At 32.6% G+C, this 72,089-nt stretch overlaps 1 non-coding gene across 1 annotated transcript; it reads right to left on the bottom strand.

The window, feature by feature from the left end:
- Window positions 1-38,630: 38,630 nt before the first annotated feature.
- On the bottom strand, window positions 38,631-38,703 carry TRNAA-AGC (transfer RNA alanine (anticodon AGC)). Its single transcript has one exon. It is a non-coding gene; the product is annotated as a tRNA-Ala (tRNA).
- Window positions 38,704-72,089: the final 33,386 nt, after the last annotated feature.

The raw sequence follows: 72,089 nt of genomic DNA, 5'->3' as shown, positions 1-72,089 counted from the left end.
TGTTTAAATAAAAATGGCTAACAAGTTTGAAGTAGATGTTCACGCAGATGTAAAATTATCATCTAACAATAGCTTTGACTTACCGTCTGCGCCAAACATTTTCGAAGACTTAGCTAAGGGTTGGGATGAAGGTTTTGCTCTGGTAAGAAACGGGCTGATTAGTAGTAAGAAATTCAAAGCAATGGCTCTTCGTAGAAGATAGGAAAGTCCTCTGAAGAATGTTAGCTATAGATTTTCATTCAAATGCTAACTACAGATTTTCATTCAAAAAAGACAAAATCATTCCAAATCCTACTTGTGTTAATAGGTAGGGCAGTTTTATAGGATGAAAATAGGAATTCTACTTTACTACTGCATCATTTAGAAACCGAACACCGTAATTATAAGCAAAAATTAGTAAATATTCTTCAGCGACTCTTTAGAAGTCCAAATTAAAAATCTTATTTATTATCAGCCAACACAGATGATGAAAACTCGTTTGAAACTTCCCGCAGAATAAGTTATCATATAGCAAAAGTGATAAAGAGCATAAATTTTCTGAAACTTCATGCTGTAGAACGAATCTTTGGGGAAGGTCATATTCGACAAGTCAATAGCATTCTATTTTCAAACAAAATAAATTTTTGAAAAATCAATGTTATGTCAGAAGGTTTTAGAATCTACAGGAACTGAGAATAAAGAGGGTCGGATTTTATTTTTTGTACATACCGATAAGAAAATGCAATGAAACTTTCGAGATCGATACTTTTGGTTTAAATTTTGTATATATGAAGTTATATATTGATTTACATTAAACGTTATCGGCTAAATATTTCAAGAATTGTTAGGTTTCAACATAACTGGAATTTCATCAATATTCTATAAATTCATCAGATCACTGATTTTTAAATCTCCCTTAAAAGACTAGTATTTAAAATAATTGCAGTATATTAATAACATAATACTGTGGCTTGAAATATGTGTTATCACAGTACTTAACCTTTAACTGCTGTGACAATTTTTTCGGCAAAATTACTCTGAGCGGTCTCACAAACCGCTTTAAAGAAACACGTAAAAATACATACTTCTATGTCATTTTAAGGAATGCTATAGATACTTTATGCATATTTATGGAATTCTAATTCATTTAAATTAATATATTTTAAACATAAATCATTTAACCTTGCGCGATTATATTCATATAAAAAATGACTATTTTCTTCGTTTTAAGAAACAAAGATTTTAAACAACAAAGATGTTATTAAACATGCATGAAAATATGTGACTTTATTAAGCATTACAGTCAATTAAACCATAATTCTACAACAATTAATTTAATTATTAATAAATAATAAATTATTATATCTTTGTTTACAAGGATGAATCATAAAATGATACACAGTCAAAACACACTTTTTGAGAGCACTGAAGACACACTTGTTCCTTGCATTCCGAGCATCTACATGCTGTTTTTCCCTTCTTACAAGGTGGACACAGACTGCTTTTTATCTTCTAATTTTTCTTATTAATTTGATAAATCCATTCTCTTAATTTCCTTCTGTCCAAGGATTCTTCTAATTGTTATCTTGAAATCCCTTGGCAAAATTGCGGAAGTTATCCCAATTTCAGATGCGGCTTAATAAGTTCATTAGATAATAAAAACATAATTGTTTTTCTTTTCAGTTTTGTAGCATCAGGAAATGACTGGAACAATACGTATGAACAGAAATTCCAAGTATCTTAGGGCTCTGCTCTAGAGCCTATTTTTGCAGGATGTTTCAGACCAGGGAGCTGAACTATCATGTTATGTTTTGGTGTTCGTACCACCCGACGTGATTCTTTTTGCTCCATTTATATCTATAGTTTAATTGACAGTAATACAATGTTTTCAGTTTCCTTCATGTGCTTTTTTCCATAAAAATTATCATTTCGCTCACAGTCGTTAGAAAAATTATGATATTCATCCGCAGAAAGCTCATTCACTTTTGCTTTCGCTGTGAATACTAAATGATTCTTCAGAATCAGAGTATTCTACATTAAAAATATTATTGACAATATATTTAATTTCTTTTTTAGGAAGATATACGGGACATTTTCTTGTAACATTTGAAGCCATATTTATCACTTTTAAGAAAAATAAGCATCCGATAAATAACGTCTATTGTCCACTAAAACTGGTACGTATCTGCTGTGAACGGTTTCCCAGACACCTAAAAAGTAAAAATCGTGATAACTAAAACCATAATAAAGCTAGAAGTGTGAAACTGAATATGTGACCTTCTAGGATGGGTTTGGGAAGGTAGGATGAAGAGCAGGGACCATTCTTCGCGTTTAGGTTTGGAAACGGCGGTTAGAAAATCCTCAGCGGTCTCTCAGACCGCTCACAGCAGTTAAAGGATGAATTCATCAGAGGACTGATTTTTAAATCTTCCTTAAAAGACTAGTATTTAAAATAATTGCAGTATATTAATACCATAATACTGTGGCTTGAAATATGTGTTATCACAGTACTTATTTGAGATAAAAAATTCAATAATCAGCATTTGTGTCATAAAATTTTTCTGACATTATTCATTGCATTCTATCACTTTTTTGGTATTAAAATAATACAGTACTAGAATTGCGAGAATATTGCAAAGGAGTGAGAGAGGGAGTTTCAAAAGATAAGATGCAAGCAACTCTACATTATAAAGTCTTATTAAGGTACATGCAAGAAGAGAATGTTGGGAACCGTTAGTCTAGTCTAAATTCCCAATTGTAGTTTGAGATATAGGGTGGCCCAGAAGTCACTTTACATTTTGAAAATTAAATAACTTTTTTTTCTATTAATATATTTCTTTTTCTCTTTTCAGAATTAAAAAATATAATCCCTGGAAATTTTGGCATGGATAAGTTTACAACAGAACAACGAGTGAAGATAATTGAATTTTACTTTTAATAATTGAATTTTACTGCTGAGAAATAACGAGACATGCTAGCGAATTTTGTTCAACCTCAGTTAGTAAACATGGCAGGGTATTGGTGGCAACAAGATGGAGCAACTGCACATACTTCTAGAGCCACAATGCAGTTGTTAACTGCAATGTTTCAGGATCGGATTATCTCTCTTAAATCCGATTTTGAATGGCCTCCACGTTCTCCTGATTTGACAGCTCTGGACTTTTGGCTTTGGGGATATCTTAAAGACAAAGTGTATGCAAATAAGCCCCGAACTATTCAAGAACGTAAGGCAAACATACTACAGGAAATTCTTTCCAACCTCAGATGTTAAGAAGTGTCATGGAGAATAGCTTAGAAAGAGCTCGACTTCGTGAAGACGAGAATGGAGGCTATTTAAGAGACATTATCTTTCGTCACTAAGTCAGAACTAACTTACACACTCTAAGCTTTGTAATAAAAAAGAATTCATTAAATACACTCATTTAAGAAAAAGTTATTGAATTTTCAAAATGTAAAGTGACTTCTGGGCCACCCTATATAAAGTAGTTACTGTAGAAATTTAGAATATTATTACTTCAGCATGTGGTACACCATATTAAATTTTACACGTTTCCTATGTATAGGACATTACGACAGTGATATTATTTCTAATACTATTAATGTTGAAACAAATTGCCCTTTTATTTTAATCCCTCTCTTCAAGTATTTTTAGAGAATAAACGCTGCCAAAGTGCTTAAGGTAACCTTTTCTAAGCCAACCATTCGAGATCCCAGATAAATCTAGCCTTGTGTGGTGCTCTTAGACAGGGGATATTCATTATCAATGTTCTCAGATATGGTCTTGATGAAGTTGTAACAACAACAACAATATTGGCTTCCCTGCATTGTGAACTCAATCACATAACAGGTCCACTCCCCCTTTGGGCACGTCGTGGAGGTAGGTTCAACCTCCTCTATTACCCTCCAAGGGAGCAGCCACCACCTGGATAAGACACCAGGCAGCACCGGTCGTCAAATGCTCCTACCAGTCGCTTGGGCGAGCCTGTCGCAGCGGGATATTACCCAGCGAACCCGGGGAAAACCCCCGGGCTACTAGTACCACGCCGCGCTAGGACGTGCCAGACTCCGAGGCCGGCCAATAAGTGACCTTTCCCAGAGCCTTCAGAACCACCAAGTTCATAAATTTTATACCCCCGTGGCCGAGACTGCCTAGGTACAGATCCTAGCCAGTAGCTTCGCAGAGTCGACCCCCGGGGGGTGATGAAGTCGTAGCAATAAAACGTTTATATGACTAGTATATATAACAACAGAAAACTAATTTCTAGAAGTTTGGGAAACATTCAGAAAGTGTTTAAGCCGAAAGATTAGGGATATTTATACTTAAGTGTACAAATTAAAACACTTCGTTTAAGGTCACTTAAAAAGCACAGAAGCAAGGAAAAATATTACTTAAAAACTAAGCGAACAAAAGTTGCGGTAGATCGTAATTGTGTCATTTGAAAACAATTAAATGGGTACCCAGACTTATAAAAATAGTTTCCTCTAAAATGCCCTTACGTATATCAGAAGTTTAGAGGTAACGTTAATCTTAACAACATATTTTCTCATATTTATTAGTTTGGCAGATGTCAGTATTAATCCATAAGGATTGACTTTTATTACTTCGCTGCTTACATACAACTTCTGAACATTCAGAAGAAAGTTTAGAAAAATTTCAGAAAGTTTAGAAAAATTTTCATAGTTGCAGAGAATAGTCTAGTATTTTAAAGTCACAACTTCTGAGTTGATATGTATATGGTCACATATAGAATTAATGCATTTTTGTCTCCGAATAGTTGTGGTATATAAAGGACGGATGTATAAAGCTGAGAGATACTTAATTAAAAAAAATTATCCTTCTCTTTGGTCTTTTAAATCTAACCTTTTTAAGTTAATGCTTCTTTTATTTGATTTATATCTTTGCCACAGATAGTGAGAGGGGAATATGTATTACATATGAACCATACGAATTAATGGACATTAAATTTTGTATTCAAACTTTCAATTTTAAAGAGGTAATACATTCTAATTTTTAACTTTCCACTTTCTGACAACGAGAATAGAGATCGTGACCTTCATGATGACGGTCGATTCCTTTAATAGTGAAGTCACAGTTGCCACCCCTTCCCCCCTACACTTTTCTCCGGAATCTGTCAATGACGAGGCAATGGTCGTGGCACTGCATCCATCATCTCCATGGTAATTTTCGGTCGCGGATGAAAAACCAGAGGACAGAAAAGAGGTTCGAGATAAATTGATGCGCCGAGCTGCGGAAGGATGCAGTTTCCATGGCAACGATTCCTCTCATTCCGCGTTTTCTCTTTCTCTTTCTGAAAGTTGTTTGAGTTCTTTGGACCTCAGAAAATCAGTGTTCCGCTGTGTCTTCCTCCTTTCTCTTCTGGTTCCTTTTTTACAGTCACCGATTTGAGATCCGGAGTGAAAGGTGTTGAAAAACTCCGGTTAAACTATTCAGTTACTGTTAAGAGCAGGATACTGATGCACAATGCATGATGTTAAATCATGTTTCATTGTATAGATACTCTATGCATTCAGTTCCATAAAGTTGAAAAATTGTTTGGGAGATTTTAGTCAATCTCTTTGGATTTAGTCTTTGGAGATTTCGTCAATAAATATTGCGAAGTATAAAATAGAGAACGAGCAATATTGCAGAAAGACACGCTGTTGTATGCAATTATCAGCTTACGTTATGCGGGAAAATTTCGGAGATACACAATGAGAGTTTCAAAAACATCTGAATCTAGCACTAAGCTGATAACATTGTTATTAAATAGACTGAATATTTAAAGATTGTAGTGTTCCTCCCTTTTGTCTAACAACTAAGTGTGGAGGAACCTAGTGAACAGTTAACCGAAAAATCGCTTAAGTTCACTAACAGAAACGTAACTCAAGAAGGGTTAATTACCCTTTACTGCTCAAAACAAGGGTTAACAGATGGTCCCTTTCTCAGGACGTACGATAAAGCCTCCACTTGGGTTTAAACTCAAAATTGTAAGAAATAAGAACTTAACTAATGACTAACTAAAAAGATTTAGCCGAAGCTAATACAATTCTAAGTAGCTAGCCCCTAAATATGGAATTAGCTAGCGAAGCCATCAAGGGCCTGTAATACGGCTGAGCGTAGAAAGAGCTTAGAGAGATGTGGGCAATAGGCAAACGCGCGCTAGTCAGCAACTCTGATTCTCTCTCTCGAAGTCAGGGGAACATAAATACTACCCCATCTCATTTGCATTAAACGCGATTCTAAAGACACATTCTGGTAAGGAATTTGTAAGCTGAAGTGGGATGAGATAGGAAAAGAGCTTGAACTTAAAAATAACTGTTATAAACTTAGGATAAACCTTACAAGATGTCTTGAAATATGCCTTAGTAAATTAAATCTAACCGCTGATGAAATGAGGAACTGTAACCATGTTATTCTTTTCCCAGTAAATTATTTATAATTATTTGTTAAAATAGGTCTATTTTACATGAAAAAAACGCAGATAAAGTGAAAATTTCAAACTAACCTGGAGCGGGGCCTTTATTATATACGCAAGACAACCAGTTATTTTAATCTGAGAATGTGTTTTGTTTGAATCTTCTGAGACGATGAAATTTTTATATACAATGGGGAGAAATTAGAGTATTTTTCACAAAATGAGGTACTGTGTATGCAGATACTATGAGCAATATGATACACAGTTTTTTTAGTGTAAAACTATCTATATTTATATTTCACATGAAATATACTATGCATCTAACTAGAAAAAAAGTTAAGGTTCTTTAATTGCGGTCTCTGGACAACTGGATAGCATTTCATTTTTGCTAGGTTTTTGTAATTTTTGCTGCATTTATGGCCTGTATTTACATTTATAGCTTTTACGAAGTGTTGAAAAAAAATGGTTAACTGATTTAGAAACCAGTGAAATCTGCGTATGCTTTAAGAGTATTTTTTTAGTCTTTGCATACTTTATGTTTCGGAAAATGAAATAGGACAAGTAAATAGCAGATAGACGTGAGTGATGCTCCATAATACGAGGACGAGATGTGAAAAGCCCCAAACACTCGGTTGAAACGTCCTCAGCAGAAAGAGAGCGAAAAACCAGTCTGTCCAGTTTTTATGCATGCGGCGCACGTGGCAGTCCAGCGATTACGATTACAGTAGCGATGAAGATAAGCTGAACGGCGTGAGAATTTTATGTTCTCACACCTACAGAGTTGGTAAACTAACAATTTAAACAAATTTATAGTTAAACTTTAGTGATCTTTATAATGCAGATAAACATTTTAAAGAGATAAGGCTACACATATTGGTAGGTTAGGCTAACATATTTGAATACGACAAAGTACATTAGGACATTTGCTTAGGTGGAGGGATGATTCAGTAAAAGGGATTTTGAAGGAAACTGTCTCCTATTCACATTACACAACGATAAAACCACGGAAAACTACCATACAGCCAGCCATTTTGCAGGGATCGAACCTGGATCGACCTCCGAGCATTCAGAGGTATTAATTACATCGCCCTAGAAATGTTTAAAGGGGAGCCTTTAATATTATTCAATCACATAAAATGTATTTATGAGATTTTTATTTAACGTACCAGGGCTTGCTTTAATTACTGATATCTTTGCTCCTCCTTCTCAACTCAACGGTATTCAGAGGCAGATTTAGCAATATTGTTAAGATTCAGCAGCCGTCGAGAGATGTAGAAATATGGAAGACTGAAGAAAGGATTGTCTTCTTTATGGATTCTCGCAATCATTTTTGCATTTGGGCTAGCTTATCAGTGGATGTATTAAATAAACAAGCAGGAATGATGATACTACTCTTCAGTCTATGAGTTGTTTTAATTAAGTAGTAATACACCAAGTTTAGGATATATCTTAAGCATAGTTATTTGCGCTTTGACCATGCTCTAACTGCATTTAAATTACAATACTCTTCATTATGTTCCTACTCGGATTCCTACAGATAGAGTTTGCGATCTAGTTCCTGTAAATTGCACAAAATATAATATGATTTTTCGTTTTTTTTTTCAGGTTTCTCTAAAGGCTAATGGCTATCCCCTGTAAACAATTGCCCTTCAAGGTGAATAAGATAGGGGCTCTCTACCGGAGGAAGGGGAGAATTTCCTAGATTAAGAGGGATGCGGTTAGGCTTTTATTTGTCTGTTAAGCAATGAACATGAGAAACCACTTTTATTCAAGTTTGGATATTTACTGTTTTCTGTAATTCTTCTTCTGAGTCTATGAAATTTTTAACGCATTAAAAGTAAATGAAGGCATTAAAATTAATATAAATGTAAAGAAATAATGCGTAATTGTTTACTTTTAGAAAGGAGTTGAGGATGATCTTTTAGCAATGGTGAAAGGAGAGCGTGGGGCAGAAAAGATTGAGAACCACTGGACTAGTATCTTTTAGAACAAAAATAAAGGCCAGTATTTTAAGCACTTTTATAAGGTGATCATCTCAACAGAAAAGCAAAATCCTTTGGAATCATACATTGTCATTTTAAGTTAGTATGATAAATTTAGAAAATCAACATAGTAGTATTGTTACGAAATTTAGATAGCTAGTTTTAGTAGAATTATAACTAAAATTGTTGTTTTTCTACGTACAATGCAACGCGGCAGAGATTTTAAGAGAAAGCTATGCCGTAAAATTTAAAATACAGGAGCACGTGGCATTTAACATTGAGTAAAACTTAACTGGGTAATTCGTATTTAAATTGAATAAATGTAATTGAACACTATGCTGCGTGTAACCGTAATTCCACACTCTTTTTTTCCTTTCCAAATATATCGAGAAGCAGAAATTACTAGCAAGATCTCGCGGTGAGAGACACCTGAACCACTCCCAGGATTTTCTCCCTCAAAACTGTGATGGAAATAAAAGTCAAACCTCCTTAAGGCCGTGTCAACCAATCATCCATGTAATATGGATTCAACAATATTAACAGCAATGTCAATCAATTGTGAACAATTGAATCTTACAGTAAAAGCTGATGAGCTAAGTTTCAGTAAGCGATAAAAACACACTTTCAATGCATTCACATGTATTCTTCTGCAATATTTCATTATCATTGTAACTGATATGCAACTGCAGGATAATTAGTTTGTATATAAATGAATATATTGTTACGTTTAGCTGCGTTTTAGAGTCATTAAGTTGCTTTAATGCAGAAGACCATCAACAATGGGCAATTTCCTTGCCGGGACTTCGAAACTGGATCTCTTGCATACACGCTGAGGGTGCTAATCTTTACACCACGAAGGCATGCAGGAAGGAGGGAGAAAATGCCACGACATTTTTCCACCAATCTTGAAGCTTTCTGTCTCAAAAACATTTTTTTAGTTCAGGATACACTAAATCGATAACAGACACATATCCATGCATAAAACTGCTAAAAGTGCTTAAACCTAATGTAATTTATATTCACTAAAATATGTTATGTTCTTGAAACATAAACATTACCGAGGAATAAAAATGTAAATCTTATTTTTATCTTAAATTTTGAATTCTCCTAAAAATGCATTTCGACTACAAATAGATGTTTTATCATTTTTCTTCGCTGTGATAGTGAAAGTCAGAAAAGCAAAATTCACAAATAAAAATATTCTTCAGAAAATCTCATGAGACCTACGAATGAAATTCTATTTCCATTCAATATGTCATTTCATGCATATTTCTACTTGAGCACTAGCATATCGAATAACACAAGAGATTTTACATTCTTCCTATGGGACTCTTAGCGAATTTTATAGCATATCCTCTAAATAACTCTTTTCGTGTGACATATCACTTTTTGGCTTTTTTGAGACTTCTACAAATCATATTTTAAAATGTTTTGATTGAAAAAGTTTCTATTTTACGGAAACATTTCACTGTGTCGATAACGTATCATGTAAATGCATGCTGTATATATATAATAAATGTACCATATAAAAGATATTTGTACGTGGAAAAAAACACTTCCTTGAAATAATTTGTCGTGGTTTCTAAATTTGCCTTTCTGCACTGTAAAGTAACTTATCAGTTTCTAAATTTGCAGAAAGCTCAAAATCATTTTTCAGATTATATGACAGCATTCGTTGTCTAGGAGGTAAATGTGATGTAACAGAAATTTTTTTCGTATTTATTATCCACTATAACTAGAGTACTTTGAGCAAGATCAATGGTTCAGACTTCTGAGGACTGCTTCTAGACCTATTTTTACTCAGATAATTATGTTCTAATAGGTACAAGCATTGGTTAATCTACAAAATCTTGAAAACATTTGAATGAATATGCAACTAATGTTTAAGAAAGGAACGTACCTTATTGTATTTTGTTTAAAAATTAGCCTAATGTGGTTGTAAGTCGCTTGTCATATGTTCTCTGAGAAAATAACACATTTCAGTATTTCTTATTGCCTAATATTATCAAAATATAAATTTTGAATAAGTAATTAAAAATTCTGATACATTTTCCCATAATGCCGCTCAGAGCTCGATAACGAAAATAATTGATTCCAAAACTGTCTCCATTTTCGTAAGACGATAAGAGGCAAGTTACACTTTCTTTAGTTATGAAAATTTTAAGAAAATTTATAATGCCTAATATATTCAATTTACCTTATAAATTTATTTATTTATATATATATATATATATATATATATATATATATATAAGAATAAATTTAATTTAAATAAATTAAATTTATATTTAAATGCAAATTTAATTAATTCTTTGCGCCATTGCTGCAAGGAATGAAATTTAAATTTAAACAAATTTAAATTTTAACAAACATGTATATGCGCAATAAAGCAAATTTAAAGTTAAAATAATTTTAAAAAATTAAAGAAAGGTGCAAACATATAAAGGATTTAATTTTTGAACTAATCTACAATATGGTTTTGCACTTGATTTACTTATGCTATCTGAATTTAAATAATACTGTAGATTAGTTCGAAAATGAAATCTTTTATATGTTTGAACCATTTTTTAATTATTTTAACTTTAAATTTGCTTTTTTGCATATACATATTTGTTAAAATTTAAATTTGTTTAAATTGAATATATATATATATGTATAAATTAAATGGCAGTATAAATATTTTGAATCTGTGAACGAAAAGCTATTCACATGAATCCGTTCTAAATCATGGGATGGCCAATTTCAATATAGTTATTAGTTTCAGGAAATGCAGTACAACATTTGTGCATTTTCTGAGCAGTCTAATAATTTTAAGTAACAATTAAAATTCAAAAAATGATCTTAGTTATTACATAGACCGACACCTGATGCTGCAATGCACTTCAACAATAAATAATATACATATATTGCTGAAGAGACCATTTAGACCAGCGATTCTGAACCTTTTGACTAACGTGTACCAACTAAACAAAAACTGAAAACCATTAGTACCACCAATACAAAGTACTACTACAACCACCACGCTTGAACAAAGCTCAGATCGCATAAATTTACGAGTGTTAGTGAAAAAACTCAATCAGTATGTTGGAGTTTTAAATTTTGAATTTAAGAGTTAAAAATATTTTTCTTCTTTGAATACCACCTATTTTTCTTTTGCGTAACCACCGACTGAGAACCCCTGATTTAGACCATGGGGTCACAAACATTTTCACGTCCTGCCTCCTTAAAACATTTTTAATATATTCTCGCACCTCCTAAAACCATTGCCTCAAAAAAAAAAAAAAAAAAAAAAAAAAAAAAAAAAAAAAAAAAAAGAAAACAAATTGTACAACCAAATTCTAATAATAAATCAAAATGTAACAGGCTGCAGAAACATTAGGATTTTTAAAGGAGACTTGAAAAATGAGCAATGTCCTCGATGAGATTCGAACCTAGACCTCTCGAATACACGCCGAGTATGCTAACCGTTACACCACGAAGGCATGCTGGAAGGAGGGAGTAAACGCTCCCTTTTAAAGGGCGACTGGGGATTAAGGGACCCAGTCGCTAAATCCTGGTGATGAAGAAAAAACATTTCATTGAAATAATTTGCCGTGTGGTTTTCTGCACTCTAAAGTAACCTATCAGTTTCTAAAGTTGCAGGAAGCGAGTTCCACCTTTTAGTTCGGGAACCACTGTAGAGTTATTAGATTGTTTTGAAACAAGGAAGTTAAAGAAATTCGCAGTGACCTCGCCGGAACTCGAACACTGGTCCGCTGGTTACACGCCGAGAGTGTTAAATTTTACACCACGACGGCATGCTGGAAGGAGGGTGAGAAATAAACCTTATAAGGAAAATAAGAATATATAAAATATAACATTTATACTTATCTTTGAAAACATTAATGTTTCTCTCTTTTTTTTTTTTTTTTTTTTTTTGATAAGAGTTTTCCTATTCATGGTATTTTGTTGTTAATAGCAGTTCTCATATATGTTTGTGCATCCAAGCTATTTCTGAATTTTATTTTGATTGACTAAATTCAGGCTCGTGTAAGTATGTTTCGCAAATGGAATGAGCACAGTTAAGGCCTTTTGACAACATATTCATTGCGGAATACCAATATTGTTCAAAGTATTGCTTGCAAATCATCTGCATTTTAAAAACCGGAATTTGTGCACAGTTCTAAAAGATCTTTCATCACCTGACATACTATCTAAAATGAAAAAGTATGGGTTTAATTCATGTTTCCGAAGTTTTCCGCGCTCTTTCTTTAAAGTACCCATAAACTGACCTTAAATATTTACAAATAATCCAGAATTTTTTCGCACGCACTTGGAACTACACATTTACTGTTATGAACCATTTCTTCGAATTACGGAAGATTGGAAGTATTCTCTCTTCTAACTTCTTCTTCGACACCTAAGTTGCAACTTTTATTTAAAACCATTTATCACAACATTCAAGCCATCATACGAGTGAAATTATCACTCTGATAGACTAACATTCGATTGAGTTCTTGTGATATCATATTGCCTTTCTTTTAGAAAAATTCTGACTTCTTATGGAGGTTCAAAAAAGCGCGTTAAAAGATTCCCACGTGAAAACTAACAGATTTACGTATGGAAGACCAAAACCTTGGAGAGAAATTTTTAAGGGACGCTCTCTAATATGAACGACAATTTGATCCAAAACGGCCAAACTCAAATCACTAACTCGACTCTGATTAACAATTTTTTAATAACGGTTCTAATTTAAGCTTGAGTCTTCTATTCCCAGGACAGTTGTTATCATTTATAATTCACACAGTTTTAACAAATATTTTTCATTTGTGTGGGATTTGACTATTTTATACGCCAGGTAATATGGAGCTCTCGGTTCTATGAAAAAAAATCCCACTGGAAAAAAGCCCACAGAAATAATGCTCACAGAATAATGCTCACAGGTATAAAAGCTCACAGGAGACAAGCCCACACAAAAAAATGCCCACATAGAAAAATACTCACATGGAAAAATGCACACTTAGAAATATGCTCACATGGAAAAAAGCTCATATGGATATATGCTGACATGGAAATAAGCCCACTGATAAATAAAATACGTAGAAATATCCTTGCATTTTAAATTTGATTGCATATCCTTAATCAATCAAATTTTTTAAAAAAAATATTTCATCATATGAAAAAAATATTGAACAAATGCTCATATTCCCCTTTTCAGGAGCGATATATAAAAGCATGAAAACTAGAGTAAAATTTTGCATGTACTGTAATATTTTATACCACTGCCCTCTGCACGACATTTTGCTTTTCCTGTAACTGCCAATAGTCTTTATTTATTTATTTATTTATTTGTTTTATTTTTGCATACTTTTGCCTCTATAGAACTTGATGTTTGAATGTAGTTATTTAAGTTTGGAGCCAAAAATGTTCTAGAAGACCACAGCTTCCAGTCGAAGCGTGGAATCATTATGAAGTAGCCTTCGACAAATCTCCTAAAACAACAAATTATTACGAAAGCTTTCATAAGGTACTAAATTCATTATTTAATTGTAACCATCCTAGTATGTGGTTTTTGTTTCACAGACTGAAAAAAGATTTAGCCTGTCAACGTTTATTACCAGCTACTGTAAATACAGGGCGTACTAAAGTAAAAAAAAAAAAAAAAAAGAAAAAAACTTACATTTGGTAATCGCGAATCATATAAGAAACTATGATGAAATCAATGATAAAATTAGATATTTACATATATTACCTATTATTCAGTAAGTCTGTAGAGACTTTAGGTATTTTGGAAGCAGGAGATATGAAAAATGAGCAGAGCCTTCGTCGGGAATCGAACCACGACCCTATCGAATACGCGCCCAGCGTGCAGACCACCACACCACGAAGACATGCTAGAGAGGCGGAAGAAATACCTTACATACTCCTCCCTTTTAAAGGGCAACTGGAGTTTTTAGGGGACCCAGTCGCCAAATCCTGGGTGTGGAGAATCATCATCCACCACCCTTTCAGTTCGGGCGCCACTGTAGAGACATTAGGGATTTTTAAAGCAAGAGATGTGAAAAATGAGCAAAGCCTTCGCCGGAAATCGAACCACGGACCTCTGGAATACGCGCGAGCGTGCAGACCACCACACCGCGAATGCTTGGTAAGAAGGCGGGAGAAATACCTTATAAGTTTATGTGAAATATACATGATTTATATATAACAAGGAATTTTACGTAATTTAAATAAAATAATTATTCCTATTTGCTTATTCCTCTGTTCATATTGTATGATGGGTAACTTATACTTACTATTATTTATTAAAGCTTTCATGCTTCATTATTTATTAAAGCTTTCATGCTTTATTTTAAAGCTTTCATGCTTGGGTTCGGATAAATAGCTTAGTTATCCAGCACGTTTTTTGAAAGTGTGAATTAGCATGTTTTACATACGAAAATGTGCAGTTATAAAGAGGAAAAAATTTAGGCATTTAAAACATTGCTACGGTTGTATAATGTGGTAAAACATATAACATTTGTGACGCATTGATGTAATGTTCTTGAAGATCTGACATACATATTTCATCGGTAATAATAAATTTTACAATAAAAGTTACAGAATAAATGCAGAGTCTTTGCAAATCATGAATTCTGTAGTTTATTTCGAAGAAGATTGTTACTGAAGACATAAAAAGGTACAACTCAAATGTCAAATGAGCACAGAAATAGGCATGCGCAGGACAGTCCAGTTGCGTATCTCCTCGTTTCAACAACATCACAAATCAAGCGCAAAGCTGATAAATAAAGATAAAAATGCACAGAAGGCATTTTTGTGCCCATCGAGCCAGAAGTAAATCAAAATCGGAGAAGCAATAGAAATCTAGATTGTATATGTAATGGAAATTTCTAACTCATTCAAGTGCAGATATGCGGAATAAAAATTGTGAAGCAGGTACTCGAAAAGAATAAGGGTAAGGGACATATCAACCATTGTCTAGAAAATATTGAATACGTGGCAATAAAAATTTCAGTCTGGCGTTAGCATCTGACGGTTTTGTATTATATAGAAAAGAACGATATAGCTATATTGCAATGCCTTGTTTTATCAAATTAATGCAGCTACAGAAAGTTGAAGCATAGTTTTCTGAGACAAACACGCAAGTTTGTGATTTATTTTAGGTAAAATTATAGCTTAATTGAAAATGTTGGAAACGGTTATTGAAAATAGACAAGTTTCAATAAAAGAAATTTCAACTTTCAACAGCTCTTCAAATGAAAATTTATTTCTTCACATTGTATCTGTTTTAACTGCTTTGCGTCTTGAGCTAATAGAAACATAGTTTATCCGCCATTTAATCCGAATAGGAATAGGTTTTGTTTGCACTGAGCCAGTATAAGCAGTATGCATTATTCTCAGTGAGGGAAGCCAATAAAATTTATCTTTCTGGCTTGTGTATGATAAAAAAAGTGCGTAACATCGATTTTTAATAACTTATATCTGGTCAAAAACTTTTTTTCTTATCGTAAAGTATCTATCAGCTTACCCTAAAATAATATCCTATCACATATCTACAGATTTAAACAGCAGTTCAACTGAAACCGTACTGGAGTTTTAGAAGTTCACGTTTTTGGGGAGTTCGGTGGGACATAAATATATTAAATTTTTTAACGACACACAGGGGGAAAAACAATTTTTAAGAAAAAAATACAGAATAAACCTAAATTCTTATAAAAATAAAACGCAGAATAAATCAAAATTTTATTCTATTCATTTTCATTTGTTTAGATACTGATTTCTTTAATTTTCTCAATAAATTTCATTATAAAATTAATTGTAAAATATTATTTTACGCTAAGAATTAAAAAAAAATGTTTTATTTCGATTTGATTAAATCTCAGGACAAAATAGTCGCAAACACACATGTATTGTAGGATTCCCTTATTTTGCATAACAAGTTTGATATCTTTACAGAACTCCTCAACTTCCCCTCGCATTTCCTCGCCAAGCTGTAAATTTAAAGTTACGTGAATTGAGTAGTTAAACGGGTGAATCTCGCAGCTCATTCAGAGCGTATTTTCGGTAGCCAGGGCACGGTTCATTGCTATATCGCTGTTATGCTAGTACGCCTCTTGTCCATTTCGGGTAATCGTCACGCCTGTTAGGTTGAGTCAACCTAAGTTAGCCATACTTTAGCGTGCTAATCCAGCACTATTCTAATTAGACTTTGAATTGATTTATATTTTATATATATATTTATGTTTAAGTTTCACCGTAAGTTAACGGTGTTATTGTAAAGCTCGAAGATCGTGCCTTTCTGTTCTGAGTTGGATTTAATAAAGGGTTATTTTCACTTGTGCTGGTATTTCATTCATGCCTGTGAGAGAATTCGCCTGGTTCATTGTAGGATCCAGTTTAGTTTTATGTGGAATAGAGGAGACATATCTTACAGTACGTACAACAGGCTAATTAACTTGACGCTATATCTGTAGTTCAAGGTCACGTTTACGGATATATTCCATTGCCAATAGCTGCGTGGTTAATTCACATACGGGTCTTTTCAACAAGAATGACACACACTACAATTCTGAATGTGTGGGAAGACCCTGTAGGGTCCTATTTAGTTTTACTAATAAATATTTTAATTTGTGAGCATTTCTGAAGTAGGTAAAGGAGAGTATTTACACTATTGGAAAGAAAACATTAGACAAAGCGTAATATTGCTAGGAAAACGTACATTTGATGGTTTTTCTACAACATTCTTGCATACTACTCATTGTTTCCATGGTGTTACATTCCTGCCCGGGTATATTATCTGAGTCAACCTGTTAGTTTAAATTGAATTGTGTGGTCTATCACTACATCTTTAAATTCATTGTTAAATTTACATTTAAGTTCTCACCGCCAGTGGTCGGTGCTGTTTCTGTACGCACAGTAAATATGTGCTTTCTGTTAAGCAATTTCTAATAAATAAAGTCTTCTACACCCTTTCCTTGATTGTGTTCATCTTTACGCCCATGCAGAAATTCGCATGGTTTAACAATCATGCTACCATTTTATGATCTAGTTAATCTAGTATCCATTTTATGCTAGCAAAAGCATACTAGATCACACAACCCATCTAGTTGCTCTTTGACTTGACGGATCTGAAACAACAGCAATTAGATGAATTGGATAGCCCGTATATTCGCGAAGATAAGAAAACTTATAAGGTTTACTTATAACGTTTTAAAAAAAAATAACTATCTATTGTAGAGTCATTAAGTTTATCGATGTAGGAGACGTGAAAACTGTGCAGCGCCCTCTCAGAGACTGGAATTTCGAAATAACTTTAAATTTACAGCCTGTCGAGGTAATGCGAGGGAAAGTTGAGGAATTCAGGAAAGGTATCTAACTTAAAATAATTTGTTAAGCAAAATAAGGCCTCCCAAACACGCGTCGACGGTGTTTCAAGTTCAACCACGAAGGTATGATAAAAGGAGGGAGAAAATATCTTACATACTCCCCCTTTTAAAAGGCGAATGGGGATGCGGAGACCCAAATGTCAAATCCTGATGAGAACGGATTATCATCCACCACCATTTTAGTTCGGATGCCACTATAGAGTCACTAAATTTATCGAAGCAGAAAACGTAAAAAATATGCAAAGTCCTTGCCGAGATTTAAATTCTGGACTTCTCCAATACACGTCGAGAGTGCCTCTGCTAGTTACACCACAAAGGCATCCGGAAAAGATATGGAGAAAAGACCTTATACTCTTTCTAATACTGGTTGCTTTTTTCTCTTTCAGCACGAATTTGTAACATTCTAATTCCCAGAAAACATTATAGATCAATTCGTGGAGCTACAATATTTATTTTTCAAATATTTGTACGAATCTCGGCTCATAATTAACTTGCTCTACAAACTGTTAAAAAAATAATATCTCGAAGCTTCAGATTACAATCTAAAACCTCAAATAAGGGTTTATCAAAAACATTTATAAAAAAATTAACAAAATGTATGCTTATATACACACAAAATAAACAATCATAAAAATTTTTTTAAATAATTTTCTGTAACCGTTACATAGCATAAAAATTTAGAACCATCTTTTCTTAATTACAACAAAGTTGCATTTGCTCGTAAGGGTTAGTACTTTGGTTTATTATGCATTAAATTAATTTTTGTCTATTAGATACGTTACTAAAATTGAACTAATGATTTACATTACTAAAAGGTGAGCTTGATCCTTTAAAACATCTATTTGTTAACCATAAGTTACAGTTCTTACGATTAAAAAAAGCAACGCTTTGAGAATCAGCTGTGCACTAAGGCATGCGGAAAGTAAATTCAAGGCTCTATGTTTTGAACAGTAGCAGTATGTACTAACAGATCCTTCTACTTTCCATTATTTACGTTCATAAGTTTCTGAGGTGTTTTGGATTTCACTTTTCCAGACGAGAATTTATATTTTAAATGAGAACAATCTACAGTATAAATGAAAGAATATACAGCTTTACGTCATAATAGATATAAATATGTAAAATTACCTGTACTTCCATTGCTGTTGTCATTCTTTTATCCTTATCTATTATTATTTTGAATTTCACTTGTTGCTATTGAATCTCACTCGCTGATATTAGAAGAGAGCTTATAATCACACATTAGTGCATAGTGTTCATATGTGATTTGGCCATTGAACATTTAGCAGGAAATGATAGAGTATATTTTAGACTAATTTGCGGGAGCAATTGAATTGGATAAGATAGCCTCATCTCGTGGTCTGCCTTTTTTTCCAATATAAGTTCTTTGAATTTTTTATGTCATTGTCAATGCTTAGGTTTCAGTTCTCAGTGTTAAAGTTTACAGTCATCCAATCATCCAGATGAACTGTAATATTGCATTGAGGACACTGTCTTACATGCCTGTAAATATACTGGAACTTTTTTAAACTGTCCACCCAACTGTGCGACAAAACGGTTTAAGTGTGTCCGAGCTCTTATGTGATCTGTAAACGTGCGCTGTGTGATGATGGCATGGCTCTTATGCTACTGCGTGTGGCTTACATTTTCAAACACTTATTGTAACATCAGTCTGCATTTACTTCCTGTTAAACATTTTGGTGTATTGTTCCCCATATTAAAGGCATTTTCTTCCTCAAGTAACTCATTAAGCGTTTCTTACTAAGTTTACCAAAACAGAATTTGCTTACCTTAGCCAGAAGAATGCTTTCCCAACATCTGACAGTTCACATTTGGAATATTTTATGTGCAACGTAATTTGATCTAGTATATATGAAATCGTATATTTCTTATAGCTTCGAAGAAAATGAATTTCTCTGTTATTATTTATTATTTAGCTAGACATAGACATAATAGATACAGCCATAGGTGTTAGACATAATAGGCATATGGGTATTATGTCTAACCCCTATGGTATAAACATATTTTAGTTTGAACTAAAACATGTTTGAATGAAAAATCATTTCCTATAAATCTTAGCTCCACTAATTTTTAATTAAAAGCCTACTCTTTTTTCCCTTTTTAATAATTACCTTAAACCTTACTTGAGACAAAATATTATTTAAACAAGCGATTGGAACTGAGTGCATGCCGCACAGACACTACACATATACAAAAATTCATGCCTTCTTTTTTAAGATTAATGATCGGATCCTTCGATACGGTAGTCAGCAGAGTAAATATATGCTTACGTAAATCATGAATTAATTATTTACATAACCATAGTTTACACTGCACAATAAATTATAGGTTGCTCTTGTTGTTGTTGCCAATCTCACTTCTCTGAGAATGGTCCGCCCAAGCCCACAACATATGGCAAGGAGTCAAATGCAGCTGTCGTTGTCAAGAGCCCCATTAAGGAGACAATCCGGCTTTAGGTCAGTTCCGCCAGCAGCTGTGAGGGAGAACACCTCGAAGGATGCGTCCGAGTGTCTCTCACCCCTCTTCCCATCCATATCATATCTATCTAGCTCTCGCCGCATACTTAGAGTGCCCTCATTCCGCACAGACACGATACATATACAAAAATCCATGCCTTCTTTGAGGTTAATGATCGGATCTTTCGGTACGGTAGTCAGCAGAGTAAATATATGCTTACGTAAATCATGAATTAATTATTTACATAACCATAGTTTACACTGCACAATAAATTATAGGTTGCTCTTGTTGTTGTTGCAAATCTCACTTCTCTGAGAATGGTCCGCCCAAGCCCACAACATGTGGCAAGGAGTCTAATTCAGCTGTCGTTGTCAAGAGCCTCATTAAGGAGACAACCCGACTTCAGGTCAGTTCCGCCAGCAGCTGTGAAGAAGAACACCTCGAAGGATGCGTCCGAGTGTCTCCCACCCCTATCATACCTATCAACAGCATATCGCTCGCCGCAGACTTAGAGTGTCCCTATGCCGCACAGACATTAAACATATACAAAAATCCATGCCTTCTTTTAGATTAATGATCGGATCCTTAGGTACGACAGTCAGCTTCGCTAACGACTATCCCAGCTGGGCAGCATAAATTATAGGTAAATAGTTAATTAAGGTTTTAAATTTTTAATTTTTAATTAATATTTTTATTTTTAACGAATTTTAATCTAAATTAAGAGTTTAATTAATAGTTTAGGTTAATTAAAACAAGTTTAATTAACCCATTTATGCCTACTGTTCTATTAGGTTTTATTAAACATAAATAAATTAGAATTATAATTGAAATTTCATGTGTAAGGGCCTGAATGAAATTTCATTTATAATACTAATGAATTCATATGAATTGCAAAAAAATCGCGAAGTTACTTTCTAATCCCTTTTACCTGTCAGTTAATGCGCTAAGAATGATCATAAAGCATTTTATTAATTATTTACATCAAATTTTCAATTCTTTATCTTGTGAAAACATTAATTATTTTTCAACTGCTTTTTTTCAGCAAACAAAATAATTCTCAACCTCTTCACCTTATCGTTCAATTTATTACTATACCTTCTTTGTCAACTATTCCATAGTTGAAGGTCCCAGGTTAATTTAAATGTCTAAATACTCATATCTAATCTTTATCATCTAATTGCTTTTACAATGTACTTAAGACGATACAGTTAACCTGAAGCCTAACAAGTAATTTTCGATTAATCCTCATGAATAATTTCTGCTCAAGTAGCTCACACTAAATGAAGAGATTTGTCGTAAAGGGAAATAGTTAATAATAAGGTACTTAACAGAATAAAAATGTTCTATCATGTACACATTTAACCTATGAATAACAGATTCGGAATGATCCCTTTACACACGCATAAAATATGCAATCAGTAATGTTGTTAATCCATTAAATACATATTGATAAGTTTTGTGAGATTTGGAATAGTATGAAAAATTAACAATCATTCGGATTAGTACACATATATGGAACAAAATAGAAACTTGGTAGTTTGGCATAATTTGAGGCGTAGAATCGAAGTATGGAAAAAAAATGATGAATGAAAAATTTTACGCATACGGGGCAACTCATATGCCACGTATGCGTAAAATGTATATAGATACAAATAATATATGATACAATATATATAGATAAAAATGTATGTAAATTCGTAAAGTACATGTACACTGGTATACAAAAAAAAAAAAAAAAAAAAAAAAAAAAAAAGTTCTGTTCGATATCTCCTGTTCTACTGGGCCGACTGACAAAATCCAAGTTGCGTTTTTTTATGTCTCGAATGCGCGACTTAGCATATATATTAGATTTATATATAGCATTGTTCTAATATAGGTTCTCTGACTAAAAATCGGACCTTTTTCTGAAATAGCATACCAATTGTTTTCCATATTTCGATTCTACGACTCAAATTATGCCAAACTACCAAGTTTTTGTAAAATTCGCACGAGTAATTTAAAAAAAAAATAGCTTTCAAAATTTTAGCTCCTCAATGTTAATTGAGTTTGGTATATATTTATTAATCTCTCTTTTTTTATTAAACTTATTTGATTCTTCCTTACACATTCTACAATTCAGGTTCATTCCAAATAAAATTCACTTATTTTTATGACTTATTTTTAAAATTTGCATTTTAAAATAATTTTTATAAATTTTTCAAATAAATAATTTGAATTAGAATCTATAAGATTTTTACCTTCATCTTAAAGTAGAGTATTTGTAAGTATACATGCAAAAAATTACAGTTTTTTATTCAAAATTTCCAAAGATATATTGGCGCGTTTTAAAATTTGGCATATTTATTGACAGCGATAAAACATCAAATCTGGTTTAGACACTTTGCTAAAATTATTTGAAAGAAAGAACGATGTGACTTTTTTTTCGCTCATGCACAATGTCAAAAGGTAGGAAGAAGTTCCCTTTTTTCCCTCTCCGGCATAGTGTAAGGGAAAAGAAAATTAGTTGCCATATATATTAAGAAGTTCGCCAAGTGAATAATTCTTGGCGCAAACTTTAAGAATTCCGCCAAGATAAATTTTTGAATTTCTCCTTAAATTTCGCACCAAATTTTAGACAATTCATATCTAGGCATAATTTGAGTCGTAGAATCGAAATATGAAAAAAAAAAAAATGGTTGATCTTTACATTATGGTAACTTGGCGATTTTTGGCGAAAATTTGGCGACCAACTCTCTTACAGCAACCCTCTATTTTTTTTTCCCGCCGCCATTTTGTCTTCACGAAGTAAAGACATGTTTCTTTTCTTTTTATCTACTGAACACTTCTTCCAACAATCTACTAGCCGAATTACACTTATGCTAGAAATTTTATCTAACAAAACTGCTTAATCATGACAAATATTCACTGCAAAATTGGGAAAAAGTGCACAATACCATACTCCTTACGCGTTTTTCAAAATAGCACATACACATAAACCATGTACACGCCGACTTATTTTTACTTAAAAAAAAAAATCCCAGAATTGCACAAAAATGGCATTGAGCACACTCTTCACTATATCCATGTACACTGCTTTTTTCTCATAAATTAGAAAAATTTCAGGAAAATACATGACAATTTTCTCAATCTTTAAACCCGGTAAAAAGAACATATATGAAATTACCTGATCGCGAAAAAGTATTTACCCTTTCCAAATATGAACATTTCCACATATAAAATAAATAATATATCCCAAAACTTTTACCTCTAAATCATCTATTACATTATACACGTCACCAACGAATTCATACCGCAAGCATTACAAATACTTAGTGTCAGATATTTAAATTATTTCCATGCACGTTTACTTCAACTAAAACGTATACCAAATTCCTACAAACCTAAAATTCACAAAATAACTATCATTTAATTAAAATATAATTAAATTCAAAAACACTACTTAAAATATAAATGAGCACATACATTAAATTAATACATACATAAATACCCATTTCGAATTCACTTTGGTTACGGCCATGGGATCCAAAAATTCACGAACACAGAATAAAGCCAAATACAAAATTTTCAGATTTTTTCCCGATTTCCCCCCTTTTCCGATTAAAGAACCGTAATTCGTCCATTAATATCACATGACATATCCCATGATCTCTCATTTCCCTCACACAAAATAATGCGTAATCGCAACTGAGTACTGCTCACATTATAACCAAAGTCCCAGGTAGTAACCTTTATCGCCTCCAAAATGTCGCCAAACTACCAGTTACCATATTGTAAAGATCAACCAAAAAAATAATATGTTATTTCAGAAAAAGTCCGATTTTGTGTAAAAATGCCTTTGTTAGAAAAGTGATATATATAAATCTAATATATATTCTAAAGACGAGACATGGAAAACACAATTTGCATTTTGTCAATCGGCTGAGTAGAATAGAAAATATCGAAGTGTATCGTAGTATTCCTTATGAATATCACTTCTAAACACGTTACTTCACAGCAGACAATATATTTATATGCAGTTATAAACAGATAGAATATAAAGCTTGCGAATAGAGAAGATAAGCTTTAGTTGTATTACTCGAAAGCTATTTACTGTACCATTAATGTTTAATTATAATTATATTTAATTAATTATAATAATTAATGTTTATTAATTATAATAATAGCTAGCAGCAAACCGCTGCGACCAAAGCAAAATTTTTAAGTGCTATACACACCTGAAAAAGCAAATTTATAAAAACACATCAGTGAATATTTTCCGAGCATCAGGTCAGTAAAGTTTTGTTGCCAAAATAGGAAACAAAAACTTTTGACACGCCAGGTTAATACGTATGACTTCATGATATAAATTTAATGTAACATAACAAATATTTCTCAATAACAATAAAAAATTAAAAGGGCAATAACATATTATATCAATTAACCGAACCTGCGACACAAATGTTACCAACAGCAGCAATTTATTTAAAATGCTGACATTAACAAAAAATTTCAGACATTCAATGACGTCACATGCAATCAAGAGCTTTCTTCAACGTCCGAATATGACCTTATATAATAATAATATGGTTAATGTTTGTAATGATAATTAAATTTCATATTTTTTTTATTAACAAACTCTACAATTTGAGAGCGAGCAGTGGCAACACTTTTCGAAATAAAGCAGATTTTTATCTCTAGCGCGCGAGACTGTTGTCGCTCGGAAAAATGAATGCAAAGATTAACGTTTTCAGAGTTTTTAATTAATATCGTCGCTGGTTAAAGTGATACGAAGATAAGAATATTTTTAAAATGACGAAATCCGAGGGTACCTCTGGAAACTCAACTCTCCGCCGTTCCGGAAAAGATGATGTCACAAACAAACAAACAGACAGTCGCACACAGATTTTAATAGTATAGTCTTAATAATATTGTTATTTAATCAACTTGTTATAAGAAGGTGACATCTAATGCAGTATCACATAGCAATAAAGCACTCTTTTTATGTGCTATTGATGGTCCCTTAGTCCGTCAATCCTAAGTTCCTGATTTCGAGTTAGGGCAACAGCATGATCTAATGTCTTATACCTAATCCAAAATTTGTTTCTTCTGCAATGATATAGAGCAAAACAATACAAGATCTGTATATCTTTTTTCTTGATTAAAAATTAATTTCTGATATATGCATGTATATTAAAATAGGTTCAGATTTTTATATTTGTTCAAACTAACTTTTTAGTCCAAAGGGATTTGAATCCCGAAGGACTATTAGTTTCGTTTTGGCATTTTGCGTCGGACTCATAAATGTCGGTTCACTTTTCAAACTGTTGCCACAAAATGTTAGAGTCCTGCATTATGTTTGAAGAAATTAAATAATGAAAAATCTGCATAAATGTATGTATATTTCTCGTATTGTGATAAAACAACGGTCCAGCGCGTGAGTCTCTGTATCGGTATTCTAAAGATATGCTCGTTTTAAAACTATTTTGCGATATTGCTGTTGCACTGGATCTAATGGTTTAAGTGCGAGGAACATGATATTTAATAAAGAAAGGTAACACACAAAATGTTAAAAAACGCCCCTTTGGACGTAATTTAAAATCTGAAACATTTCGGATTTTTTTTTTTTTAATTTAATGTGGTTTAACAATAGAGACTAACAATACAGATGGACCGGGGGCAATAGCAAAACATTTTATAGGATAATGTATGAATATGCATTAAAATTAACATGGGAAAGTAACAGAACTGTCTATTTCCGAAGTAAAAACATACATAGTTGCAATAGACTCGAATGAAAAGTGAAACAATGCTTAATTGCCTTTTGAGATTAACAGCCGTTTTAGGCTAAAAATACGCTTGAAAAGTGAAGACATATATATAAACAGAAAATACCTTATAGAAGTTCGTAATATATATTATGCACTTCTATAAAGGTATTTTCTGTTTTTATATAGATATATCATGAAATAAATGCATTTTTATTAAACTAAATTAAATTAATTATTAGATATACAATGAATTAAATGCATTTTTATTAACTTGAATTAGATTAATAATAAAAAAATACTACTCTTAACAACTGAATTTATGTCTTTCAAGTAGCTCAATTTGTTGATCATTAAACAGAGAGATTCAATTCGACAGATAAACATCATACATTTTGCTGAATGGAAACAAACTCGAATGAAAAGTGAAACTACGCAAAATAGTGTTTTGAGACTATTAGTTCTTTCAGGCTTTAAAATATACTGATTTAATTGCATTTCAAAATATTAAAAAAAATAAAAATGTCTGGAAACTTTAAAATTTTACATTACGCCTTAAAGGGGCGTTTTTTAACGTTTTGCCTGTTACCTTTATTTATTAAATATCATGTTCTTCGCACTTAAACATAAAATTCAGTTTCGCAGCAGTACAGAAAAATAATTTTAAAATTACCATATTTTAGAATTTCTTATACACGGTCTCGCGCTCTGGAGATAAAATTTTTTTTTTTTTTTTTTTTTTTTTTTTCGTACAGTGTTGTTATTGCTCGCTTTTCAATCGCTGAGTTTGTTAGTCAGAAATTCGTTAAAGTTTTACAAAATATGAGATAAGTAATAAAACAAATTCCAAATGTGGGCTTCCGGATGCCCATATTCAGGTGGAGGACTATGTTTTTCAAAATCTGATGGCCCTCGGCACCGTTGTTTTATCACAGAAACATACATACATTTTTGCAGATTCGTCATTATTTAATTTCTTTTAATATAATACAGGGCTCTAATATTTGGCGGCAACAATTGGAAAAGTGAACCGACATTTACAGTGAATCAAGGCAAAATGCGTAAACGAAATTATTAGCCCTTCTGGACTAATAATTAAAATAATGAGTTTTTAGGATTACATTTTATGTAAATAAGGTAGAAACAAGTATTTAAGCTGAAGTCGCTAGGTCACTTCACTAGAAGAGATTAGAAGCTCGTGTCTACCTTCTGGCCACGTTGTTGATGCTATAATCTAATCTTACTGCTATTCGGCAGTACTGTTACGTGCCTGCTTGTATCCACTGGTGAATTAAGTGCCAACTCTGTTAGGTAATTCTGTGCTGCTTCGGTTGGTTTTATTTTAGTTAGTATTAGATTACTTTCTGATTATTTATCTTGAATTTAAAACCCAAATGGAGGCTTATTGTAAGCCCAAGAAGGGGCCATATATTCATTTTATTTTGAGTTGGAATAAAGAGTAAATTTATCCTTCCTTGGACTTGTCACTTGCTTACAAGAACGCTACGATACGTCGATACACAATCCTTCAGTATTCTAACCCTCAACGACTTCAAAATTAGCTAGGATATCACAACTGATCCTTATTCCTGACCCTTAAACTTACATATATTTAAAGTGCAGCTGTATAGCACGCGTTCACATTTTTTATTACATTTATGCAGATAACAGACATGTAATCCAAAATTAAATAATTCAGAAGTTCTATTTCTGCATCAAATGTCTACACTGAGGAATTATCTCAACTTTTAGCGTGTTGAAAAAAGTTTTCACTGTTGTGCTTTTAAAAGGTTCCAGAACTATCAGTATCTTTGAAATCGAACACGAAAGACAAAGAGTTCGTAGCAGCAAGCATCTTTTCTAACTAACGCATGAATCAACCGAATACTTTGAATGCTAGATTCACGCTCACTGATACCAAAAAGGAACTTCTCTTTTGCCTGGTACCAGGTTAAAGGCAGAGGATAATTAGTTCGCATTATCTAGAGCTCCTTTCTTTGTTCATTACATTCCTCCTATCTAGGAGAATCATGGTTCTTTCTCATTTGGGAAAAACTTCTAATTCTTGTACTTTTTATTTTCTTCTGTTTTGCTCAATGAAACGAAATAACCAATATGGGGTTATTCACTGGAAAAGGATAAAAGTACATTCCTTAACACCTAACGTTTATTTACCATTGGATATGATTAACTTTATATTTTCGACGAATGAAAGTGCATGATTATTTTGGAAATGTAATCATAGAAATGTAATGAATGGAAGTCTGTGGATTAGTTGTCTTAGGACTTTCTGAAACTTAAAAAAAACTACCAAAATGTATAAGAGATAAGTGATTAAAAACTAAGACACTTGAAGTACCTGCATAAATCACCCTAGAAATTATTGCAAAAGATTTAATAAAACGTACTGTTTTAAAACTATTTAAGCACGCATTCCATTGTAAAAACCTATACATTGCATATATAATAACTATTTAATAAATATTTTTATACATGTAAAACTTTGACTTTTGTCAAAAACGGCTTTAATCTTTGCCGAACATTGTATAATATATTTAATAAATAAATACGCTTGCTATGATTTAATAAATGTAAATACTTTAGGCAGTAATATAACAGTTTTTAATTATTAAACAGAACTTTAGGTAGTTTCTCAAGATATTATATATACAAGCAAATGAGTAGAAAATAGTTTAAATAATTCAGTCAATTTATAGCTTTCATTTAGATATTAAATTACTTATAAAAATTCTGAATCCTTGTTAGTAACGGAGGGACCTTCTACATATTATATCATTCCTCCTCTTTTGTAAACTGAATTAAAAGTACTTATAATAGTAATTGTGATTCTTTAGTATCAAATATTTTAATTCTTCGGTACAGTGCATCAAAGTATTTTACCACATTAATTCATCATTTCATACTTGAAAGTTATGCAGAAAATTTCTCTAGTCTATTAATATAATATAGCAGATCACATTTGGAGACATCCCTCTTCTAAATTTATTACTTTTGTTTGAATAAGAAAATAATAACACAAGAATGCGCCAAGTGTGCTCGATTTCCCCGTGAAGCACGTTACCTAAACTGGTAGTTCGGTCTGAGGTTCGAATCCCACAAAGGGATTGCTACATGCTCGTTTTTGTGGTTTTCCCAGTGTGTAACATGTTTACGAGCCAGTCCACTAAGGCATCCTTCAAACGGAGGCACATAGGCCTCGAGTGCTTTGCCATAATCAAGTAAACAAACCAAAAGATACACGTTTGCACAGATCAAAGAATTTTTTTTTTCTTTCATAGGAACATATATAGAATTATGTTGCCACATCTGAGCAATATTCTAAATTTTTAGCAATAATCTTGAGCATTTTCTAGCAGAATAATGTTCCTCCCCATACAACTGCTATCACTGAACGTGCTCTACAAAGTATCAATATGTTACCTTGGCCCTGAATTTGACTCGCTAAAGTGAAACAGGCGTGGAACTCCATTCTAAAAATTGCATGTGGCACCAGTACAGCACAAAGCATTCGCGTTTGCGTGCTTGCATTAAACATTGTGGCGACTACAGCATTTATTAATGCATCACCATTTCACATTTGAATTTTTTTTTTGGCACTACTTTAACCTGTGATCTTGAAACATAAATCAAATGTTACCAAAATAAATGTTTTGTCTATATTTCATTCCTCTAAACTGCTACCATCTTGGTGACGGAATTTCATTGTCAGCCAATGTATTTTTATGAGAAAAACTGACCGGAAACTTTTAAACGTCATAGTTTGTGTTCGGCTATTAAAATCATGAATTTTTTTAACTTCCTTTTTAGCTTTCCTTCTTGTTGAGCAATCTTTCTGTTTAATACTTACTGACATTTGCTTCTGTTTTGTTAAGGAGACCTATTGTAGTGCTCATTGCCTGCATATCCAGTAAGGAATATTTGAAATTTATACTGGCATTCCAAGGGAGCCAAAAGTTACACCAACACTTCTTGTTTTTGAGAACGACTTTTGCTGACAGCGAAGAAGGCTGCTGATAGAATGTTAATGCCTCAATTATATTTTTGGCACATAAAGGCGTTTATGTGAATGCTTTCATAACAGTATAAGAGCACAGTTTGAACATTGTACATATTATATGTAATTGCACACAATAAAGAATTACAATGTCTATAATATTTAGGTTTTGAACACGAGATTGCTCTTTACCGTATCCACCTGCATTTCGTGGCTTTCTGTTTTGTGCTGGCTAATCTTATTCCAGCATAGAGATTAATCTGAATTGCTTTCTGATGGTAAGATGCACCGTTGCAGTTTGTGACTGTGGATCCAGCTGAGGGATTAATTTACTGATTTTATTGATTTCCGATTTCAGAAGGCTGAAATGGCAGCGCTGCATTCCAATCATCACGTAAAGTAATTTTTGTTTCTATTAAGTCTTTTTTCAACCGTAAAAAGATCACACTTAATACTCACATCATGATTTTATGAATGTGAGTGCAGTTTTGAAGCCCCTAGGCCAAAAATATATGTTATTAAAGATTTCCGCAATAAGTTCACCGAAACGTAATTATTTCCAAGGAATCTATAAATAACTTTACAGTAAAATAAAAACGATCTTGCTAAGAAATGGGAAGATAACAGACATAATTTTGCTCATAATCACAACCTAATTCATTGGCAATGCTTTCAGTACTACCTTTTACAGAATGAGGTAAGTTAAAATGTTATTTACATACTTCTTTAGTACTTAATTCTTTTATATATAAAAAATTAAATTCAAGACATATAATACATTAGCACTTTCAGTACAGTCAAAGTTAAAAAAAAAAAAAAAAAAAAAAAAAACATATGCTATAAGTTTTATAGTTGTGCTCATACATTTATTAACTTTTATTTACCACAATGGTATCCTACTACAGGTTTATCCATTTCACGAAAGTATATTGATCTTAAGAAAAGTTTCGTACGCCTGTAAGAAATCATTGCATTATAACGGCTCTCGAGCTAAAATGAAGTGTTCGTTAATCGGTACTATTTCGATTCTGTCAATTGGATCTGGTGATATTCTTTCGTCGTACTTCAAGTCACGAGATATAAAAGGAATTGTCGTCATTCCCCGTGTGTAACTCTAGAAGTGTAATAATTTAGTATGTTCAACAAGCAAGTGATGATCAGTGGTTTGATTCTGAATATCCAATAGCTCTATAAAACGAAAAGGCGTAAGATGAAATGGCAGTTTCTACTGATTTATACTAATAACACATTTTAATACTTCTTATTTTTGAAAACAAAAACATAAGTCTATTAAATCTTAACAAGTAACTCTTAGAACCCGAAATCGTAATAAAAGAGAGGATGACAAGGATGTATGTTATATAAATAGAAATAATATGTGTTAATAATTCACCTTTTAAAATTTAATAGAGGGGTAATGGGGGCTTAAAATGAATATGTAATTGTAACAATGAGAGGATAATATTCATCTACTACTGTTTTATAATCATTTAAATCAGTTAAAACTTCTTTGTCTTCCTGTCTCACTTTCTCACAGTATAAGACTTGATGTGAGCCAGTATTCTTGACAACTAAGATTCACACATGTTTTCCTACTCAGATTGTTTTCTAACTCATATACTATTCGACACAAATAATGCATTCCAGTGACGATTTAGTTGCATAATTATGCACGATGAGGGTTATACGAGCTTAACGATTTATGTAAATAATCTGAAATGTAAGCTTGTTACATGATCAATTTATGGGATAAAATGGGAGAAAAAGGATATCAGCCAACTGTTTACATTCTTTGTCACCTTGAAAAACCCTTTTTCGAGCCTTGTTTTTCGTCTCAGGTAACAGCATCAATTGAACAAATGCCTGGCAGAAGATATTGAAGTCAGGTTTCCCAAATAAGCGTTTCCACGAGGGGTTTTGTTTCAGGCCTACGAACAACTGGTAGATATTTCCGTTGTATTGCAACTTAAGCGCACTACGTGCGTCCATTGTTGAATCCTAAAAGAATCTTGAGAAAATGAATTGTAGAAAGAAATGTGAATTTTGCCTGGAATAGCGATGCACTTGGACAGACATCAACAAGCTTTTATTTTCACACTCGAAAGCATGGTATGGAGGCTCCACAAAACACTACTGTGGCATTATGAAAAAAAAAATATGCAGTTTGCTTTGTATTGCTAAAAATCTGCAAAAATAATTTTTTAGACAATTAGTCAAAAGCGGCTTTCTGTCACGTCGCTTTTACGAAGACTACCACTGATGCAATTTGAAAGTATCAACAATAGTAAATGGAAGAAGGAACTTCTTGGACAATTGAATTTCACATCGTATTGTATAACGAAGAATCTCGCTTTTATTTCAACAATGGTAGTCAACAAGAAGGTGACGTGGAGACAGATCCAATGTTGTTATGACTGTGAATGTGACTTCGACGACCTGGCATCATGGCTTGGTAGCTATCGGCATAGATAACCTCTCACCACTGCTCATAATAGAAGAACAATGCTTTCATCACAGCATTGTTCTTCTATCATGAGCAGTGTGTCTTCTGCATGTGTGAAGTGCTGCAGCCTATTTCTCTTTCCTTTCTTCAACTGCTACAATATTCTGCTCTTAGCAAGACGACGCTCAGGTCCACAAGATAGTCATCAGCAGACAAGCTCTTGCAAGATATTCAGATGCTTTCTTTGTCACAAAAGTCTCCGAGCTCAAACCAATTGAGCATTGAGCTGTCCCAACTTCGATCGGAAGTTGCATACTATAAATAATGCTTCAAAATATCATTTATCGCTCAGTTCACTGTTCCCAAGAGGATTTCATCTTCACCTCAAGGAGATGTTCCTTATTAAAGACGTAAGATGTGATTACCTTTTACGGGCGATCTTCGTATTGAAATATCTTTCTGAAATTAAAGTTATTTATTTATGCATGTATTCTGTATTTGGCTTGTCAATTTTCAGCTTATTCTAATCACCCTGTCTTGTATCTGCATTTTCTGTCCTACTCAACGTACCTCATCGTAGGTAATCAAAATATGCTACGCAACTGCTTTACATATGTTTGCTCTTTTTATAATTGCAGTCATACATTTCTGAAAACACTGCAAATGAAACCATGCTGAAAACATTTTCTTTCTCCAGCTTATTTCTTAAAGGTGAAATTTTATAGTCGGATTGCTTTCATTAACCAAAAAATGGTGTAAATTTTGTTCTTTAATAAAGATGAAGCGACATAAAGTGAAGGTTCATACAGCAGGACAAACTGTATGTAATTAAATAATAATATAAATATATAATAAACATCTCAACTTCTGTCAAGAGATTACAAGACCATTTAAGCGATACTATTTGAAAGCTTGAAATCTCAAGAGTATTAGATAACAATACTTAGTTAACCTTCTAAATTTATGTACAGTAGTCTGAGAATGAAATCTCTGCGCGCCTTTGGGCACCAATAGAAACGAAAGATATAAGCTCAAATTGTGAACGCAGATTTAAATTATGCATTTGGGCTATGATAAAATGTCATTAAATTCCAGCTGCAGTCACATTTCAATGATTATTATTAAATTTGATTTGGTATTACATATCTATGAATGTTATTAAATGAGAATTGAAATCTCATATCTGTGAATATCATTACTTCAGAACCAGACTTTCATATTCGTTTTTCGTCTTTGAATGCATCTCCCAATAATTAACAAAAGTGTAATAGTACAATTTTGCTTAGGAGAATTTCTTATTTTTTCTCAGCATAATTTATTCTGGTAAAGTAATAATACATAATAATTCTAAATTGGTGGTTAAAAAACCTTTTTGTTGTTTATTGAACATTAAGTCTTATTACATAACAGTCAAAACATATTAAAATATAGTATTAACTCAGGCATAAAAGGAAAAAGAATGCGAAAGTCTGGAATGACAGAGTGAAAATAAAAAATGGCGATAGTGAAATGAAACATTTTATGGGGCCATTAACAATTCATTGAAAATTGTGTAAATCAGTCACGTATCCCATTTATCTGCGATCAATTTCAGGCTGGCTTTCAAACACGGTTCAAATGACCGAACAAACATTAAATAATATTGAAGGAAAAAAACCGGAACTACAGGAAGAACAAAAATGTAAGGTCGTTGCTGTAGGGATGCTCCAAAATGATTAAACCGTATTCACCTCAGTGAGATTTAAGTTACTTCAAACGCTTGATTTTTTAAGCTTTTTGGTAATATATATTGGCCAATAGAATTATATTTAATGGTAAATTAGATTACTGCTTTTTTATCTTAAATTCATTTCGTATATTTTAGAGACTAATACAAACAGCAAGTGAATGTAGAAATAAATAAAAAAACCCTATGTCCATTTTCATTATTTATAATATTTGAAGCATAATATTCAGATGGTTTTCATTAAGGTTTATTCAATCTTAATTACTTATTTATGTGTTTGTGCAGTGATTTTACAGAATTTATTTCACTAATTACTGATTATTTTTTACTCATTTAGCGATATTTAAAAGACTGCTTGTGGCATCATCTTGTGAGCAGTTATTTTATTTTTTTCTATGAAATAAAAGACGTTTTGCATTTACGGAAACATTCGGATATCACATTTCAATGGAAATATCCCTTTCGACAGTTTCCAAATTAATATGGAAGACCCTTTTGTATACGCCTGTACTTGAATATAGAGTAAAGAACGTTTTCTTTCCAAAATGGACTGTAAAATCTATTTAAAATGGATTTTTCGTGATGTCTATACGTATGTATGCATGGATGTATCTCTCATAAGTCAAAAACGATTGGCCATAGAACGTTGAAATTTTTAACACGGGACTGCTATAACACCTAGTTGTGCATTTCCCTATTTTACTGCAATTGGCACTACCAAACGTGTATATAAATTAAATCTCCTTACCCGGCCTTTATTTTCGTAATCGTTGGGCGTAGTCACATACTTTATATTACAGACGTGTTTCATATGACGAAAATATTTATATTTTGACAATGTCAGATTTAAAAAAAAATTAATTTTCTACAAATAACGAAATCTAATTTTTAATTCGGTCTCCCGGTTTCTCTACTGTTATTTGGGAAAGATTTATACTTGTTATGAAGAATACAATTAGAACAAGTTTGATTCTGCTACAGTAAAAATTCAACGGGGTAAGTAGTTTCAAAATTTACAGTTTTTTTCCCTTGAAAGATCGATTCATTAATTTAGAATAATTCGAGAAAGTGAGTTTAAATTAAATGCATCAAAAATATATGTAATTTAATAGGTAGTACAAGGATGTCATACGATGCCAGTGGTTGGAATTTTTTTCTAAATTAAGGCGCGAACTTAATTTAAGAAACAAAGTATTTATTATACTCCACTTACTATAAAAATCATATATTTATCTTCTAAAGTGCAATGATATATGGCCAATCACTGTTCGCCCTCTAAAACCAAAAGGCGACCTTCAGATTTATAATGAACGCACTTTGACTCAAAACAAAATCCTTAAATTATTCTCTAAACGAGCAGTCTCAATTCCTTATTGTTTTTCAAATTTGCTTTAATAACTCTTTAAATTCCATGAGAAATTCGTGTTAAAAATATAACGAATTTTGCATGTAAAAGTGGGAAACACTTCATTTTTAGTTAGTCAAAATAAATAACAAATATTTTTAAGAACTGTAAAATTGAAAAATACAGGTCGGGGCAGGTGACAGCGGCTCCGGTCACCCTGCCAGCTCACAAGGTCTATTCGCGTATCATCAGGAATCGGAAGAACTCCCTTGAGGAACCCAGGAATCGGAACAACGCAAGAATTCTCTTGCGCCCCAGGAGCGTGACGTCATGAGTTTAATAGGAACTTTTGACTGTTCACGGCCATACAGGGGTAAGGTCTAAGATAATAGTTTCATAATTTTTTCAGGTCTCAGATAATATTTCATAATTAGTCTAAGATAATATTTCATAATTAGTCTAAGATAATATTTCATAATTAGTCTAAGATAATAGTTTCATAATAAGATAATAGTTTTCCCTATAAGATACAAGATTCTGTTATGCCAATACTCAGCCTCACCTGAGATAACCACTGACCTGGCTGTTGTAAAAGTCTTATAGTGTTAATAGTCATCCTGGCAGAAGGGTTTATTTCTTTCTTATAGAAATATAAATATTACATAGGCATACAAGGCCTGTGTATAAGCATAGATATGTTAATTGAAGGCATTGTCTTGTACAAGTTACATGTGATAGTTATATATAATTATGGCAGTTATGTGAATTCATATTTACAATACTTTTACTGAGATATTCAAAGTAAACTTGTAATTCAGTTACACATTGACTGGATTTTTACGTCATTTTTAACTGCTTTAGAACATTATTTTTAACACGTACTACATACAAAATGGATAGTAAAAAGCTTACATTGCAATAATTACACCGATACTGTACACTGAAAATGTTGTTACACTAATGCTGTACCCTGATATTTTTCTACTGATATTTAAGCATTTTTACACTGATATTTAGGCATTTTATACTGATTTTATTCTGAGACACATAAATTCCTCAGTGTTGCCCATTTACAAACATAAATTTCCCTGATGTGTTTTATGCGCACATTGTTTAAGACATTGAGAGCACGCTAACACAAAACATCTACCTTACACAGACGCATACGTTGTTGCACATGCATAATCTTATCACATAGATTTTTACAATAACATTTTAACGTTTTATACCGACCCGACTACGATACATACAAACATTCTATAAACATGCAGGAAGAGCCCAAATTGGTTTTAGAAAATAAGAGGAGAGATAGTATCCAACCAGACGAGCAATAATAAGATGGAAAATAGGGTCGCATTCCATTCTAAAAGGTAGAAGTTAGAAATACATTATGAACTTACAACAGCTTGGGAAAGCGACTGAACAATATCAACACTTTCACAATCTGATTTATTGATCAGATAAAAACTCACAGCAAGTGCTCAAAGTGGCGGCCACGTGTGCTGTTGCACAGTTCCACACCGGCGAATGAATGACTGCTGCACCCTCTCGAAGATTCCTGGTGTTGCGTTAATTTTGTCTGCGGCAACAACAATTCTCGCTGCGACATCTTCAAGCCCAGTCCACAATCGTCTCCGTATATTAAAGGTTTCCTGTGCTCCCTGGAGAAAACGTTCAGTGGACTGTCTGGTGAATTTGTCTGGTGACTAAGGAGGCCAAGCCACTGTCTGTCTGGTGATTCTGTCTGGTGAGTAAGGAGGTCTTCCACATCCGATCAATCATGCGGGATATTCCGCCTCTCAGAATGAAATGAGAACCAGTGTCCTATTATTGCTCGTCTGGATGTGTACTATCACCCTTCTCATTTTGTAAAAAATAATTTAGACTGACCCTTTATTATTTTTAAAACCAGCCTTTCTCTGTGTGTTAAGTCAATTTACACAGCGTTCGGCGTCTTATCTGAAGAAGCATTACAAATGATATCAGATGGTATATTAAAGCTTAATGAAATAACAACATACAACTGAGAGCAGATGGTATATTAAAGCTTGATGAAATAAATAACAACGTACAACTGAGAGCAGATGGTATATTAAAGCTTGATGAAATAACAACATACAACTGAGAGCAGATGGTATATTAAAACTTGATGAAATAACAACGAACAACTGAGAGCAAATGGTATATTAAAGCTTAGTAAAATAACAACATACAACAGAGAGCCGATGGTATATTAAAGCTTGATGAAATAACAACGTACAATTGAGAGCAAATGGTATATTAAAGCTTGATGAATATTAATGAATAACAACATGATAATTTGAATAACAACATGAGCCATATTTGTTCACATCTTCTGTACTTCATGTAATTTGATTTATAGATAAAATCACTGTGCTTAAATGATAAATAAAACAATTTACAAAACATTTCCATAAATACACATTTAATGTTTACGTTACAATAATTTGCTGAGAAAAATTAAATTTAATAAGGTCTGTTTCATATATTATGCAAAACATAAACTCTAAAATGTTCAAGTAATTACTAAAAAATAATTGAGGTAAAGTAAATCACTCATTTGTTTAACTCACGTGTACTTATCATATCTTAAAATTATTCATTCGTGATTGGCAGAAATAAATTTTCCTTGGATCTAGTTAAATACGGGTTAATGCTAACTCTCCCTGTCGAGGTTTATAATAGTTAAGAATACAGTTGTTTTTTTAAGTTCTCCCGAATATCGGGTTGACTTCATTTTTCTTGCTCCATACGCCGCAACATATAGTTAAAATATCAAAATAATTTAATTCATATCATCGACACGCGCTTCATAATATGATGAGTTAAACTGAATATTTTAAATAAAAAATTCCCAAGGGTTTGTTAGTAAAAATGTACCTAAAGCAGTTTCTAAATATAATCACGAATTTAATTCATAACACTTTATACCAATTCTTCTGGCATCCCTGCATTCCCCAAATTTATGTTTGCACACTCAACAAATTTTCAGTTAAGCGTCTGAAAAAATTAAAAATTTACAATAAATTGAACTCAAAAACATAATCCGATCAGGAGAAAAAATTCCAGATAATTTGTACCTGCAATTTATTTTTATTCCTAGCGTAAAAAAATATTGGAGGCGCCGGGTATCGATCCCGGTACCTCTCGCATGCTAAGCGAGCGCTCTACCATCTGAGCTACGCCCCCTTCAATATACGTAACTTTATATTAAGTAAGTTTCCTTTTTATTTTTGTCAGCGTATACAGCTGCAAGAAATGTATTCAAAAATAGGTTACGACATTGCCTACAGGACAGGTGTGTTATACGCTTAGTAAATAAAACAGCTTGAAGCAGTATAAATCAGATCATTCTCTGCATTAATAAGACATAAAACTGAATAGAACGGGAACTTAAGAGTTGTAAGGTGTATAAAAATAATATTGATTTCATTTTATTTGGATTTTCTTTTATTTGGAGTAAACGTATTTTTATAATACAAACAAGGGATATCATCCAAAATTCACGATATTCAAACTCTGCCTAGTTAAATTTCAAATAAAATTAAGCATTTTTAATGGATTACGTAAATTAAAAGAGACGCTGTACTTTGCAAAAAGATGTATCTGAAAGTTAAATAAACTACGGGAAACAAAAGCATAAATAAATCATAAATTTCAGTTAAGTTATGAAAAAATTTTCCAGAATACCTCAAGTTGAATTTTGCATTCAATAAAAAACTATATCAGTATACAGTATAAATCTAACAATATTTCAGGAAATGAAAAACTAATTACATTTGAAGTAGAAACATGTGCTTCGATTCCAGATAGATCAATACATAGTTGATGTTATACTGCCGTCAGAAAAGTAACAGGGACAATTTCAAAAGATGGTTCCGATGTTTAAAAAGTACAGTACTATTGCGAACGTACGTGTTCGTAATAGATTGAATGCATACAGATCTGATGACAGGATGATAAAATATATTTTATCAAAAGAAACGCTTCAGTGTTTTGGACCTTTCCAACGAAATACAGGTACATGTGTTTACAGTATCACACAGTACAATCGTTAGTTACATTTCGAATTACTAAGAACAAACACAACGCAATGCAAAGTACCCCTATAGACCAAAGCTAACCCGGAGATATCTCAATACTCTGAGCTATCAGCTAACAACAACAAAATAATTCTCTCTAGTCTTATATAGTTTTCACCCGACCGGCGGGATTTTTCTAGTACTTTCTCTTTCTCAAAATTAACGGAAGGCATATGAGGGCCGAGTACAGTTACGCAAAACATCAACTGCAATATTCAGTACAGTTATGCTATAACCGGAAGGAAATGTCACCAAGTTTGGCGACTTTTCCCGATTTTTCGCCAAATTTGGCAACAAAAATTAGTTGCGAAAACAGTTTTTAGCTTACCGATGTCTCGCCGTATTAGCGAGATAACCATTTTCTCAATGTGAAATAGACATATAAGGTATTTCTCCCGCCTTTCTAGCATGCCTTCGTGGTGTAGTGGTTCTGCACCCTGGGCCGGTATTCCAGAGGTCCGTGGTTCGAATCCCGGCGAAAGCGGTTGCTAATTTTACATCTTACCTGCTTCCAAAAAGTACGTATGTCTTGAGAAGGGCGCCCAAACTAAAAAGGGTGTTGGATGATGATTCTCCTCTCCCAGGATTTGGCGATTGGGTCCCCTAAAAACCCCAGTCGCCTTTTAAAAGGGGGCGTATATAAGGTATTTCTCCCGCCTTCCTAGCATGCCTCGTGATGTGGTGGTTCTGCACGCTGGGCCGTTATTTCAGAGGTCCGTGGTTCGATTCCCTGCGAAGGCGGTTGCTAATGTTTCATTTTGCCTGCTTCCCCCCCCCAAAAAAAATACCTAATGTCTCTACAGAGTGGGAAGAAGAATGGAGAACAATAAATACAGGAAGATAGTTACATCAAATAGCACCTCATGTAAATGATACATGTACAATGGTCAATGGTTATATAAACCGCTTTTTAACTGGACATGGGTCATTTCCTACATACTTCTTCAGAATAAACATCTCAAACTCTGAGCAATGTGCATGTGGAAATAAAGGTGATCCAATCCATTATATTACTCAATGTCCTTTAACAAAGTCAACTCATATTAAATTGCCTAATTCAAATATGAATGCCTTCCTTCGTTTTACAATTACCAACAAACATTTAAAAAATAAAATAGAAAATACAATCAAATATCTATCTTGCATAGGCAACAATTTATGTGAGCACTAACGTAATTAATGTCAAAATTAATTTTTGAAGCTGCAATTCATCTAAAACTTTTATTATCTAATTATCTTAAAAACAAACCCTTGCAATAATAATGATATAGTACAATAAGGGAAAAGAAGAGGAAGAAGGTACAGATTCATATAATAAACCTTATCTCAAGGAACTATTATGAACTGTTATAAATTATGACTGTTAGCATACTATTATTATACCTATTATGGCTACTATAATTATATCTAATAGATATGATACCAATCAAAATGTCGATATACTATTTATACTGTTATGTTATATTACAGTATGTACTACTTTGAATATTAACTTTAAAAATAAACCGAAGTGTAGTGGGACTAAATCTACATTACTTATAGTAAACATTAGGTTTCCCACTACATTTCCACCTGAACCTAAATCTGTGTCTACAGAGTTGCTCCCGTGTTCTTTTTTTTCCGGCAGCGCATCATTTCTCTCAGCTGTTCATGTTACATTAGACAGAAAAATAGAACGATTTCACATATAATTTCACTAAAATTATCCATGTATGTACAAAATTCGTAACAGCATATATGTTGCATGTCATACATAAAATTGTAATATGGAATATGAAAAAGAGCAGCCTCCACTAAAGCCATATCATCTCTTAAGCATATAACCATCGTGTGCTTTTCAATAACAGATTTGACGAACAAGACATATAATGCAGTGCAAACTGTTGTTTTACGGACGTTACAGGTTTACTTTTCCAACTGAAGCGATTGAAAGTAATTAGTATGTGTTTTTAAACGGAAAAGCAAAACTTTAATCCAAAATGACTTGCCTTGTTCGTTCGTGTAAAGAATGTCACAATGTACTTATGGACTGAATTGTGTGAAAAAAGCAAGTTTATTTGCCAAATAATAATGCTTTCTCGGAGGACTTCCAAAGAGATACTGTCTTGCATGCACGTTATTCATAATCAAAAAAAGAAAACCGAAATCATCCTTAGCTGCGCAAACGAAAATCGCAGAACCCAAGGGATCTGTGTCGTATCTCCAATCAGCTACAGTGTCTCAAAAAAGTGATGGGATACTTGTGCTTTACAAAAGGAAACTGCAATAAAATAAACTTGAAAAAACATGTAAAATTTTTTGTGGGTGTGTTTCATACTTAAATTTAGTAACAATTATTACATAACATACATTTTCTCAAAATATTAAAATAGTAATTTAATAAAAATACAATTGTTTAGAACGGATCAGAAAATGGCTCACTTAAGTGATGGGACACTTACTTTTCCATCAAATATTTATCCAAAAATTTTACTTTTTAAAAGGTTTTAATATTTTGTTGGATTTCCTTTTACTTTTAAAACATGATTTAATCTTCTTGGGATGGATTCGACTAATTTTTTTGTGATTTCTGGAGTGATTTTACCCCATTCTTCTTGAAGCACCGATTTTAATTGTTGTTTTGAAGAAATGGTGTGTTTGCGAATTCTTGATTCCAATTCTTGCCAAATATTCTCTATGGGATTTAATTGTGGAGATTGTGGGGGTGTTTTTATTATTTCAGGACAGTTATGCAGCAGCCAGAGTCTAACGTTCAAAGCACTGTGCTTGGGGTCATTGTCATGGTAGAATTTAAAATCGTTATGAAGGTTCAATTTTCGTGCTGAAGATTTCAAATTTGATTTTAAAATGTCAATATACTTGTACTGATCCATTATACTGTCAATAAAAACAAGATTACCAACTCCAGCGGACGACATACACCACCATACCATAACTCCTCCTCCACCATGTTTTACTGTTGGCACCAAGTTCTGTTTGTGAAATTCTTCCCTGGGTTTTCTCCACACCAAGATTCTACCGTCAGAACCAAATATATTAAATTTACTCTCATCAGCAAATATAACTTCATTCCAGTAATCAGAATTCTTATTTATGTTGGATTTTGCGAAAGCCAGGCTGAGTTTTCTATTCTTTTCACTGACGAAGAATTTTTTCCTGGCAGCTCTACCGTGATATCCGGTAGATCGAATTACTCTTCTAATAGTCCCAGAATTAACAATTACTCCATATAATGCTTGTAAATCAGCACCAACTTTAGGAGCACTCATTCTTGGATTTTGTTTAAATATTTCGAACGATAATTCGCCGCTTTATTCCATTGGATAGCTTTGATGGTCGGACAGGTCTTCTTTTATCCTGAATCATATGATTCTTTTTATATCGTTTAGTGATATTGAAAACTGTTGAATGACTGAAGTTAACTGTTTCAGTAGTTTCTCTAATAGATTTTCACGTTCAATATGCAAATTAATAACTAATTTTCGAATTCCAGGCAAAGTTTCTTTTCGTTTAGCATTCATGGCTGCACAGAGCTAAAAAACACAAAAATTCCAAAACAAACTGGAGAGAAATACTGCAGGCGATTTTATAAATTATTGGCAATTGCTTTTGGGTAAAAATAAATACCTCAAAAGATATTTTTATTGCTTACTTCAGACGATTTTTTGCATAGTACGTAGTGTCCCATCACTTAAGTGAGCCATTTTCTGCTCCGTTCTAAACAATTGTATTTTTATTAAATTAATATTTCAATATTTTGAGAAAATGTATGTTATATAATAATTGTTATTAAATTTAAGTATGAAACACACCCACAAAAAATTTTACATGTTTTTTAATTTATTTTATTGCAGTTTCCTTTTGTAAAGCACAAGTGTCCCATCACTTTTTTGAGACACTGTATATCTCTTATACTTAGTACATGTTTAAAATTTTTATTGAATGGTAGTATCAAATATGTGATAAACAGCCTTTTTCAAATTAAAAGGCTTACGTAAATCTTAATCAGATGTCTACTTAAAATTCGAAAGATGGCACTGTTTTAAAGTAAAATTATTTCAGATAAAAAATTAGGTTAAAATTGTGCTCTTGGCATGTAACAAACATCTTACCGTAAACTCGCTTCAGCTCCTTTTTACTCAAAATGCCAATGCAAAACGATCCCTCTGATACAGCAGTTTTTAAATGTGTCTTATTTCATCCAAGACTAACTCCATGCATAATTAAAAATCCCTTCCATTTAAAACACCCACACGTAATTTAATTAATGTATTCGATGCTTATAACATACCTTTAATTCATTACTCATCATCAAGAAGTTACATAAACAAATTTCACAGTTGCATAAACAGAAACATTTAATTTATTTATCAAATTACACATTCCTCGCAAACGGAAGTCAAGCTACGGATAAAAGTATTTCTTTACTATAATCAATGCACCGTTAGAAATAAATTAGATGCTTTAAATAATTGAGGAGGACCAAAAAAAAACAGTTTTCGAATGCTTCGCTTATCAAATTCTATTAGCATCGTCAGCAAAGCTGCTGCATACTTAATAATCAGTTTTCGAATGCTGTTTTAACATCCGGTTTTAAAGAAAAGAGTTTTCGCATATTTTTACCTGAGCAGTGATTTTTTATTTCTGCCACATCATTTATCACAAAAATGCTGCTTTGCTCACAAGGAAACAAAGTTACACTTTATATGGATTTATCTTGTTGTTATGTATGTTATGTTTATTAATGAATTGCTATTTTAAGTTTCACATACTTTGTTACAACTTTTAGAGTTTCCTGTATGAAATGACGGGATGCTTTTTTATGTAAAGAAATTTTTATCGTGTTAGAATGCAGGATATGTAGCATTTCAGTTTGGATGAACAGTTTTTTTTAACTAAATAATCTGAAAAATCTAATGAATAATGTTACAAGTTCTTCTGTGCATCTATACAGCAGTTTTATTCCATTCATAACATTAAAAATGGTCTTACACTTTGTTCAAATACACTAATGAGAATTTATCTGCTGAAGTTTTTCAAGGCGTTTGTGACGTTTTATTCTTAAGCTAAACAATCACTATATATATATATATATATATATATATATATAGATAGATAGATAGATAGATAGATAGATAGTTATGAGTAATTTAAAAGCCGAAAACCTCCGCTAAAACTGCTAAGTAATAAATCAATAATTTATTATTAGAATAAGTATTTATTTACTATCTACAAGGAAAAGAAGTTTAATTTAAGCGATGAATTATTAAAAAAAAAACTTTAGTAAGTATTTTAAGTAAGTTTACAAGTCAGTGTCTAAAGTTATGTAGATTTCTACTGTAGTATACGTTATTTCAAATCTGTATAAAAAGGTTCTTTAAGCGTAAAAATTCCAAAAAATTCAAAATCCAAGTAAAAAAAATAACTGGCTTGTCAAGGGAACAAACCAATCTGTTATCAATTAACAATAACCAAATGAAGTGAGAGTGTTCCTTCTTCTTTCAAATAAGGATCAAATTAGTTATTTTGGTAGAGTAAGAACATAAGCTAAGAAGAATACTCAATTATTAGAAAGCTATTAGTCTACTTAAGACAAAATACTTTTATTATAAACAAAATCTAAAATTTGAAAATGAATAACAAATCCTTCTTACAATAAAAACAACAAAAAGTTCGATATTTGCATAAATTAATTTATATAAAAGAAGACATTCCTTACTATAGACATATATATATTATAGTTAATATATATATATATATATATATATGTAATAATAAAATTCCATAGTCAAGAATACACTTAAAATTCTAACTGTATGTTCTTTTCATTTTTAATGGCGACGGTCTCTTATTTGAAAGTACATGGAATTAAATCCACAGCCCCGTAGTCAAGTTGTTTTTTCTCGTCTTTTCTACACGTACAGTTATAGAATGCTCTGGAAATATTTCAAGCGAACTGGATTTGCTGACGAGGCTGACGTCATTTCTTGGAAGCTCCGCCTTTCCAGAGGCTATAAAAGGACTCGCGAAAGAATATCGGAGCTTTTTCTTAAATGTCACGATGCAGTAAACCTTCATACAAAATGTTATTAGTAGTTCTTTTTTATTTACTCCGGATATCTGATTTTGTAACTGATATTTATACTGCCCAATAATAAATGGATCCTGTTTTTTAAACTTATCTTCTGATAATTTAAGCTACGACTACATTTATGATTCTTCAACAATCTATTTATTCCTATCAAAAGCTGGTACATCACATATATATATATATATATATATATATCTGAAAGAAAAATAAAGAATATGTTTAAGATTAAATTAGCAACGTTAATTTCCGTTCTCTAGTCTGAAAATTGTAACCTCTATTTGCACTGTATCATTTCGAAACTATTCTATGTCATATGATTCTTACGTCATTATGATGATGTAAATGAAACTAAAACTCAACCAGCCAACAGTAATTTTACAGCAATATTAACTGTCCAATCAGAATGCTTTGAAAAACCAAAACTAACTCAGTCTGACTTGAGATTTCATCCTGAGCATTACGCACTTGCTTTCCACACTTTGGCCTAGCTAGATTGCTGTATGTCTGCTACTGCTTTGCTGATACAAAATTATAAAAAATGTAAGCCTTTTTGAACAGGCACATTTAATGTGCCGACTTGTGTGTAGCCGTAATGTGTTGCTGAAAATAAAACTGAAGATTTAATCGCCTTCGCCTCCAATTTCCTAGTCATTATGGATCTCTACGCCATCAAAATTCCTGCTCCTAGATATATGACAATTGTCTATTCAAAATTTATTATGGAACTATGTTCATTGAAAAAAATACATAATATTTGTGGACTTATTTTCATCTTTTGGACATATTGGCATCAAGAGACTTCAACCAATATTTTCATTCCACTAATTTTATGAAAAGTACTTTAAAACAATAATTTCACTTTTCAATGCACATTTTGAGAAAAATTGAAGACTTTTATGTTTGTAATTTATTTATTATTATTCTTCCATATAGTTCTAAATTCTTATAAGTCTTGTAGCTCTAAATTTAGTTATAAGTTATATGTTTATTTATAAATCATTGAAAAGTTGTATAATTCAAAAACTTTATAGTAATTATATGAGAAAGATCATGATTTTTAATAGGACATAGTTAAAGCCTGTAAGCTTTGTCCTGGATGTTTCTTCATGTCTTTCCTCATACTTTTTGCTTCACTAATCTACTAATGCTTTGCTCACACGGCCTCTTGTTTTTTCTGTGGGGGGGAGGAAGATGTAAAATATGAAAAATACGATGGCTTTGCTCTGCGCGAACAGGCAACCTTTAATTAAGACACGCCGAACAAATACTAATTCAGAAGTCAAACAACAAAAATCAGCCTTATATTTTCAAATTTTCACAGAACAAGTTTCGATGGCTTTACTGAACCACCATACTCAGCTGTAAAAACGCAAGCAACCTTTAATTAACTTTCTGCAATTCAGGATCTTCCTCCTAGACGACTACTTTCGAGAACATTCCAGCCTATTACGTAACCGCTTCTATAAATAACGAAGTTGCGCCGTTTTGGTTCAGATTGCTTCTCTCCATCTGCGTTACAAGACTTCGCTGCTGCTTAATCCATCTTTCCTTTGTTAGAATAGTTATGACGCAGAAAGTCTAAATTTATCATACTTAGTTTAAATCACTATTGAATATGTAATTTGGAGAATTTCCTCTAAAGTAAAAATGATCTGCGGTGAAAATTGAAATAAAGATATGGAATAGTAAAAAGTAAAATTCTTCTGTGTCATCATTTCCGCTATATTCCACTCAGCCAAACAATGTATGAACTCTGATGGTAAGTTTTGTCACTCCTGCGCTCGACTGCCAAATATCATATATATATATATATATATATAATGATTTTAAAAGCGTATATGAAAGCAGTGGACCTCCCAACAGCTTACGATACTGCGTGGATGACCGAGAAGACCGGAGTGGCTTGAAGGTGACAGAGTGGAAAGCATGATGACGCAATTTAGCACAACATATCTTGAAAAATCACAATTTTTATTTTTTCCATGCCTATCAAATAATCCTTTTTCAGAGAAGATACTTCTTAATAATATTTGAATAGAATAACTCCCATTTTGAAGTACGACGTCACCTTAAGCGAGTAAGCGGCAGCAGCATGAATGAAAAGCGTCTTACCAGCAGGAGAGCTAACGCGGAAAAGGGCAGAATATCATAGAACTTCAGAGGAAGAAGGGTGGGAGTCGGAAAAGTTTCAGTTCACAGTTCTGGTTTACAATTAATTTGATTCGACAAGAGACATCTGCATTAAAACGTTACATAAGATAGAAAAGTCTGGAACCTGTGAGAAGAGATGAATTTAGGGGCAGATTACCAAATTTAAGAATGTTAATTTTGAGGTCATCATTTATTTTTTTGAAACAGCTATCATATTTTGTTACATCTTACATATATATATATATATATATATATATATACATACATATATTTAATATATATATATATATATATATATACATATATTTAATATATATATATATATATATATATATATATATATTTCTTACTTCCATCAATAGCCTCAAAAATACTGTTCAATGCAAGAGAAACATTCTTTGGTTACAAGCCCAAGGAATCTTTCTCGATTGGTTGAAGCCAGGTTCTGTTTGTGAATAAACAAACAGTGTCTAAGAAATTATTAAATCTATATAGATAGCATCTGCGTAGTCTTTGCGGTTGAGATATGTTCCTAATTGCAAGTACTATTTTAGAGTTAGTTGGCTTAAAAGATCATTAAATATTCTGAGGTGAGCGTTGGATTAGAAATGGAATTATTTCCTTTCGGTAAGAATGAATACCTTTTGTTATCACTCGGTAAGATATCACTTGTTTATCAGTCTGGAAGAGGTAGCATTTTTCTGTTGTGCTTCGAACTTTAAGCTTAATTTTGACTGCGATGCATTTTATTTTCTTTGGATTTCGACATTTTGTTTATTTAATTTTTGCTTTAAAATTTTATTTAGTACTAAGTTTACTTGCTTAGAGACAATTCTGTAAGAAATACCAGAGGAGAAAAGGAAAAATATATCAGAAGATGTTAGTGAAGATATAATCTTTAACAAAACTCTGAGAACCCAATCTTCATTTAAGCGAAACATGGAAATATAAAATGCAGAATCAGTGACTTCAGGGTATAGATGTTTTTAAATACCGTTATCTTTCACTATTTTATTTGTTGGAAAAAAACATACTGGATAATAAAACCGGAGACATTTGTCAATGATATTTCTTAATTAAAACTGCTGAAACGTAAAACCAGTTTTTCTTAAGGATATTACATTGATATCTATAAATAATGACAGACTGGCTCAGTTTTAGTTCACAAAATCAATCACATGAGTTGCAAAATTCGGAAACATCAAAGATTCCAGCAAAATTAATAATTCGCAACAGCATTATTCTATGGATTTTAAGCGCTTTCCACTTCTCTTTCAAATTTTTCTTGTTGTCTTAGCTCTACTTTTTCCAATATATAGGCGCTTAATACACGATAGAAAAATCAGAACTTTTTTTTTTTTTGGTGGAGGCAGCTGATATATTTGTTCTTCCGCCCTTCTTGACAATGGAGAACTTTATGCGTCCAAAACCTCGAAATCTCTCATGACTCTAAAACCATCATGCATATTTTGGAACATAATTTAAGATACGTTGTTTCCAAGAGTAATACATTACATCTCTGTAATAAATTTTCCTTTCTGTTGGGCTATATTCAGCCAAAGAGATATTTAGTATTTTATTTTTGACACAAAACACAGCAATTTATTCAAAAGAATTCGTAAGAAGATTTGCCCCATCCAAAATGTAAGGAAATAGCTAAGAAACATATTAAGCAATGGCATTTTAAAAAAAATGGGTAATATTGAATTCATCATTTCATCACATCCTTCTTCAAAATCTGAATCGGTATTTTCATCCGCTTTCAGCTCATAGAACTGAGATTAATTTTCTTTCCCCATTATGGAAACATGTATTCTCCATCATACGTATGTAGAAGTGTATTAGCTTGTCAAGCTTCATATTCTATGTTATATTTGTTTTCCTTGCATATAATCCTACTAATATTTTTCGTTGCATTCAGTATTTGTTTTCCAAATTTAAATAACTTGAGAAAGGTTTTTAGCGAATAGAATTTCATTTATTCTGTATTTTGGCAAATAATTTGGGTACAGTCAACACAACAATCCCTACTATTGCTTTTGTCTCGTTTTGTGTTTATTAAGCTATGGCCTAAATGTTCTTATATTGGTTAAATCAGTTCTTTTCGATTTGGGTGTACCTTTGCAGTACCTCTGTGCCTCTGGTCTTTACAATAATTTTTCTCATTCTAAGTTGGATTAAAAAAATTCGCTTACATCAAACATTGAGTTAAACGTTTTATTTTGTAAAATGTATCCTACAGTGTAGGAAGTTTAAATTCGAAGTTCCTTTATTTTTGCTCAAATTTCTACATATGATAAAAGAAAGAGTCTGTATGTCTTTCGTTCGTGCTGCGCGTAAGAGCTTCTCAGGGCTACGAAATTTGGTATATAGGTGCATCTAGACAAGATCCAGTGCACCTCGAAGCGATTTTTTTCAAAACTGGATTCCGATTTTTTTCTATTTTAACTTTTGATTTTATCGCATCATTTTGAATAGGTTTATTCTTATAGAAATGTGGTTTTGGCAACAGTTTTTCATTTAATTGTATACTGAAATTCTGGCTGTTGAAAATCAGCACTGTTTCCACTTGGAAAAATGATGTCGATAAATTCTGTGCAGTTTTTAAATTTAATGTTTCTCTTGGATACTGGACGTCTGTTGAGAGAAAGCAATGGGAGTTAGTTAATTTATTTATTAGGACAATTAATGTTTGTATTAATGGAATTGCTTATTTCATTCTAATTTTGTTATATGTAATACATTTTAAAAATTTTGTGGGTTTTTTTATGAAGTTGTTTCGCAGAGTAAAATTCTACGCAGTTTTCAAATTTAACGTTTGGTATTCCCTTCAGGCATTTTTCTGGTACATTTAAAAGCCAAAAGAAGGCTGGCTGCGTAGCTGCTGGTATAATATATATCTTTCATTTTTAGAAGACATACAACTATTTTAAACAGTTATTTTATTTGATATATCTTAGTATCAGTTTTTGGTCGATGCCCGTTGTCATATTTATAGTATTTACGTAATTATATGTATTTCTTGAAGGTTTGATACATTGGAGCAAATCTTCAAGAAATATGAAAGAAATGTATGTATAAACATCACATTTTGTAACGGTGAATACATTGTGATAATTTTCCATTCCGCGTAAAGACAGGGAAATAAATATACCCCCGACACTGCATTGGTAGCCGATCCACTGTAGAAATTCTAGACATCCAACTACTTTTCGAAATCACTAACATGTATTCAATATTTGGGAACTAACTCCATTTTCTTTCTGAAATCTGTCGGATAGAGTAGTCTCATAGCCATTTTCTTTTCGAATACTGCTGGATAGCAAGGTAATTTTGATGCAATTTCTCTCCTTTCTGATTGTAAGTTGAAATTAAATTTCTCACGCCTTATCTACCTCAATTAACAATTTTTAAATGCAATTATTAACTTTAATGTGTATTCCACTTTTCTTAGATAGAGTGGCGAATGAGTTAGTTTACTGTTCAATTTGTGGAAAGTAGAAATAAGGAAAATTATTTTTGAATTTGTTTTTATTTCATTCATTTTCAGTGAAAACACATTTCAACTGTGCATAATTTCTCTGTATTAACCCGGCGGAAGTCGCACCAAGAAAAGTTACCAGAGTGGGCGCTTGGGGTATCACATACCCCAGTATTTAAATACGATAAAAATAGTTTTATTTTGTTTTAAAGCTGTTTTTCTTGTTCTCTTGTATTATAAATACGTGAATAATAATTTGGTTGCAAAAAATTAATTTTCAAAATAATCTTAGAGTTAAAATTAAGATAAATGAAAATAATAAAAAATAAACAGCATGCCTTTAAGTTTCATTGCATCTCTAATACACAATGCTCATTTTATTTCTTCACACTTTGAACGAAATACATTCGCGTGTTCTTGGCACAGAATGTTTTCACATTTTAAACATTGCATTCAGGTTCTTCTGTCCTTGGTGCGAGGGCAATGTATCACATCTTTCATACTTAGTTATTTCAAATTTCATGTATTCGTTTTAATTTTTCGTCGAAACGTTTGCTTTCGTTTCGCATGCAGTACGCCAGTTTCTTGGTAAAGTATTAATCTCTGATCTTTGTTCAGCACTTTTTTCATTAATTGTAATGCTAAGTTCTTCATAAACAGGGCCTACCAGCGGCCGAGCGGTAAAGATGCTGAACACTGGTAGTTCGGTCTGAGGTTCGAATCCCGCGAACGGGCTGGCTTCATGGGCGTTTTCGTGGTTTTCCCCATGTATAACGTGTATACGAGAGAGTTTCCCTTAGAAAATTCTCCACGAAGGCATCCCTCACTTAAGCAGATAGCGCTGGTGTGCTTTGCCATAATTGAATAATCCAATCCAATCCAATCCTTCAAAAACAGGCTTCTGTTTCTGGTTGGTGGATTAGCAGTTGAATTCAATATAATTCAAGCATTTATTACAGCAATATTCAATGCAGGAAAGAAAATTACCATTGGCCACCTCCTTGTTATACTGGCAATTGAATAAGTGGCTGACATTTCATTCCCCATATCCACTACTTCTTTAGTCCATATTATAAAAACATATAATTCCTGATGTTTTATTTTCTCCAATAGTATCACCTAGTACGATCGTTATATAATGTTGAAAGCATAAGAACAGTTTTTCCTTTTTTAGGAACATCAGGAATTAATGTTTTATCTTTTGCGAAACCAAAAACAGCGTAGAAAATATTCCTAGTTTCATCTTCAGTTTCCGAAATGCAATCTTCATCACTTTCAAATATTTCTAATAAATCTCACAGGCGTTTATAGGGAGTCATACATTTTACCATAATGCGGTTAGAAATTTTTAAGCATTTAATGCTAAGTACTTTAAAATCACTTCCGAGTAGAAATATTTACTGTTACACTCTAGAAATAAATTTCTGAACTAAAAATTCAATCAGAAAAACACTTACAGGACAGGCCCGTGGGGTGTGTTATACCCCAGTTCCAACAAAATACCGATAAATATTTTTCTGAAACACACAGGCAAAGAAAAAGCGGTTCTAAAAGTCAACCACAACTAAAAACTCAGCTACTGAATGCAACAGAGAATTTTAGTTTCACAAGTTAGGAATATTCCACTTTTATGCAGAGGTGGTGTATGATACACCACACGCGCTTTCCCGCGGGTTAAGCTTATCCGAGAAATAAACTTCAGTCACAGTGCATAAGAGCTTCCTCCAATGATAACCATAGTTAACAAACAACTTCGAAAAAATATATATAGAAACTTTTACATAAACTCAGAAGGTCTCCATTAGCATTCCCCGTAGCGTATCCATTCTCTCATTTGTGCTGTTAAAAAGAGCTTTCTTTTCAGTTTCATACTATTTTTACCTCTCGTCAACTTATATGCATTGATAAGGGAGTTAATGTTTCCAGTCCAAAAATTCGTTGCAAGTTTTCAATCAATGAGCACGAATAAGCATCCCCATAAAAAGTTTTTCCTATTTTTAGAATGATGATCTATTTGTCTATGCATCTGTGTTTATGTATTGTAAAAAAAACAAATCGTATGGTAATACTTTCTAATCCAAGTCCATTTTCTTTCCAAGTCGCTGAATACTGGTGATTCAGTACAAGGTTCGAATACAGCGAACGGGATCGCTGCTCGGGAGTCTTCGGGTTTTCCCCAGGTGTAAAGTGTATATGAGCCAGTTTTCCTTAGAAAGTCCTGCACGAAGGGTTACAGCCGAAAACATCGCAGACGAAAATGTCGCGGAGAAAACAACGCAAGGCGAAAACGTCGTGCTACAAAACATCGTGGGAGAAAACATCGCAAAGGGAAAACATCGCAGTTCTAAAACATCGTGGTACAAAACATCGTCGTCGAAAATAAAGCGGTTCAAAAACATCGCAGTTTAAAAACATCGTCGTTAAAAATATCGTGGTAAAAAATAAAGTATCTACAAATCATCGCATGACGATAACATCGCAGACATGCTATTTTCAGGCATGCTTTAATAAGTGTAAATGGATATTCCCATAATGATTTGTGAGTGCAAGATGGAAAGAAGGATAATTTTTACTTTCATATTTTTTATTAATTAATAAATTTTTGCTGAGAAAATAAAAAGGAAACTTAAGCATAAAAAATTAATGCAACTTACAGCACTTAATAGAATTTTAAACCGACATAGTTAACTAACAAAGGCTATTAACAAATCATTTTTATAAAGTTTTTACTGGTAATATTTCATGAAAAGTATAATCTATAAGTTACATTTAATTTTCTATGCTCAAGTTTCCTTCTTACATTTTCAGCAAAAATTTATTAGTTAATAAAATATGTGAAAGTAAAATTTATCCTTCTTTACACCTTGCGCTCACAAATCATTATGGGAATATCCATTTACAATTATTAAAACCTGAAAAAAGCATGTCCGCGATGTTATCGTCAGGGGATGATTTGTAGATACTTTATTTTTTACCACGATATTTTCAACGACGATGTTTTTAAACTGCGATGTTTTTGAACCGCTTTATTTTCGACGACGATGTTTTGTACCACGATGTTTTAGAACTGCGATTTTTTCTCCCACGATGTTTTGTAGCACGACGTTTTCGCCTTGCGTTGTTTTCTCCGCGACGTTTTCGTCCACGATGTTTTTGCCGCGTTGTTATCGGCGGACACCGCACGAAGGCATCCATCCTCTTAGGTATATAGCCCTCGTATAAATCTGTCATTTGCAATAATCATATAAACTAAACCAAATCTGTCATAACAAGACCTTTTAAAACAACTATTGTAAGTTGACGTTAATTATTGGTGCTTATCAAATAAGGCAATGCTTCTGAACAGAGCATACTTGTTTCCAAATTTCGTGAATGACTGGTGCGCAGGGAAGCTGCTGCAAAATTTTCAGATTTAAAACTAATATATAGATCATCGGAAACGAAAGTGAAAAAACGATCAGATATTTCTAGGTTGTAACATCTTCTGTTATATTAAGCCGTTTTAAGACATATCTGCTCTCACTCTCTTTTAGCGATACCCTGCACAAAGCTTGAAAATTATGTACATTTAATATTTTAAATTGTTTATAACTATATTTATGACTTTGCCATAGACTTATATGAACTGTTTATGAAATTTAGTGAATTATATTTTGCTATTTATAGCTGAGGGAAACTTAGTTTTATATATTTTGCGTTCATTAGCTTAGTTTAAATCATTATTATATGTTTAATAGATTTGAAGTAATTTATTGCTATTACATCAGAGATAACCCAATTTTGTTTTGACTTATCAATAATTTATGAAATGATATTTAGAACAGAGTTTTGAACGAAAACGGACAACTTTGCGCAACAATGACTGGTAGCAAGCATGTGTCAATTTGATTTTTTGAAATAACATCAGCCCGTAAAAAGCGTTATCAATGAAAGTTTTATCTTGATATTATGCAGCTGGTATAACCTATCCCTAAAAGCTGAAAGAAGAACAGCATGAAGTACTACAACGTATAAACGTTATAGAGTCCCTCACGTTTATGTCGTTAAATGTAATGTCGTGGAACCTAGTGATTTGCTAAGCCAATAATCGCTTAATTCCACGAACAGAAACATAAACTCAAGAAGGGTTAATTACCCTTTATTTGTTCCAAATAAATATTAACAGTCGGCTCCTTTCTCAGGGCGTACAGAAAAGCCTTCACTTGGGCTTGAACTCAAAACGTAAGAAATAAGAATTAACTAATGACTAACTAAAACATTTTAGCCGAAGCTAACACAGTTCTAATCTAGTTGGCCCGTAATGTTAAATTAGCCAGCGAACTATCAAAAGGCGCGTAATACGGCCGAACATAATAAAAGCTTAGAAAGACGTAGGCAAAAGCGCTCGCTATTCAAGAATCCTAACTTTCTATGTGGCAGTCAATTGAACATGAATTAAATACTATTCAGGAATCCTAACTTTCTATGTGGAAATCAATTGAACATGACTTAAATACTATTCTACTTCTCACTTGCATTTAACACGATTCTAAAACCTCATTCTGGTAGGGAGTTGTAAGCTGAAGCTAAGAGAGACAGGAAAGAGGCATAAACTTAAAATAACATTTATAAAATTAAAATATATCTTGCACTCTAAGTACCTAATGTCACATTTTAAAGAGAAGTTTTAATAATCGTTTTTCTTTAATGATATATATCGCAAGATATCTAGCTTACGCTTTATAAACTAAAATCTCATTCTAAAGAACATCATTTTGAGAGCATTTGAATAGTTATCAAAAGCATAGATAGAGAATTGAAGAATGTCCTAACAGGTAAATTTTACGAAGCATAGCATCCAAATGAAGCTTTTTGAATGGTATTAGAAGACGCGTAGTATGTATGTTACGGCGAAACACCGAAATCTGGAGAATGTCGACTTTCACCAGTGAATGTCAACATTCACATAGTCGCTTGGTGTATGTGCGAAATATTTTCCAAATACTCTTATTCTGACTTACACCGGCAAATGTCGACTATATTTTCTTCTCCGTCATTCAGTCGCCAAAAAACGCACTTGAGACTTAAAATAAGAACATAAGAACTTAAAACACACAGTACATTCAAAATGAGAAAGGAAAAATAATAGAAGCTAAAAACTTTCTTAATTATACAGTACGTTATAAATGAGAAAATAAAATAATAGTAATAAAACACTTATTAGTTATAACTATTATGTGATTCAAATCTTATTTAGTGGAACAACTTAAACTATTAAGACACTTTATGATGTCTCTTTTAGACCTACACCAGACCATATCTGTGATTGCCGACATACACCGGTGAGGGTCCGAATGTACAAGAATGTAATGCAATACTCGGTCTTTCACCGATGTATTTGGTGAATGTTGACATTCTCCGGTGAAAGTCGACATTCTCCAATTTCTATGTTTTGCGGTAACATGTGCTAGAGTTTTAGATAATGCTAACGTTCTTTTGTTCAGTCCTAGATAATTCATGAAATAAAAATAAACGCAATATATATTCATAAATAATGCAGTGTGTATTTCATAGAACCAAAGCATTTATCCTTTATTTTGAGACGTATCGCATATATCGGTGGTAAAGTTTGAAATAATGTGAGTAAAGCCCCTCAATTTCAACTGCGCTTTCATCATTTCTGGACACGAATTTCTATAACACGCACCATACGTGACAACTCAAGACTTTACGATAAAAGAAAAATCGGAGTATTTTTTCCCCTTCTATACCCAAACTCCTCGTTCCTCTTTCCAAAGAAACATTTCGTGAATGCTCTAAAAAGTGCGTTACCCATTCGTCCAACAAAAGCGCAAGTAATTTTATTGCCGAATAAAATAAAAATGTTATACATCACTTAAAAGTAGGCCACCTAGATTTTACTATACTTTTATTACTTTTCGGGTTTTTATCTCTACAGCGTTGAGAGATCTTAAAGCGGACCTTCTTTTAAGTTAAGTGCTCAGTAAAAAGATTCTCTGTGAAAGTTTAGTGGATAATGCAAAGAAATAAAGCACAAATGGCAGACTTATACATCTTGGTTTTCGTTTTCCTAAATTTTAGTAATTGAAATTTCACCGAGTTTAGAACTACACGAATTACTGCATTAAAAAATACTAGGTATAATTGCTTTGTCTGCGTATAAAAGAAGAGTTCTAGTAAATATGGAGTAGATGCTTTCTTTGTCTCACAAATATTATGGAAATGTATGGAGAGCACAGGCATTTGTTTAAATGAGAATAATCATGAAACCGAAAGTTTTACAATAAAAATTAACAAGACTTCAGGTTTTATTCGTTCTGATATCAAACGAATTTTGAGAGCTGATTTTTTTAAAAAAACTACTCGTGCGATTTCTACAAAACTTGGCAGTTTGGCATAATTTGAGTCGTAGAATCAAATCATGGAATAAACTTTGGCATGTCATTTCAGAAAAAGTCCGATTTTATTCCATTTCTACTTTAGAACAATGCTATATATAAATTTAATACACATCCTAAGTCGCGCTTTCGAGACATGAAAAAGCTCATGATGAATTTCGTCAATCGACCCAGTAGAATGGGAGATATAAAATGGCCAATTTTTTTTCGCTGAGTACCTTGCATTGTTGGGGCCCACCAGCGGCCAATTTTCCATTGACTTAACGGCCCACCAAAGACGGAGCGGTAAAGTCGCTGAACACTGGTAGTTCGGTCCGAGGTTCGAATCCCGCGAACGGGCTGACTGCATGGGCGTTTTCTTGGTTTTCCCATATGCAACGTGTATACGAGCCAGTTTCCTTTAGAAAGTCCTCCACGAAGGCATCCCTCCCTTAAGGCAGATAGCCCTCGAGTGCTTTGCCGTAATCTAATAAAACCAAAACCTTGCATTGTTGCCTTTGAAGCATGAGTACATGATGTGAGTATGGGGCTTGTAAATTTTTACAGGTGTGGGGAGTCAGTCAACGTCTGAGTTGTCCTCTGAAAACTCATAGACAGGTAACGGGGGCATCTGTAATGAGAAAGCTGTATAAGAGGTGGAAAGAGACAGAATGTTAGATGAGACAGCAACACTGATTTTTGAAGTCACTTTCTTTAGAAAATAATTGACTAACGTGTTTGAACAGGGTTTTTAGGTTTTGTTTCCCTTGTCATTGTAAATAAGATAATCGTACTGTACAATATCGTAAACAGCAGATCTCTCTTGCTCCCAAATAACCTAATGTCCCTACAGTGGCGCCAGAACTAAAGTGGTGATGGATGATGAATTTCCACACCCAGGATTTGGCGATTTGGTCCCCCCAAAACCCCAGTAGCCCTTTAAAAATTGAGAGTATATAAAGGGAGTGTATATTATTTAAAAGGGGGAGTATATCTCCAGTAGTTAGTACAATTTCTCCCATCTTCTTGGAGTGCCTTCGTGGTGTAGTGATTCGTGCCGGGCCGCTATTCTAGAGGTCTGTGGTTCAATTCCCGACAAAGGCAATTGCTCATTTTCCATCTTGCCTGCTTCCAAAAAATGCCTAATGTCTCTACAAAAGTGTTGGTGTATTTAATTATGGCAAAGCACACGAGGGCTATCTGCCTAAAGGGAGGGATGCCTTTCGTGGAGGACTTTCTAAGGGAAACTGGCTCGTATACACGTTACACATGGGGAAAACCACGAAAACGCCCATGCAGCCAGCCCGTTCGCGGGATTCGAACCTCAGACCGAACTACCAGTGTTCAGCGTCTTTACCGCTCGGCCGCTGGTGGGCCTCTCTACAAAAGTGAAGAAACAGTCTCCATCTATTAGGTGTATAGATACTACTGGGAAATAAATGGATAGCATAAGTGCAAGATGATATTTAAATATGTACATAAAATTGTATCGGCTACATCAAATAAATGGTTTTTAAATTTAAGTATCTCGTATTATTAATAACAAGAAAACTTAAAACAGTTTAATGTTCGATTTAATTAGTACGGTTTAATTTTTGCAGTTTCAACTTTTTTTTTAATTAGGTTTAATTTTGAAGCAGTCAATTTCGTTATGAACATGTGCAACGTCAGTACAAATTCTTTTAATTTTTAAAATTTAGTTTTATAATTTTCTTGACAATAACATTTTTATCAGGACATTTATTTTCTGTACAGTTAAGAATTTTACTATCAAGATAATCAAAATTTTTTAAAATGCGATAGCTTTTATTTCATTTCTAATAATTTGGATGCATACTGGCATTTTAAGTTATCCCAAAAATATTAAGGGTAAAAATATCATAAGTTTCTCTAAAAGAAAAATAAAATTGTTTTCGACTGTTTACGTCTTTCAAGAGCTTGAATGAAAAAAAAGATATCGCAAATGACGGAAAAACAGTTAATACCCGTGAGTATCCCGTAAGCTTCTTCGTAGAATTTAATGTAAAATTTATTAGAATTATTGAAAAGCGAAGACTTGAAATTAATAACAGATTTATCAAAATTAGAAATGCCGTTAAGTTCAGAAACGGTAAAGTAAAGCGTATTAAAACAGTTTTTAATTTCATTTAATGGAAAACGTGTGTAAAATGTTTCAAAATCATGTTATCACTGTTAATATTTTAACGCAATAATTTTAAATGGTTTTTATAACATTTTCATTAATTTCCATAATCCAGGAACTATTTAAATTTTTTATTATATTTTCTCGCAATAATATTACATAAAATGTTTTAAAAAATAAAGTCTATGGTCTTTTTGTTATTGTTGTTAACAATATACTGAATTTAACAGGCATTTAAGAATATTTAAGAAGTTCACAATGTTCCAGAAATTCATTGTAGTAGGTTTTATTTGAAATTTTTAATTTCAAATAAAACATAACATACAAGTTGATGATAATGGGATTTTTTTCTTGTAATTGAATGGTTTATAAATAATTTGATTTTCAAGTTCTTTTATAACAATTTCATCATAAAATACTTTTTAAATGAATCTCAAATTATATTTTTCTTTATCAATGGAAATAATTTTAAACTGACTATTTAGTTCTTTGATATCATAGATTACAACTTACTAAAATTCATTATAAATAAATAAAAAAACTGCAATAAAGTTCTGAATTTTTAAAGAAATTTACCTATTTAAAATAATAATTACTTCCTTATTATTATTTTAAAACTTGCAACTTCCGAAACTGCAAATTAGGTTGCTCTAATGTTTTCTCTTGTTAGTGATAGGAAACATTTAAATATGAAAATGTTATGCTCCAATTACAGCACGAAGATATGCAGAAAGAAGGGAGAAAATACCTTGGTGACGCATTATCGTCGACCACCTCTTAGATTGGTCGCACTTTGTAGAATCATTAGGTTCATCATCATTTTTTTTAACGCAGGAAACATGAAAATTATGCAGTGCTCTCTACGGGACTCGAACCCTGGACCTCTCGAATACGTGTCGAGTGTGCTTCTAATTACACCGCGAAGGCATGCGGAATAGTTGGAGAAAATAGCTTAGAGTATTCCTGACAGATAAAGGCATTTTATTTTTATTTTCCTTCCATGAAAAATTTCTATTCTTACCACACTGGAACTATTTTACAACATTTAAAAATAATATTTTCCCTTTAAATTTAAAATTTCCTCTAAAAATACTAATGTATTTATTGTTTTGTTTATACTGAAGCAGCGTCGCAACCACTCAGTTTTTATGCTCGGTAGACACGAAATAGCTAGTAGGGGTAAAATTAGGCGGAGCTGAAATGCATAAAAAGCTAATTCTTTGTGAGACGTTAGATAGGCGGTGGCTCTAAAAATATTCTCTTAACTAAGCGTAGCGTCTTTTTTATTGTTGAATTGGATTTGGACTGGTAAAGAAATAAAATATCGATAGATTGTCTACTAGGTATGTTATTTCTTTAGTTTGCAAGTTTACAATTTAAAATAATATTTTGCTTTCTTACTTTCTTTAACTCCGTAAATATCATCTTAGATAAAAATAAGTAATTATATAAATTTAGCTATTAAAAGCAAAAGCAGGTTCAATTCATGTCGCCATAAGCACATCCAAAAGTCTTTGCCGCTCCGAGATTTAAGTAATAATTAGGTGAGGCGTTAAATAATGGAAAATACTGTCACAAACAGGTAGGAAACAGATAGAAAACGAAAAGAGAGGAAGTAGTAAGTTAAGTGAAATTTTCTACAGAAAAGTTTTGAAATGAAATACAAGTAAAAAGAAGAGATACGTGAATCATAATTGATACAGAATATTGTGGAAATAATGGTGGACAAAGCTAAATGTAGGGCTGAGATAAGACCACCTTTATGTATACACGTCTTTAAATGCCGTCATCGTCGTCACGCTCTTACTAACGTCTTTCTGCAAATTTGATCGAACAGTTCCAAAGGTCCTTTCTATACAGCTTGGAGCTACATCTACTTGATGATGCATTCCCATATATATATATTTATATATATGCACCAGAAAAATTTGTACAGCGTACATAATTTTAGACAAAAGATCAGATGCAGGAGCAGACGGCAAGTGGCTTAACAAGCCGCTTGAAAGAAGAGCTGCACCGTGAGTAGCAGCGATATATATATAAATAAATAATAAAATATATTTTAATCTAACGGCATGAGAGCCGTCCGCATTGCAGCCAGATTGCATAAGAAACATGAAAAGGACTAATTTTGAAAGACGCAGTCCAGAAAGTTATAATAAGCAATTTCTACTTTTAGAACAGTAAAGAGAGTTAGCTAAATTAAAATGGGGAATAAAAAAACTACAGACAAATTAAAGTTAATAGCGTTTTTTTATATTTTATATCTTGCATATTTATATATACGTATGTGTATTTTAAATAATTTAGGAGGCAAGAAGACATAAAGTTCATTCATAACGTAGGTTGCAGATAAAGGTGGCATGTAAAATACCCAATTGCCTACTTTCAGTCAGACGCAGCAGTTGTAATTTAATATATTTTAGAGGTACCCGATGTGCTCAATCTACACTTATTAATCGTCACATATTGTGGATTTTTTACATTACGTTATAGCACTAATGATGGTACAGAAATGTGAGCAGAAACGTTCTAGCTGGAACCAAGCAAGCAGCATTAAAATAATGCATTCAGAAAGAAAGCCTTGGAGAGTCAAAAGACTCTTGGTTTCCAACGCTACCTTCTATTTCGAATCATCATGATTGGCTAAAATGTGTACGTAAATATCTGCATCAGCAGCCTTAAGCAAAATTATATGACATGGATTAATTTGGAAACAACGCAGTATAGAGATATTTATTATAAACAGTTACTACTTTAGAGGAAATAACAAAATTAAAATTTTTAAAGGCCTGTTACGAATTAAAGTTAGAAGTTTATTTTATATATTTTTCATACATCAAAAACTCCATAAAATTTTACTAATAAATTTTATAAATTTCGCGCCAAGTGCAGGGAGATGGATAAAATTAGATAATGAAAGAGATTTGGATAAAAATAGATAACTAAGAGATGATTAACAAAAATATATAGAATTAATATAAATTTTTTCGTGAATTTTTCTGATAGGTAAGCGCAAATTAAAACAACTGAATCGAGCATTTGGTAAACTAAACTGGGAAAGAAATAATTAACATAAAGCAAAGTTTACATAATATTAAATAATAGTTAAACAATAATCCATAGTCTCTCTCAGAGAGCAGATAAAAGAATTTTCAAAAGAGACATGTTTCCGAATTACATGTGGATTATTTTAAAACTTGTAAATGACCTATCAGATATTAAATTAATAAAATAGAAAACATATGAACAAACTTTAAGGTACTTATATTTTTTAAGAAATTTAAAACATTTAAATATAATATAATGGTATACTTGTATTATACGAAATCAGTCAATCCGTTCGAATGGGACTCGAAATTAGGTGCATAACATAAAAAACAAAATAAAAGCTAAATGACTTGAAAAAACATTTGATTGCTAATTTTAACATAGTGATTTGAAAAACCGAAGTAGTAGGCTGCAAACCCAGTAAGAAAATCAGCAAGAAAATCAGAAGATCAAAACATGGTGCCAAGAACTAGCAAAACGAATATCCTCGAAAACCAAAGTTAATGGCAAAATGCAAATTGTTCTCGTACAGTGCTCTGTCATTTTAAAAAAGGGATAATTCTGAAATGGAATAAAAAATTCTAAATAAAATTTTAATTAAGATTTAGGAAAAACATAGTCGGCAAGCATAACAGGAGAGCAATAGAAAACAAACGGCGCTTGTTTGAAAGCCAAAGTATACGGCTAATAAGGAAATAGTTCTGATATGATGTCCTATAATTTTAGAAGAGGGATATCCAAACACCAGTAAAAAGAAACATTAAAAGGAAGAAAATCTTTATCTCAATAAAAAGAAACGAAAAGAACTTTAGCAAAGAACGCTAGGGCTATTTGCCTAATGGGAACGATGTCTTCGAAGGGGACCTTTCTAAGGGAAACTTTCTTGTATACACGTTAAACATGCGCAAAACCCACGTTGGAACTACTACTGTTCAGCTATTTTATCGCTCAGCTCTTGGTGGGCACATTTCTGTTAACTTGTTAAACGCTGTAACAGCACATAATGCGAGCATGCAAGTGAGAAAAGTGTGAGTAGTTGTATTGCAGGAAAGATGCGAACTGAGGGGGTCATATTACTGCTTAGTAAAAATTAGAAAAAAAAAATATTTAAGATAGTATTAATTTAAATTTAAAAAATACTATTTTTTAAATTACCATATTTGCCAGCGTGTAAGAAGCAGCCCCATTTCTGTACACTTTTTTGAAGGATAAAACTTTATTAATATCATTATAATGAATTTACGGTATTTTAAATATAAAATAATACAAATACAAAGTAATACTTTCTGCAAATACCCAATCTATCTGAGAAGGAACACCTTTTAATCTACTTCGTCGAAATCCAGACACTCATCCCCCAGAGCTAAATGAAGAGTCGCCTCTTCTAAATCAGCATCTATGAGTCCTCATCCAACAAATTGACCTCTGTACTATCTAGTACATTACTAATGCCACATTTTTTTTAAATGATTTAACCAACGTCTCTGTTTTCATAGCATCTCATGAAGCTTTGACCCATTCACAAACGACGTATGGGCGTAATAAGTATCCACGTATAAAACCTATTTTCAAGGAAAAAAAGTGTAATTTATAAAAAGTAAATTAATAAAAATATAATAAGTACAAAAAATAAAAATAAATGAGAGATTAAAAAATAAAAAATGTAAAATTAAAAAAAATAAATAAAAATTGCTCCATTCTTCCATTATGACGTTTTGAAATCAGAGAACTGTATTATCCAGCATTTCGGGGAGAAATATGTAACATCAAAGGCTAGGTTTACTGCTTCTGTGATGCCTCTTCTGCTAAGAGGAATATGTCCGAGTTTTTTAAATTTCTCACCATAGTCTTTGCAATTATGCCTTCAGTTTTGCTTTTTCAAAGAACCTTGATATTGTTGTTCTGCTACAATTAAATTGTTTTGCAGCTAATGTGATTGCCTTTTCGGTAATTTTTTTCCTTATGCATCAAGGGGTGTTGGAACCACAAAATCTTCAAAAAATTGTGATTTCGGATTTTTGCATTTTCAAATTCTCTACACTTTAATCTTTCTAAAAATACCATCATTTAATCTCTATGAAAATTAGAACTAAGAAAAATCTAGTTTTAATTTGTCATCGACTGCTTTAATCAATGAGGATTTTTACATAAGAACGCGTTTTTCTCCTAACGTGCTTTTTTATATTAGATGAACCTTTTCTCAGGAAGTACTGCTCACAGGTATCTAAATTTTTATGGCTTATTTATTAGGTTTCCTAATATTTACGGAAATGAACTTTTGGTGATAAACCAAGGGGAAAATATTTAATTTTTTTTTTTTTTTTTTGTGTAAGAAAAGTGCTAAATTTTACTATGCCTAACAAAATTTTCTGTAAATTACTCTAAAATTCAAAATGTTTAAAAAGCTCATTTCAGTATAATCAGATAGGTATACTTTAATTACACAAAACTTTCAAAGGTACATCGAAAATGGCCAAAATAACATTGTCGGTATTAGGATTGCTGATACCCCTCAAGGACTTGTCAATCGCAGCTCGAGCTTTGCTTGAAAACTCTCTTTTTACTTCCTTGTATGAAGTAAAGAATGTATCTTAATCAAAAAACATTTGGGTATCATACTTTAACGAAAATATCAATTTAAACATCTCAAAACCATTTGAACGATGTTTTTATCTGACATTTGCACGTACGCACAGAATAAACATTGTTTTCTTTCGAAAATGAATTGTAAAATGGATTCAGAAGACATTTATTTTTTGATGACTGTACGTATATACGTACGTATGTATGTATCTCGCATAACTCAAGAACCGAGTTGCCATAGAACATCATCTATACAGATCAGCATATCACGATAGGTTACAGCTCAAACATCGGTGACACGATTGCAAACATCCCGCTAGCATTAGAAGAAAACTTCTCATGAAAATAAAGCCGAATATTTTGATGGCTACAATTAGCGCGTGTACTTATGCAGCTCAACCCATCTTAGTGATTTGATGGATAAACTGCATAACAGCTGCTTTGATCCTAGTGGTTTAAATTCTGCTTTGATCCTAGTGATAATATTTTTGCTCATGGTTGACATTACTGTGGCATATTTAGACTGAAATAATGTCAGAAATGATACCAATATTAGTTTCCGTATTAATGATCCTGACAGCTTTGACAGAGGACATCATCATACTGCTTTCATTCATTTGGCCTCAGCCAGCCTTTCAGAATTTACAAATTAATCTTCAGACTGAGATTTAAGTCTCTCCCGTTTCAACCAAAGTATACGCATTGGGTAACCAGTAAAAAGAAAAAAAAGTAATAGTTTATCTATGATTGAAAACAATAAAATTTAGTAATGATTGCGCAAGTTATTTATTATGAACTTTCACAATATTTCGCAGACTCCAGTATAATGCAATTTTTAAAGATTTCAATCACATTCGGAAACATACAGTTACAGAGTCAATGGCATACTCATTAAATACACACACAATTATGAAGAAATGACAAAAACATAACTAAGAGGGTTGCAGGGATTTTGAAAATACGTTTCTGAAAGTTTTATGTTTAACACTGACGGATTTGTGCGTAAAGAAATAAAATAGGAAGTAACAACTCATTTCAGCTCTATCTCCTAACAATAATTATAGTATATCCGAAAAAATTCTAAAACAGAAAACAATGGAATTGAGTAAAATTCTAACGCTTCAACTTGCTAACAAATTATATATATTATATTACATTATATATATTACATAGAACATTATATATATTATATTACATTATTTCTAAATAATTAAATCGATTATAGTGAACTCCAATATGTAAAAAACACGACAATGGAACGATAAATATGCCGGTTATGGATTTACCTGCACAACCGAAAAAGATGGCACGCAACGACCGCAATGCATCTTGTGTTCCAAAATATTTTCAAACAGCAATCTCAAACCATCAAAGTTATTACAGCATTTCAACAATCTGCATGGTGGCGAAAAAGCGCATAGCATGAACAGCTTGAAGTCAAAGAAGGCTCGGTTTGATACCAATGGAACTATCCTAAAATTGTGCAGACCAGCAATTTAAAGACCTTGTAAGGATCTTAAGTTTTACTAACGTTTATTTTATTTTAAATCTTTACTATCACTTCTTATTTTCTACTTCCGGCCAGAATTAAAAGCTTTAACTTATTTATGCAAATTTGTCTTGCGAACGCCAAGTACTTAAGTTGTGGCTTTTTGCCAAGCAAGAGAGAGGAAGGAGTGATTAGGAGCAGGCCGCTTGCCATAGCAGTTTTACTCGGTTGCTGGTTGCCTTCAAGGCCAGAGGTTTAATCCTCTTGATAATTTTAAACGTATCGTAGTGTTAACAGTTCTCTGTACTACATACAGCCTTTCTGTTAATATGCGGCCAATCTCCAAGTAGACACTTGTTTATTAATCCAAAGTTAGTTTAGTTAGAATTTAGTTAATATTTTTATATTCTTACGTTCAGACCACAAGTGGTTAGTCTCTGTATTCCGAAGTCCGGAAATCATTGTAAAGAGAGAAAAATAAAGGGTTTCGTATACCCTTCCTGTGTATCTTGTCTACTTCCCACATTTATTGAACATAGCTTTAGTAAGCTCCCTGTTCCGAGTCAGGTCATTTAATGTTCCCAAAGCAAGTAAGGAGGAACACTAAACTTGATAACCTTTATTAGAAGCGTCATATCAAGTGGCATATTTATGTGAAAAAAAAAAAAAAAAAAAAAAAAAAAAAAAAAAGAAACCTCACACGATCGCTGAAGAGTTGATTAAACCTTCTGCTTTAATTATTGCTAAAACAGCTTTAGATTCGGAAGCACAAAAAAATCCAACAGATTCCATTATCGAATGATATTATACGATCGCGAATACAAGATCTCAGTGAAGATATTTTAATGCAAGTAATTGAAGACATAAAAATCAGTCCACTAAAAATAAGCATGCAACTGGATGAGTCAACTGATGTTGATAATTGTAGCCAACTTTTGGTATTTGTCAGGTATGTGAAGGAAAAAGAGGTGATAAAATAATTTCTATTCTGTGAGCCACTGGAGGTGAATACGAGAGGAATTGATGTTTTCAATCGCATCAAAGATTTGTTTTGCTAAATATCAATTACCAATAATTGTCATTGGCTTAATATGCACTGATGGAGCCCAGCAAGGTTAGGTAAAAATTTAGGATTTTTTTCACACATGAAAAGAGATTTACCGGAAGTTATAATAACGCATTGCATGTTGCATCGTCATGCACTTGCGTTGAAAACATTGCCAGGAAGTTTAAAACAACATCTAACTACAGCAGTAAATGTAGTAAAATACATCCGAGGGCGAGCGCTTGATCATCGCATTTTTCGTGCATTTTGAGCAGAAATCGGTGCTGATCGTACCGTGCTCCTATATCACACCAAAATATGATGGTTATCTAAGGGTCGCATGCTTAACAGAGTTTTTGAATTGCGTGAGGAAATTATTCAATTATTGACTAGTCAAAACTGTTATTTAGTAAAAGATTTTGAGAGTAATGATGCAATGCTGAGGCTGGCCTACTTAGCAGACATATTTAGCCATTTAAATGAATTAAATCTATCAATGCAAGGATTTGGTATAAATATAATATCTAATGAAAAATTATCTCCATTTATCGCAAAATTAAAAATTTGGATACGCCGAGTATAAAAGGGGAATTTTGCAAACTTTCCCTTGCTTGATTCTGTTATTGCGAAAAATGAAAAGAATGAGCGAATCATTCAATGGATATTTTTCTACCGGAAATATTACCAAAACTTATATATGGATACTGGATCCATTTCTATTTGACTTAAATTTGATGGATGATAGTGATCTGAAAAAAGATCAACTTATTGAAATGCGAGCAAGTGGACATGTTCAAATGGAATTCGAACAATTAGAATTGCAGCAATTATGGTGTTCACAGTTACAACGTTATCCAGAATTGGCGAACGGATCACTCTTACCCTTTGCTACCACCTACTTGTGCGAAATGGGAATTTCTTCGCTTTTGCATATAAAAACTAAAGCGAGAAATCGCTTAAATGCAAGCGATGACTTACGCGTATGTCTTTCAAAAAAGGAACCTCGCTTCGCCAGCATAATAATGAACAACAGACTAGTCATTAATAAAAATAATATTGTTTTCTATTTATATATAATGTACAATGTTTTTCAATAAACAATAAGTTTTGCAAAAAATGTATTTTCCTAGACCAAAAAAATTAAAACACATTTTTTAATGGGGTGCGGAGATATATTTTCAGATTCAATGGGGTGCGACTCGCTAGAAAGGTTAAAAAACACTGAGTTACAGTGATAGCTGTACGTCTTTTAAGAGTTTGGAACAAGCAAGTTAAAACAATTCTTACCATTGCTGCTGTGCTAAAAACCTAATGACTCTACAAATGGTGCCCGAACTAAAGCGTGGTGGACTATAATTTGTCACAACCAGGATATGACGAATGGGTCCCATCCTCCCCAGTCGCTCGCTAAGAGGACGGAGATGTAACTTCTTTCACCTTCCTTACTGCTTGCCTCCGTAGCTGGAAAGTACATTTTGCTTGCATATTTTTCAGAATTCTTGCTCTGCTATAAACCTGATGACGTTTCGTACGCTGTTTTATATAGTTTCATAATATTATAACTAACTGATACTTTTTTAAGTACTGGCACAAGTTTACAAATGCTTTCTGAATAGCATCCAATTCTGTGTAATGAACTTTCACTTCATTTGTAAAAATTATTATCTCTTGCAACTGCAGTAAATATTCAAATTTTCCTCTTAATCTAGACTGCGAATTTAGAAAATATTATCGAATCTGTAAGGCCTAATAATAAGTTCTGGAATATTTTTATTATTTTGTCATTATTGTTTTATAAATCTACATGTTTGATTTCTGAAAATTCATAAGACATAAAATCTTTAGATGCTAAGGTTTTATCTCAGCTCCATAAAGCAAATTTACCTACAGATTCATTTGCATTTTTCTTCTTGTTTATGAGAACAAAATTTTGCATACAACAGCCACATCACATAATAGCACATGCGTTCTTATTCAGGAGGCAAAAATCATGGAGATTTTTGCATATGCATTTGACTGATTTTATGCTTAGCGAAGTTTTAAAAATGAGATATCTGCACGCAACTTGAAATGAAGTTTTCGTATGAATGCATTAAGGACTACAAAAAAGTGCTGAGTGAGTTTTAGAACGATACGCACAAGTAAATTTAGTAAAAGAGTTTGCTTGATTTAAATAATTTATTTCAGCAGATAGTAATCAGCCGAAGGCAACTTTAACTGCTTTTAAACTTTCAGGGTAAATAGAACCAAAATATCCTTCCGAAAAATCAACAAAAGCTTTTGCAAAAGATTTCATCAATTTCCTTCACAAGCAACAAACTGGCATCTTTTCAAAATGCTGCTTTTACAAATGGTTCTAAGCTTCTCTCATATAACTCATAGCTTCCCGTCATGCTAAACATATTTAATCATCCTTACCCCGGAGTTAAGGGAAATTTTCAGAACAGGAAAATGCCTCCAGATCCATCATTTTCCTGCAAAATTTTTCCAGGATTGATTCCTCAAACTAATATGGGTGAAAGTGGTGTATGTGTAGACTAACTGATAAGAAAGAAACTCGTTCGTAACACCGCAATAGTGTACATTTTAATGGACTAAACTAAGCTTTTGCCTAGCCATATATGAATCTAATAAGTAAAATGCATGATCTCGCAAAAAATCCTAAATATTTATTGACGTATCGTAAAGCAAAATGATTAAAGTTGTTATGCAAATAAATAACTTTAATTTAAAAATTAGCCATGTTAGAGTTTGTTACAATTTTTAGCATACCTAAATATTAAAAGTCTATGTTCTTTTTTACTTCCTTGCAAAGGAATTATTGTAATCGTGAAAACAATTTAATGAGGTTTTTGAGTAACATCTGTACGTAAGGACAGAATAAAGGACTTTTTTCCGAAGATGAATTATGAAACTGATTTAGAATGGATTCAGAAGAGATTTTTGTGACGTCTGTACGTACGTGTACGTACGTACGTATGTAAGTATGTACGTATGCATCTCGCATAACTCAAAAACGAATAGCCTCAGAACGTTGCAATTTGGTATATAGGACATCTATAGCATGTAGTTGTGAACCTCCGTTTTTGCTTGCAATCGGCCGCACCAAAAGTGTACATATATATAGAAATATATACCCACTCTGGTACTCGGCTCCGCGAGCTCAGGTTTTTTCTTCTTATATGTTGGTTCATTATGTATTTTTTTACTTTAAAAATAATTTAATTGTGTTGACCTTATCTTCCGCTTAAGGTTTTTATGCCTTTAATTAAGTTGCATGAAATAGTTGTAAAATTATCAACAATTTAAAAGTTGTTTAAGTGCAGCTAAGCCTAATTTTTTCCATAGCAGCCGTATTTGTTTACATTCGAAACTTAGCAGAATAGTAAATTAAGTTAGGTTCTGCACCTGCAGTGTCCTTTTGCTGAGTAGGACCAAAAGTAAACTTTCAATTTTGTGCACCGAAAATTGTGCTTTCCTGCCTGCTGGGCGAATTGGTTGTTTTTGAACTAAAATTTGAACTGTTTTAACTGTATTTGCTGTTTTATGTTTTTCAATTTTTGACAAAGGTATTTATGCATTTTTGCCTTACCGCGAAGACAGAACTGAATTAATTGAATGAGAAATATATCTCTAATAAAGTTCGAGGAAATAAATTTAAATGAAATGTAGAAAAAATCCTTATAATTTAATATTCCGTACAAGAAAGTCATATGGTGTACATATCATACTTTTTAGTTTTATCGTACGCTATATATTATGTGTGATAAAGTATTTTCGTAACAAACAGGGTTCAAACCTTCCATCGAAAGTCCCAACGCTGTTGTAAATTTCTCTTTAATTATGAAAAAATCTGTGACATCAACAACTGCTTTACACTCCTCTGCGTAAGCTATTTAAGGGTTTTTTGATTATTTAGCAATTAATTTAAATGAAGTACTGTTCTATTATTTAAAATTCTCCAACCAGTCACGTCACTTGAGCAGAAAACGACGTTTCTCCAAAATACTTTGCGTGAAGCATTTGTTTTGATATTGCTAGATTGTGGCTTATGTGAATGGTGACTCATGAAGGCTTTTCTA

Source organism: Stegodyphus dumicola, chromosome 1 (assembly GCF_044657685.1).
Source record: "Stegodyphus dumicola isolate Sdum_Otavi_A_Nest chromosome 1, ASM4465768v1".
Taxonomy (NCBI): Eukaryota; Metazoa; Arthropoda; class Arachnida; order Araneae; family Eresidae; genus Stegodyphus; species Stegodyphus dumicola.
The sequence above is the reverse complement of the archived record's forward strand: the minus strand, read 5'-3'. Positions and strand labels throughout refer to the sequence as shown.